At 48.3% G+C, this 71714-nt stretch overlaps 1 protein-coding gene across 1 annotated transcript; it reads right to left on the bottom strand.

The window, feature by feature from the left end:
- Positions 1-14212: 14212 nt before the first annotated feature.
- Positions 14213-52088, bottom strand: JDP2 (Jun dimerization protein 2). Its single transcript, XM_072963447.1, has 4 exons — positions 51821-52088; positions 42273-42496; positions 22223-22327; positions 14213-15356 (listed from the first exon to the last, which is right to left on the bottom strand). The coding sequence occupies exons 2-4, from the start codon at positions 42471-42473 to the stop codon at positions 15171-15173; spliced, it is 492 nt and encodes a 163-aa protein (XP_072819548.1). The 5' UTR covers positions 42474-42496; positions 51821-52088; the 3' UTR covers positions 14213-15170.
- Positions 52089-71714: the final 19626 nt, after the last annotated feature.

The raw sequence follows: 71714 nt of genomic DNA, 5'->3' as shown, positions 1-71714 counted from the left end.
AGACCGCTGCAATAAAGTGAATACCATATACACATTGGTGATCCACTTTTAAACTCAACAAGCAAAATATATATTTATATGTGCCTGTGTACTCAACAAGAAAAAAAAATGTGTGTGTCTTTTGTACAAGTGTCTCTCTACCTGCTCACCTGTGAGCCCCTTGAAGGCCAGTCCCCATTGCACCCAGCACAGGGGTGAGGGAACTAGCATGTTGAGGGATGGCTGGGGCCAGACCAGTGCCATGTGAGGTCCACTGGTCACTCTGCTGGGTCTCCTCACAGTCTAGGTGTAAGCTTCCTGAATCTTGGGGGGAGGGCAGTTGTGGAGCTTTCTAGCTAAAAAAGACTCTAGCTAAGAAGCAGGTGCTCAGAGTTCGTTGAATTTCATCAAAATGAGTCACACTGAAGGTGTGAAGGAGTGACAAAGTTTAAGGAGTTACCACTTCCTGGTTCCATGCTAGCACATTATCCTTTTACTCCAGACGGAGGCACCATAATGGTGAGAATCCAGGCAGCAGCCATGGGCTTGCCTGTTCTCTCCAGACACAGAGCCTCCACACCATTTCTTGGTCTTCAGGTGTGACCATCTCTTCCCAAAGAAAAGCATCAACATCCTTACTCTGCAACCTCCTTGATCATTAAGAAGTGAACGTCAAACCTAAAAAACAACAGCAACAAAAAAACCCCACTGAAAGTGTAGTGGTGTTTGAATTGAGTCTTAAATGAGACACAGGTGTTCCCCAGGTGAAGGGAGGGGGCATCACACTGCCTGGATTTATAACACTTGCTTCCTTCACCTGAATAGATGGGACACCACTGATCCCCTAAGGGAATTCTCTTTGGCCCGAGCTTTGGAGTGAAACCAATCTGGTTTTGAATCAATTCCATCACTTCCTGACTGAGTGTTCTCGGGCATGTCATCATATAGTCCTGGATGTTCTAGGGTAGGACCAAGGAAAAAATGTTGGAATAGCTTTTAGGAAGTATGCACATCAAATTATAAACAGTGCTGGCTTTATTGGGAATGTGTAGAGTGGGGAATGATGTAGGCTGGAATATCTACTTCTTAGTTTATGTGATTTTTTAAAAAGATGGAATTACAGATTTTTTTAAAAAAATTAATAGATCATTTTTAGAGCAGTTTTAGGTTTACAGAAAAATTGAGCAGAAAGTACAGAGAGTTCCATGTGCTCCCTTTCCTCCCTTTAGAGTCCCCTCCATTATTAATATCATGTATTAGTGTGGTACATTTATTATAACTGGTGAACCAATATTGATATATCATTATGAACTAAAGTGCATAGTTTATATTAGGGTTCACTGTGTGTGTTGTACAGTATGTTGGGTTTTGACAAATGTACAATGTCATATATATACCATTACAATGTCATACAGAATAGTTTCACCACCCTAGTAATCCCCCGGTTCCACCTATTCATCTTTCCTTCCTTCCCTTAACCCCTGGTAACCACTGACCTTCTCACTGTCTCTGTACTTTTGCCTTCTGCAGAATGTCACCTAACTGAAACTATATATATGTAGCCTTCTCACACTGGCTCCTTTCAGTCAGTAATATGCATTTGAGGCTCCTCCATGACTTTTCATGGATTGATAACTCATTTCTTTTTTTATTGCTAAATAATATTCCATATTTTGGATGTGCCAGAATTTGTTGACCCATTCATGCATTGAAGGACATCTTGATTGCTTTCATTTTTGGCAATTGTGAATAAAGCTGCTTTATAAGCTTTTGGGTGGACATAAGTTTTCAATTCATGTGCGTAAATGTCAAGAAGGGCAATTGTTGAATTGCAGGGTGAGAGTACATTTAGCTTTGTAAGAAACCACCAAACCATCTTCAAAGAGGCTGTACAATTTTGCATTCCTGCCAGCACTGAATGAGAGCTCCTGTTATTCCACATCCTCCCCAGGATTTGGTGTAGCCGTTGTTTTGCACTTGGGCCATTCTAATAGGTGTACGGCAATATCTCATTGTTGTTTTGTGATTTCCTAGTGACACAGGATGCGGAGCATCTTATCATATGGCTTATTTGCCATCTGTATATCTTCTTTGAGGAAGTGTCAGTTCAGATCTTTTGCCCATTTTTTAACTGAGTTGTTTGTTCACTTATTGTTGAGTTTTAAGAATTCTTTGTATATTTTGAATATAAAGTTTTTTTTATCAGATATGTGTTTTGCAAGTATTTTCTCCAAGTCTGTGGCTTATCTTTTCATTCTCTTAATAATAGGCCAGGTTTCATTTTTGTGTTTTTCAAGTAAATGTTTAAATAAAAAAGACAAAGGTAAAAGAATATGAAAATGAAATAAATATATATATATATATATATATATATATATATATATATACACATGTTGGGGAACACTGTGGGCCTATGGGTGGGCGGTAAAAGAATTTACCAGAAACAAAGCAAGGTGGAAGGAAAAGTTTATTAGTTTACACTGCCGCAGACAGCAGCGGGCCACAGACGAGAGGTGCCTGTGTGAGCACCGAGGGTCAGGGGTTGAGGTCTTCTATGGGTAACGGGTTGGTGAACACACTGGGTTGGGGGCTGCGTGCACATATAATTCTCTGCCTGGCTGTAGGTGAGGTAAGAAGTTTAGGGTTGGCTTGTGAAGGGGAGTGGGGTTATGACTCTGATAAAGTGGGCTGAAATAAGCCAGGCTGAGCTACTGTGAGATGAGGCATTTCCTAGGGCTATTAGTTTGTTAGGACAAACATGCCCAGTAAGGAATGTACTTTATCTTTTGAGGGATCGCAGGCAGCCATCTGAGAGCCCAGGAATGGGGTCATTAGACTTTGAAGGATGTCAGTTGGCCCCACAGTATATATATATATGTATGACTGAATCACTATGCTGTAAGCCAGAGACTAATACAACACTGTAAATCGAAAAAAAATTTAAAAATCAAAAAAAAAAAACCAACAAACAAACAACAACAAAAGAAGATGAAGGTGAGAAGAAATGATTTAGTTTAGCCTCCCTTACCTGGCTAGACAACTAGTACTGATTCCTAGTGAGGAGGAATCCACACGTGTGTGTTATAAACAGTTTTTGTACTTCTGTAACTATTTTAGTAAATCCCATTCATTGTTTATCTGTAGTTTATGATTAAAGAACCTCCCCCCCCCCATGTTTTTGGCAAGGCCTAATTAAAGAACTGCAGTCTGGTAGGTGGGTGGGGTAGAAACCAGACTCCAGGGGACCCCTGTGGGTTATCTGCTCCTTGATGGGGAGCCCAGCGAGGGGCTGCCTGTGCCTCCATCTGCCTGACACAGAGTCGGGGGTACCTGACCACGCCCCAGAAACCAGCTCCCTGAGAAACTGAATGTTTCCCTTGAGCTTACTTCACGACCCACAGAGGCGACCTTGGACGCCCCTTCCCTACCTTTCTAATGGGGGGACGGGCTCTCTAGAGCTGGGCTGGGAACTGCTTTAGCAATGCAGAGGTTCGGCGACTTGAGGGGAAAGCAGCTGAGGGAAGTCTCTCCTGGTCTCCCCTGTGCCTTCAAAGAGGAACAGAGCTTTTTCAGAAACTGTGAATAAAACAGAGTTCAGAGGCACTGGTCCCTGGGCCTGGACGAGGTTCCTCCCCAGGCGCTGTTATGCAAATCGAAGAGAAAGGTGGATTGAGTCTTTATTTCAAGCAAAGAAAGGCAGGGAATGAGACTAATAATAACCTTCACATTTGGACTATAAATACCACAGTAAATGGGGCTGGAAGGGAAGGAGTTGGGGCCTTTGGGGAGCTTGAGTTGGCAGTGAGGCCTACGGCGCGTGCGTCAGCGGTATACTCCTGCAGAAACGACAGGAGAAGCCGGCACTGAGGGCCTGGAGTGGGCACCAATTGGAACAGCATCCCTGAGGACACAGCCACCACTGCTGGGCAGCTCTTGGTCCCCTAAGAGAGGCAAGTCTCCTATGAGATGGCTGAGAAGAAAGGGCTCCTGCCTTGCTGGCTGACAATCACGGATCAGAGGGGCAGGACTGCTGTCAAAAATTAAAACATGGACATGAGTACTATTTGGTGGGGAACAAAGTGATAAGATGGTCACCAACCAAAGTGTATGCTCAGCAAAAATGGGGTCTTATTTCCCCTCAAAAGGAAGAGCACAGGCCCGAGAGTCACCTGACCCAGGGCAGAATCCTAGACTCTCCCCGCTCCACCTCCCCAAAGGCCTGCGACCTCCCTAAAGGCAGGGATTTCGACAGGTCCATGTTTGTCTTCCAGCCTGGCTCACTAAAATGTTGCTTGAATTGAATCCAGTGGTGCTAACGGCCTCAGTTTCCTCATCATTAAAATGGGATTTAAAATTATAACAAGAACCCAGCAAATGGTAGATGCTCAATAAAAAGTGGTATCTGCCCTTTAGTTCATTGTGAAGTCATAATATCTGTTGCAATTGTGCCGCAATTTCTTTTTTACGGCAACGTAATCAGGGGTCTGTGGAACTTTTTCATCATTATCTATCCTTTAGCTCAGAAAGCAATGTATCAGAATATTAAAATTAAAGTTTCAACTGAGACACCAAAGCACAAGAAATGTAAGGCCACCTCACCAAGGGCAGACTTTACACATTTTAAGGAACCAGTTTCAAGATGACTGGACCTTATCCGATTTGCAAATATAAAAGGGGGCTCCAGGCATGGAGAGATGGGAATAGAATTTGTAGAGCCATTTTTTTTTGGAGAAAACTCTTGTGTCTTCATTCTCCACCAGGCCAGAGGGAGGGGCTGCTGCCTCCTTTCCCTCAAGCCAAGTGAGGAGGGGGCTGCCATGGGGCCCTTGAAGACTCGGTTCTGCTGGTCGGGGGCTATGCGCCCCAGCGTCTCTGAGCAGGGGATGACTGAGAGTTTCCTAAGGTCGGTGTGGGCTGGCCTGGGCTGGCCTGGGTCTGTCTGATAAGCCCATTAAGAAGACCCTAGGATGTACCAGCAAGAAGCTGGATGCAGGAGACAGTCTCCTGGGCTTCTGGAAAGTGCTTCCTGAGGATATATGTGCCCAGGTGGAGGGACACGCAGGAGAGATCCCTGCAGACAGAAAATCAGAAGAACCCACAAAAGAACCGATGAAAGGATCAGCTTTAAACGTGTGCCAGGACCAGCACACCCAAAGCCAGCTTAGGAGCCTAACAGTTCTAGGCCAGTGGGCCTCTGCTCCCACCCCTGCTCCATTCCTGAGGGGCCAGAAACTAGCCAGTCTGCTTAGGGTGAAGGGAGGGAAAAGAGAGACAGGCCAGGGGAGAAACGGAGAAGAGCCACCAGCTCTCCCTCCCCGGCTGCAGGCTGTCAGCCTGAAGACGCCTGTGTTGGTGAGAAGAAATGGTTTGAGCATACGAAGTTTGGGGGTTTGATTTTTTTCTTAAACTAGATCTTCTAATTAACAAGTTGAGACTTGAAACAGCACAGGACTGTCTCTTACCTGAAAGGCAGCAAAAAAGTTCCAGGCCTGCTGGATGTTCACTCAGGTCAGGGGAAGATGGTCCTCTTGGATACATTTCCAAGAAGATATTTCCGTGGAAGATAATGTATTAAGTGGTATTTTAATTTAGCTAGAGTTGTGCATTCAAAATAGCCTGCATCTTGCAGACCCTGGTATCTCTTAGCCTCGCTGGATCTGCCGGGTGACGTGGTGGCCGTGTGTACGGTGGTGCAGGACGAGTGGCAGAGCAGTTGGTGCTGCAGTCTGGTCCTGCTGTGGAGTGCCTTCTTGCTCCCAGCCCCACTCAGAGCAGCTTTCCAAGGCACTGAGACATGGATTAGAGCAGTGGTCCTAAGTGAGGTACATATGTTGCCACCAAAATCCAAAGAGGTCCACTAAGCCCTGTGCATCTTTATCAGTGGTGGGTGCAAGGTGTAATTAAGTACCTGTCCGTCGTCCTGAAGGGTTGCTTGCAAATGCCCCAGACCACAGGACCACTGGAAACACCATCCATGTGGCAGGCCCTTGACTCCTCATGGGGTTTCTCTGCCATCTTCTCATGCTCATGCACCTTACTATGGCATCCAGAGCATCGGCCGCTTCTGCTCTCCAGATCCTACTAGCACCACACCAACAATATAATGGCAACAGTTGGATTCTTTGGAATGGTAAGGGGATCAAGGGCCTGTGGATTATACTCTAATGGGGTGGCAAGAGGGTTAATATAGCCCTTGGGCTGGATAGTAAATGAGCACTGTCTCCTGTAGATGTGAGCTGGTTTCTATTTTCCTTACTGATGGGAATAGAGTAGAATGCATTTACCATTAATAGCTGCTTACCAAATGCCAGAGGCTGCATGATCTATTCTAATAATGGTGACACATCACGCGTGGCATCTGTGTGAGGCAGTACCACTTGGTTAGGTTTATACTAGTCCACCATCATTCACTACCATCCACCTGAAGTTCACAGAGGTCAAATGAGTGAGTCCAACGGGGCTGTGATAGAGACCGCCGCCACCATCTTGCATCTTTTGTCTCTGCTGGAGGTGCTGTTCTCTGCAATCCCTCCTAGGATGTAGCATTATTTCTGATTTACTCTCTCAGCTGGGGGTGGTCTAGTTTCAAGCACTTCCACTCAGCTTTTCCTACCAAAACCCTCTTTTCAATCAGGGGCTGGGGAAAGAGCTACAGGGAGGGTCTGTGGGCCCATTAGACCCACTAGAGGCAGACTTGAGGCAGAACATTTTTTTATCTCCTGGCCTCCATAAACCCATCTCCAGCCAGAAGAGCCTGAGAGCAGGGGCCCTGGTATCCGTGTCATCTCATGCTCTTAGTTTTAATGAGGATGTAAGGATCCAATGGTCCTCAAAAGATGTGAGAATTCCCTTTTCCCACTATATAATTACTCTTTAGGGAAGGATCAGGGAAAAGTTTTTTGAATATGTGTGATGGTAATATGGGGTTTTTTCTCAAGGGGACCCAACCTATCCTTCAGTCAGTGGGCTCTGAGTCTGTGAACTGATTTAGATCTGGAAAGTGTGTGGTGGGGCCTTGCTGTTCATGATGCCAGTTAATTGCCTTCATCTGGCCTCTACCTTCTGGAATTCCATAATCCCCACTGACCCTAGGGACTCCCAGTTCTACGGCAGCATCTCCTGCTGTCCAACCAGGCCTGTGGAGGTGGCCAGTTCAGGGCTTATGCAAGATGCTAGCGGCACCTCTGTAGTACCTCGTCAGTGTCTTAGTGACACTCCTCTGTCCATCCTGAGGAGCAGGGTCGGGTGATGGAGCCTCCATTCTCACGGGACAAATCATCTGACCATGGCCTTCTCCCTGGACCTTCTGACCCTTCCTAATCTCTGCCAAGGCAGTGCCAACATCTCCGCCTCATTCACTACAGGTTCATATTATGTGAAGCCTCGAGAAGCAATAACGGCCATGTGTCAAGATATGATCCAAATGGCAATGCCATGGCATTGACCCTGAAGTCCCAGATGAGTGTTCCCGTGTGAAAAAATTATCCCCTTTCCAGACATTTTCTGGGCCCCTTTGGTCCAATACCCTCAAGACTCAATCATTCTTATGTCTTCCACTGGTACCTGCTAACAAGATCAGCCAGGTCCTGCAGTTCCTTTAATAAATAAGCAACTTCCTTCTGGAGCAGGGACTGTATTTCCCTACTTGGGCTGAACTGAGATGTGACCCTGATTATCTGCTTGGCAGTAATGAGTGTGCAGAGGTGGATGTTGAAGATAAACATCGCGCTGCAGGATTTCTGCTCTGAGTGCAGTCTTGGCATGGTCTCCAAGCAAAGGGAGGCTGCTTTTAAGGATCAGGGGCCTGCTTCTGCCAGTCCAGAGGGCTCACAGGATTCTAGGGGTTTGAGTCTCATTTACCCAGATGTCCCATTTGAGGTCTCAAAATCCTACATTTTTCCCTTTTAGCATCCTGACTTTGATACAGAAAATTTATCAAGAGAGGACAGTGATTCCCCACAATGGGTCTGTCATCATTACAGTTAGATTCTGGGTCTGATTCTCAGCACAGTGTGCCCTTGGGCCAGAAGAGACAAGTGTCTCCTTAAATTCTCCCAGAGGTACATTCTGGTTTCCACAGCACATCATGAGTTTATAGTGGCCTGAACTAAGGTTTGCATTTTCTTTTTCCAAGGCTGCCAAAATAGTTAACAAAGGGCGACCAACTCCAGCTTTATAACTTGTCCCCTCACCATTCAGGTGCCACAGATAGCACTTCACTTCCCACCTGTATCACCTCTCACTCCTCTCAGGAGGGAATGAGTCACTTTGACGATACAGTTAGTCAGGGATTATCTGCACCCCGCCCACCGTCACTGCCACCTTCCTGGCAAGTAGACTCAGCTCTAAATACCCTATCCTGAGGGGCTGGTTTCTAGCTCAACTTCTGATACTAACTGGTTTTCCCCTTGGTTCCCCTTGTGGCAGAGTCTGAGACAAACACTTGTGCTCAGGTGGTTTATTTCGGAGATGAGGCCAAGGAGCAGAAGAGTGAAACATGGAGAAAGAAAACCAATGCAGGATGCACTGCTGAGTTGGGCCACCTCCACAGGTCACTCCTACAGGTGTTGCTTATTCCTGCAAGAGCTTTTGAGGAAACTTAGGAAAGTCACCTCAGAACTCTCCACTTGGAGGATGAAAGGGGGAAGCATCTATCCTTCTTCCCTTCCCCCAGTTAATCAAAGGAGACCCTACAGGCATTGACTCCCTTGAAATTCCCAAGGTGCATATATGTGTGCACCAAGGGGGTGGCCATGGCTGTCTCCAGGGGGAAAGTGGGAGGAACCATCAAATTGCACCTGTGTGAAGATGCTCACACCTGCCCCAAACTGGTCCCCTGTTAGAGGTGTAGTCAGATGCTTTAAAATGGGGCACAATAGGTGCCCAGTCTGAGAACTGTCCTTCAGAGTGGCAGAGGCTGATGCTTAAGAATAACTTCACTGCAAATGGTCCAAACCATTAGGAGTCATTTCTTTAGGAATCACCCACAGAGCCAGTTTAGGAGCTAAACAAGAAATTCAGTTTCTTACAACATTTAGTTTTTAAGCCAAAACAGTATGCCCTGCTTAAGTAATCTCATCATTAACCATAATTTAGCTGTTACCAAAGGAACACAATTTGCCAGTATGGAGAACGAGTTCATTTCAAAATCGCAGAAATGTCATATAAAGGAAGAAGATTGGCACCAACCTCACTGCTTTATGTTTAGTCATGTTTTGTAAATGTGTGTCTATGTATCTGTGTGTTGTATATGTTAACTGTTGTTTGTCTCTGCTTATATAGTATCACATATCTGAGTATATCTGTGGGTTTGTGTGTGTGTCTGTTCACTGTGTGGGTTGTGTGGGTTGACCATCCGCTATGTGCCAAGCACTGGGGATGCCTGTGTAGAGACTCCATCCTCACGGCACTTACACGGAAAGCAGTCTATCTCGCCAGGGAGCGAGGACGGCTGCCATTAAGAGTCTCCAACCCTTAAATTTCTATTGTGGTAGGTGGAAAAAATGGCCTTCCAAAGATGGAACCCCTGTTTATGTTATGTCACATGGCAAGGGGGAGTTAAGTTTGCAGATCGAATTAAAGCTGCTAATTGGTTGAACTTAGATAAGAGGATCCTGCACTATCCAAGTGGGCTCAATAGAATCCCAAGGTCCTTAAAAGATGGAAGGGAGAAGGCAGAAGAGTCAATGCGAGAGAGATGTGACAGGAGAAAGACGCACCAGCCAGTGCTCACTTTGAAAATGGAAGGGGCCACGAGCAAGAAATGTGGGTAGCCTCCACAAACTGGAAAAGGCCAGAAAACAGATTCTCCCCTAGAGCCTGCAAAAAGAACGCTGGCCTGCTGGCAACTTGATTTTAACCCGAAAAGACCCATTTTGGACTTCTGCCTTCCAGGACTCTAAGATATTAAAATTTGTGTTGTTTTAAGCCGTTAAATCTATGGTACTTTGTTATAGAGGCAATAGAAAGCCTATATACCTGTGAGAACTGGGTTCCTGTCTTTTAAAAGTCTAACCCTTTGCTTTAAAGCTGCTCTTAAAGGTGCAGTGAAGTTCCATTTTACACAGGAGGTGGGTTGAAAAGTCAGGATGTAACAAGAAAATGTAAAGTCTGAATTAACCTTGAACGTGTCTTCAGTGGCCTAATATGCAGGGAGCAGGGACCAGGACTCACTGAAGTTGTACAGAGCAACACTCCCCAAGGTGCCCTCACCCCGGGGCATCCTCACCACCAAGCACACGTCTTACTAACTGAAAGGGCTAGCTAAACAAATCATATTGAATCGTCTTTCTCTCGCTCAAGGCATCCAATTAAATTTGCGTTAAGTCAAAGAGCATATGCTGCAATGCCATTGTAATTTCAGATTTTGTTTTAATTTCTTGAGTTTGCCAAGGAAATAATGGAAAAACAAAACCTTCTATTTGTGTTGTGGTTTGATCTTTTTTATTATGAAATATGCCAAGCATACAGAGAAATGTGGAGAGGACAACGCGAGTTTGTGTGCAAATCACCCACCTCTAATAAATTCGAACATTAGTCTACATTTGATTCAGCCTTTTAGAAATAGATGTTACATGTATAGTTGAAACCCAGTGTCTTCTTTACCCTTACAGATGCCATCCCCAACCCCCTTCCTCCCAGCCCCAGGAGGAATTCCCTATTACTGATTTTTAACACTTATAGCATTCCTGTGCATGCTTTTATACCTCTATTACTCAGATCTGTGTGTATCCATAAATAATAAACTATCAATGTATGTGTTTGGAAACATTACATAAATGGTATACTGCATATATCTGTCTGTAACTTGCTCCCCATTCTCTATTCTGAGGTTTATCCACATTGATACCCATAGCTCTGAGTCATTCTTTTTTAACTGCTAAATAATATTCGATTTTACGAAAACACAATTTATCTGCTCTTCTGTTCACAGGTATTTAGGCTGTCTCCAACTTTTCTTTATTACAGGCAAAGCTTCCGGGAACATGCCTGTACTTTTCCCTGTGCCCCATATTCTAGGTTCCTCCAAGGTGTACACCTAGTCAGGAAATGGCTAGGTCAAAGGATGTGTTTAGCTTTAGTGCCACCATTATTGCCAGACTGCTTTACACATTGGTCATATCAACTTCCCACGGGCAGCGTCTGTAAGTTCCCTTCAGTCTGTATCCTGATCAACACATACGAGTTGCTGCTCATCTGATTTCTGATGGGTCTGGTCTTCCTCAGCGTGCCCAGGTGATTCTCACAGCAACCCTCTGCAGAGGTGGCACAAGTCTTATTTATGACCACCCGGCAGGAGGGCATAGGGAGGCCTAGAGGGAGGATGATGAGCCCAACACAGCTGGCTGTGGCTTCTCAGGAGCTGAACAAACCCAGGAGTCTTGGATCCCAGGCATCTATCACCATGGGAACCGGATACATGGCCAGAACATAAACTCTGCAGCCACCTCTACAGAAGATATTCAAGTAATTTGTACTCTGTGGTAAATGATGACTATCCCCTCCAACGGAGGGCAAGAGAATTGCTGTTTTCTAGAGCTTTGTATTTCACAAAACACTTTCACATGCCTTCCTCATTTGACCCGGACAACAATCCCATAAGAAAGACTTGGATTATTACTGTGCCTACTTTACAGATAAGAAAAGTGAGGCTCGTGACTAGTCAGAAGAAGATGAGATCTTGAACCTACTTGCCTTTAAATATGTCTACTGTACGTACACTTGGAGATGGGTGTCCAAGAGTTGGGAATTTTCAACCTGTGCCGTATTTTCTGTCCTCTTGCACACAAGTTCTCCTAGCAACTGACGTCATGCCACAAACGCGGAGTGTGTCCCCCCAGTGAGGCCCGGGCCAGCTTTTGTACACTTAGAGTCAGACTGTAAAACATCCTGCCTCTGCCACCCAAAGGACTGTGACCTAGGGTGAGTTACTACTTCTCTGTGTCTCAGTTGTCTCATCTGCAACATGGGGATTGTTGCAGAAAAAATGTGTTACAGCTCTGTGTTATAGCTCAGTGTTACAGCTTGGTGTCACAGCTCAGTTGTGACAGCAACCTGGATCCGAGTGAGAGACCAAGCAGCACTCAGAGTTGGAGAACTCAGTTTATTACGCAACCGGGCCCACAGGAGTTAACACTCCAGGCTCTGGACCCCGTCTGTAAGGTTACACCGTCTTTTATAAGCTGCCAGTTTGCACTTCTGCAACATCATATGCAAATGAGGTATAACAAAAGTTGACTAATTAAGAACAAGCTTTGTAGAAATGGACCAATCAGGAGTGAAGGAAATAACCAATCAGGAGTGAGGGAAATAACCAATAAGGAGTGAGCTCAGGGAACCAATAGAATTTTACGGGTAAGTAAGCCATTTCAGAGGCAAAAAGTGAGATAGAGCCTCTGGGTCAGGGAACAGGACGGTGCTGGCAGGAGAGTAGTGGCCCTGACTGGGGGTCCTGCCAGTCTTTTTATGGGGCTTCCTGCCTCAGGATGATGGCACCCACCTCCCAGTGAGGTCACATGGACTGGCTGCAGTAGCACATCTAAAGTGTTGGGCACAAAGAAAACACTCGAATGTTAGCTCTGAAAAGGAAGACTGTGATTGTTAACTTCCGGCTTCCCACTGCAGGGAGTGGCGGTCCCGACGAGGAGGGGCAGGCCTCTGCACAGCACCTGTCCCTGATTCCAAGAGACAGCCCATTCGCAGAGGCGAAGGAGGGCTCGGTGCTGGAGGTACAGGCTCGCCTGACCCAGCACAGGACCAGAGGAACCACAGCCAGTGGCAGGTGGCAGTCCTGCAGTAACATCCAGTAGGTCACTTGAAGGGCCTGTAAGTCCATGTCTTTGTTTTTCTCAAGGCTTGTAAAAGGTCAAAGGATTGCAGCCTGAGGGTTTACCCTGCTTCCAAGACAGGGCTGAAGGGGCCACACTCCGCATGTTGGGTAGAGGGGACCTGAGATGAGTAAGGAAGGAACCAAAGGTGGATTAATGACCCAGGCTTTTCTCTTCCATCCCAGAAGGCCTCGTTCATGATTGGAGGAGCAGCCCAGGTCACTGCCATCCTTGCTGTGAAACCGCAGCAGCAGCAGCTAGTTATCCAGCCCAGTGACAGAGAAGAGTGGACACACAAGTAGAAGGCAGGAGGGTGGGGCTCAGTGCTTAATTCTGCCTGTTTTTAGCTGGTGAACTTTCATCTTTGTAAGCCTCAGTTTGCACAAAAATACAACGGAACCAAAACACCTATCCCACCCAACTCACAGAGCTTGAATATCAGATGAGATAACAAGGATGAGTGCCCTGTGAACCGTCACAAGCCAAGTAAATGGCAGCTCATTGCCTATGGCACCAGACAGAGCTTGCTCTTGGGGGTGGGTATTCAGCTGTGGAAGTGAGGGTGTGGCCGAGTCGTCCGCACCATTTGCTCACATCACAGGTTCACTCCATGATCACAGCACAACCTGTAACTCCCTCCAGCCCTCCCAGAAACTAGATCTGCAACCGTGGCCTCATTGGCTTCCTGTTCTAATCAGGTGAGACGTTCCACCACGGGGACAATCGTGTAGTCAGTTGGCCACAGGGGGAGAGTCATAGGTCTTTGGAAGCCAAGTTCACACATCAGCTTGGCCCCCTTGCTAGCTGGGTGACCTTGGATAAGTCACTTACCCGCTCTGAGCTTCAGTTAAGTTGTTTGTAAAATGGAGGTGATGATACCTATTTTGTGCTGTTGAAAGAAATGAATGAGACTATAGGTGCTGGTCACACAGTAAGTCTTCAACAAATAGTGGAGGCAAGTTTAATCTCCCTGACCTTGAATTCCTCATCTACCATCGGGGACAATTGCTCCCCAGCAAGGTTGTTGTGAAGATGAGCAGAGCCAGTATTTGGAGCAAGCGCAGGATTTAGCTCGTGACTGTTAACTCCATGAGCACAGGGCCTAGGTTGGTTTGATTCCCCAGCAACTACTCAGCGCCATGTAGAGTGCCTGACACACACACGGCTGGTACACAGGAAACATCTGTTGAGCAAATAAATGAAGTAAGTACTGCAGTTTTAACTTCTCTGAGCCTCAACTTCCACATCTGTAAAATGGGCATATACATACTTACCCAGGAGGGGAGTTATGCAAACCAAGAGCCCACAGCAGATGCTCCAGACATTCTCCCACACTGTACCCCAAGAGGCCCGCCAGGTGTGGGCCTAGCACCCCATTCCCTAGGCAGACACAAGAGGCGGCTGGGTAAGTAAGAGTAACGTTTACTGAGCGATACAGGACTGAGTACTATGAAGGGTTTACCAGGATGGAAATGCACCCCACCCCCGCCCCGGCCACCCACCAACGCCCAGAGACTACAGTACTTAGGAGTTACACACAACGGCCATAACTGCTGGATATCTGTTCGTAGCAAACAAACCATAGCATATTTATACTGTATCACATCGAGTGATTATAGAAATCCATATATATATTGCTTGTATAAAATCTTTTTTTTTGTAAAAAATATTAAAAAAAAAAAAAAGGAAAGAAAGTATAAAAAACATGTGCAGTTGAAAGTCCTGCCAGGACAGCCAGTCTGTAAACATTCAGTGAGTATGTGCTTTGGAAGGGCGCCCGCGCCTCGTGCCCACAGCAAACTCCGGCAGGGCCAGCGAGGGTGTGCCCGGCTGTGGCTCCCGGGCAGGGCCACATGGGGCCCTGCATCACAGCCCTCTCCAGCCCCGCATCAGGGTCAAGGATCAGGGCTGGGGCAGGCAGATGGCAGTGTCACTCGGTTCCATCCTCAGCCACATTTTGGTTGCAACTCATGGATTTTCCTGGCTGCTCGGAGGTCCCTGGGGTAGGTGCCCTGGCAGAGAGGCCGGAGGAGTGCCCGAGGCTGCCTGGTTGGGCGTCTCTCCGGCCGGCCGGGGTGCCTCTGTCCTGCCTCTTCTGAGCTGGGCCCCAGCAGGACAGCCCCACCCTCGAGTCTACTTTGGTCTCAGCGCTTGGTCCTTCTGGATTTCATCAGCCTGCTCTTCCCCTTGTGTGGCTGATCTGAATTTCACAAAAAAGCCCGGCCAATTACTGGCTGTGCTGAGCCTTGTTGTAAAGTTTTTCATGCACCAAGGAAGGGCCCTCTGGTGCCCTCTTCCTTCTCCCTCTGGCCATCTCCTCCTCCTCCTCCTCCTCCTCCTCTTCCTCCTCCTCCCAGCCCATGGTCACTTCTTCTCTAGCTGCTCGAGCAGCGGGTTGCCTTCTGACTCGGGCGTCTTGACGCTGTCGGTCCGAACAATACAGGTGGGGCGATGCCGGTTCAGCATTAGGATGAGCTGCTGTCGCTCCTGCTTGAGTTCCTCAATTTGGGTCTTTAGCTCTGCATTCATGAGTTCCAGCCGCTCAGATTCCTGTGTGCAAAAACAGAGACATGGCTTCAGTCCCTCACTGGGGACCAGCTTTGGGGAGAAGCTCTCCCTCTGGGTAGGCACAGGGCACTCCAGGCTGGCATTTGTCTGTTTTCTGTCTACCAGATTCCCACTGGAGGAAGCACAGAATCTGCTATTGATCCCCCCTGGGGTAACTGACTTTCTTCAGGCTGTGCCCATCACACCTGTGACACTGGCCCATGTCACTAGTGGGATGAACCCAGGTTATATCTTGGGGCCAGCCTGGCTTATGTCCCATCTCTGTCCCCCCACGCAATCCACTCCAGCCACAGTGGCTTCCTTGCTCTTGTGCAAATATGCCAAACACCCTCCTGCCTCAGGGCTTTTGCACAAGAAACAAAGAGTGGGAGAAGAATGGAGGCCAAGCAGATCCAGAGCAGGAGGGTCCACGGAGGGGTTCGAGTTGGCCCACAATGGCAGGGCAATGGCAAAGTGCTTTATGTATGATAAATATGTGTTGGGGATGTACTGGCCTGTAGGATCCGCAAGCCCAGTGGTCCTATAATTCTTCCCAAAACATGAGCTCCCCAGTTATTAGTCTATAATTATTCAAACCACCTCTTCCTTATTCCCTGTTATCTAGAAGCTTTGCGCGTTGGGAGGCAATCAACAGTCATCCTTCTGGATCCAAAGTTTGGTTTCATATAGACCTCAAATGAGATTCCCAGAAAACTTCCAGCTCAGTTGGAGAGACTCCAGGGAAAGGAGGGGATGTAGATTTGATTTGGGGCAAAGTGGGGGGTTTACATGTTCATGATGTGGACAGGTGAAAGGCATACCAATTTAAGGCTCAGGGGATCAAAACAGTAGAATATAGAAGTACCTGAATGATTTTTCTTGGACTCTGTCTGAGTTTGTCAGTTTGAGGGTTGGAATTTACTCAAGGGCCAGCAATGGTTTAGACCAGTGGTTCTCAAATGAGGAGCAATTTCCTCCCCCAGGAGACCTTTGGCAATGTCTGGATATGTTTTTGGTTGTCGTAACTGAGGAGGGTGGGTGTTCCTGGCATCTAGCGGGTGGGGGTCAGGGATGCTGCTAAACATCCTTCAGTGCACAGGACGCCCCACAATGAGAACTGTCTAGTCCAAGACATCCATGGAGCGAGGCTGGGCAGCCTGCATGCCAGGCTGGGCAGACAGAGAATGAGTCGTGGTTCCAATGGGCACCACCTGGGGCCTCAGAGCTCCGCCTGCGGGCATGGCTGAGCAGCCTCCCTCCAGGGTCTCCTGGGCCCTGAGTGGGGGGCCCACACATGCCTCGGGGCTGCTGTCTTCCCCACACCAGCCAGTCTGACTGATTTCTTCCTTGTGCTCACCTCTGAGGTGGCAGCGTGAGCGCCTGGGGAACTCAGAACTGCTGAGATGCGCGGTCCTCGTGACTAGACGCTGAGGGAGAACAGCCTCAGAAAAGGAAAAAATGCTCAGGGGGAGAATATTAAAAGCCAGTGATGGTGGTTTTAGGCTTAACAGGACGAGGCGCAACATGGAGGCCAGCCCGGTTCACTATTGTCAGAATTCCAAGGGAAGTGCATCTCTCAGGGACGGGGAGACCCTGCGTGGAATTGTGAGTGTGTGACCCGTCAGTCCCAGGCAGGCAGGTGCTAATCTCGGCCACCTGCTCACTGGGTCCACAAGCCAGTGACCTTGGGAACATCTCTGACCATCTGGTTTCCCCCCAGCCAAGGTTTTAGCTCCAACTTCAAAACCTCTGAGCCTCTGCCTTCAGGAGTTTCTGTTCAATCTATCCACCCACGAGTATCTGTTGAGGACCTGCTGTCTACAGTGAAGGCTGTGGGGGATCCAGAGCCCAGGAGCCCCTGTGGATTGTGTGCAATTCCTCTCTAAGGGGAGAGGCAGGGCAAAGCTGCTTATGTGCCCATCAGCCATCCAGGGCCTAGAAGACCTCCAGAGAGCGTGCTAAATATCTCGGTCTGACCTTGGGTTTGAAAAATGGGTTGACTCTAGTTGAGCAGAGAAAGTCCATGGAGGGAGGGATGTGGATTTCAAGAAGGGAGCCCTTAGCCAACAAGGACACAGCCATGGGAAAGCTTAAGATGTTTTGAGGAGAGAAAAATCCTCCATTGTGAATATAGGTCACTTTAGGACACAGTGGGGTACAAAGCTGGGGAGGTGGGTTTAAAGCCAGACCGGGAAAAGCTGGCAGGGCTTGGAATCAGAGTCAAGTGCAAGTTTCTTAGCTCCTGAGCCTCAGTTATCTCACCTGTGAAAAGATGATGATCAGGGGGATTAAATGACTTCACATGGGAAAAGCACTCTGTAAACTGAAGGGTTAGCGAGGCTTAAGGAATTTTTACTTAAAGCCATGAGCAAGAGAATATGAAGAGGAGAAGGAGGATGAGAAGCAGAGGAGGAGGCCGTTTCCAAGAAAACTTGGCAGGTCTTGGAGACTGCCTGCATTTGCAGACTGGGAGGCCAGGAAGAGAGTTGCCTGTGAGCCTGGGGAAGGGTCCAAGGAAGGGGAGGGGGCTGTTCTGGAGAGCGGTGGGGAGGGGAGGGAAGAAGTTGGGTTGTACAGGGAGTGGAAGTTAGATCAGGCCCCTCACAGGGCAGGGTCCGACATGCAGCATCCTGCAGCCCTGCACACAGATCCACGTCCTTGAAAAGTCTCACGTCAAACTCATCTTACATGTGAACGTCCGTATTACACAAAAGGACCGAGTAGGTATGTGGCAACTTGGTTCCCTTGTGCATTTATCATAGGAACGGCATGACACTCTGCTGGTTTGAAAACGTATGAGTACATCGTAGGCTATCCTGAACTCTTGACAGTCTGGCTGTCGGACGGTGACTAACTGCTTTTTTCATTTTAGTCCCTTCTGTTTTACAGGTGGGTGCTACATATTTATTTATTGTGTCAGTATAATTTGAGTTCAGAGGAATCTTTATTTAACCATGATTGTAGAAGTGGTTTGTGGTTTTAGAACAGCAATTACCTGATCTGTTTTCCTAATTAATTCAGGAACGTGGGCTAGGATCTTCGCACCTTAATTATGAAGAGAATGACTCTGATGGCATTTTTGTTTATCGTTTTGCCTCTGGTAGATATTTATTGCCCTAGAGAAAATGAAACTATCTGTTGTTTGAGAATAGAATTAATGCCAAGTGAAGGTTTTGTCTCCTCCACTCCAGTCAGCAAAAGGCAGTATAAAAAACATAGGGTGAAGGGCTGGCTGTCCTGGCTGTGTGCCCTTGGCCAAGTCACTCCCCTTCTCTGGCCCTTAGTTTCCCCCCAGCAAATATAACGGTTGGCCCAGGGGACTTTAAGCATTAAGATTTTCTGACTGTATTATTTTTAAAAGTCACCCTAATGCAGTTCAGATAGAGTTCCACTTCTCAACTCTTTCTGTAAGGAAACAAAAAAAAAAGCCTGGTGGGGTCTTCTGAGCCCAAAAGACCTGTCTGAATTAAAATCCTGACTCTGCCACTTGCCAGCTATGCTGCTGTGAACCAGATACCCAATCTCTGAGCCTGGGCAACCTGAACAGAGTGCTGGGCAGCAGAGGAAGCCCTGGGTACTGGCCCTGACTCAGCCACTGTGTGGCCTTGAGCAAACTTTAACCCCTCTGAGTCTCACAGTCCTCCCCAGTGGAATGGGGCGGCCTTGCCTCCTCCCAGAGTCACTGTGACCATCAAGGAGAGAGTGGCTACGAAGAGCAAGGAGCACCATGGGAGATGGTGGTACCGTATCCATTCCCAGGGAACCGTGTGAGGCAGAGTTACAGAGGCCGGCAGTACAGCAACGGGAAGCCCTGGGGCTGCTGCGCCTGGATGCAGACAAAAGAGGTACGGAGGCGGCTCTGGGGCTGCAGGTGTGGGTCTCACCCATTCAGAGGCCTGCCTCCTGCCTCCTTCAGGGCCTCGCTGGCCCAGGCAGGTGAACTCTGAGATGCTACAGAATCTCCCAGGCTGGATCTGAGTGTTCAGGGGTCAACGACAGGAGGGTAACTTTTTACATTATTCATATATGTGTATGTGTATATGTGTGCACATGCATGCAAACACGCGCACGCACACACACATATACACACACACACCCCTATCCCTTTGTATCTCCGCCTTGTAAATATTTGACCTGTTAAAAGATAAATTACAAGAGGTTCCCCCATGTCTTCAGGCACTGACAACACAGCCATCTGCATCCATGCTCTCAACCTCACACCCAACCTCTGCTTCCAAGGCCAGAGGGGAGGAGCTGCCCAAACCTCCCTCCGAGACCCTGAGGCCATACAGCTGCCTTCTCCTCTCACTAGGACAACACCACAGCCACGGAACGGGTCTTCTCCTCTTGGCGTCCCAATCCGTGCCCCACGCTGCTGCCACAGCAACCTGTTTAGAGTGTATCTCTCTCGTCCAGAAACCCTCCCATGGCTCCCCATAGCTACATGCTCCATCCTCCTAATGGGGAGAGTGAAGGGAGGTGCTGTGAGGAATTAGGCCAGGACAACGGGCAGAAGCGGGACTGCCCCAGACAACGCAGCCAGCACCACCCGACCCACAAAGGATCTGGGGACTGCCTGCGCCCCGATTTATCCTTAGACTCTAAGCTCCAGCCAAGACATTTCTTTTCAATTCCTTCACCATTTTTCAATTCCTTCAATCAACACCTCTTGCCTCCGGCCTCTGCTACTGCCGTTCATGGTAACCCTCCATTCCTGTCCTTCCCCACGTTGGCTCCTGCTCCGGTTTTATGTCTCAATCAGCAGTCTTTCCTCAGCCGAGACTAGGACAGGACCCCTCCGTCTGTTCAAACAGCCCGTTGGGCTTGCCCAACCCAACACTCAGCATACATCCCATTCCCGCCTGCTGTCCCACTGCAGACATGGCCCGTGGGCCCGCTGTGCGGCAAACACTTTTTCCACACTACTGGCTGGACGGATGGGCCAGCAAATCGATGGAGGAATCCCAGCTCCAGCGCACGCTAGTGATATGACCCTGGGTGGGGAACCTGACCTCTCTGCGCTACAGGTCCAAGTCTAAAATGGGGATGACTGGTGTCTAGCCCAGTGGAATGTGATAAGATTAAACCAGACACGTGAAATGCCTGCCACACAGTAGGTGCTCAGCCATTGTTACTGGAACGTGTGAAGCACCAGCCCCGTTCCCTGCACTAGTGTGTTACTGGTGTGCACTCACTAGCCCCATCTCGCTTGCTGACTGGCTGACAAGCCTTGAAGGCAGGGATGTGATGTGATGTGAGACTTCTCCGTTTCCTGCTGTGCCTAGCCCAGCTCAGCAGGCACTCGGGGCTGAAAATGAGGTATGTGCCACTCCATCCATTTTAAAGGCATAATTGAGACCCATGTCTTAGAAATTTCTTGAAAACTTCCCACCCAGCCTTGGTCCACCATCTCTTCCAACAGGGCACCTGGCTCCAGGACTCTTAACTCCTGCCTATGACAACTGGTTCCCGCCCTAGATGCTCAGAGCCTGTAGGTATACACACACCCCCATGGTGTCAACACCCATCACCTCAGATCTGCTCTCTGCTTGTTTTAAGCATGAGAAGAGACCCATAGATCCCCCGGCATCAGAGAAAACCCAGGCCAACCCAGCTTTGTCTCTCTGGCTCCCATAGGAGGGACCACAGCCGGCCCTGCCTGTGTGTGCACCTGGCACAGGGCTGTCACTCAGTACATGCTTAAAACTACTTGTCAGCAAATCAGTGAACGAGCAAAAGAGTGAACAAACGAATGAATGAACGAACGAACTCATGAATGAATGAATTAGAGCCAGCAGAGCACAGTGTGGAGGACGAACACTTTGCAGTTAGCTTCAGGCCCGAATCTCAGTTCTAGCACTTAGTTGCTGAAGGACCTGAGCAACTTACTTAACCTCACCACGCCTTCCTTAGTTTCCCCATCTGCAGAACGAGAAATCTGAAGGCACCTACCTCATACCATCATTACGCCAATAAAATGAGATCACATACTCCAGATACACACTGCACTTTGCACAGTGCCCAACTTTACAGATGTTAGCAACTTCTGTTAACTGTTGCACACGTTAGAACAGGAGCCTGCCCCATGATGTTGTTATTATATAGCGTTACTACTGTTATTTAGAAATGAATAAGGGATTGGGGGTGGGGAGGCTGGAGACACTGGCTGGTCATGTTCCTTCACTGCCATCTACTGTTTTTGAGGAGCAGGGAAGGCCTCAGAGACCAGAAAAAGAATGAACACCTGTTTGGCACATTCCAAATGGAAGGGCAGGGGCGTGCCCCGAGGGACCCAAGGCAAGGCAGCCCTCCACTGGCCTCTGCATGCAGAGCTGACCGCTGGTCTCGAGGGCAGCAGCCAAGAGCTGGAGGGTCATCTTTGGGGGAACCGAGGCCAGGCAGATGGGAAGCAGGGCTGGAAGAGCCTCCTGCACGTGAGGGAGGAGCTTATCTCTGTCCTGTCGCTGCATCCACTGCCCATGTGCATGGAATTGTCACCTACTTTTTTCGCACCCACCCCAGACAACTGTGGTAGCCCTCAGTGTACCAGCATGTGCAGTAACAGTCCTGGGCCATCTGGATCAATAAGCACCGAGGGTCTAACCTCAGTAAGAGGCTGGGAACTTGGCTCCTCCCACCTTCCAGGGATCTGGGTGGGCAGAAACGGCTGCAGGCTGCCCTGGTCATCTTGGTTCAGGGAGGGGCACTCGCTAGGCAACAGGGAGGAGCAGAGGGGTTGAGGTCGCCTGGGCAGATGCCAGTGGGTACGCATTGATTCTGCAGGCACTGGATGGTGTCTCTCAGTCCACAAGTACACAAGCCACTAGAGAACAAGGCTGGCGCCCCACCCTGGCTGCGGCTCCGCTCACCCGCTGTAGAAACTCCGTTCGCTCCTTCTTCTTGTTCCGGCATCGGGCCGCTGCAACTTTGTTCTTCTCTCGGCGCCTTTTCCTTCGCTCCTCTTCCTCATCTAGCTGTGAGGGCAAAGAGCCACTGATGAGACATGGAGGCCAGCCTGGAGGACAGCTTTTGTCCTGACACTCAGACAGACGGATGGACAGCCCCCTTCTTAACCCACTTCCTGCAGTGAGCAAGCCCCACTGCCAGCCTGCTGGCCTTTCCCAGCTGGTCCAAGGATGCTCTTGGGGCAGGTGGGCATCCCTGGGAGGAGTCAGTGCCCCAGGAGGGCAGAGCTACCTGGGTTCTGCCAGAGTTCAGGAGGCCTGGAGCCTGGCGACCTCCTCACACAGAGGTGATACCCAACGGGTGGTGGCGGTCTGTTCTCTCACCCAGCCCAAGCCCTCAGGGCACTATTTTCCAGGCCAGCAGCTCCCAGGCACTTCCTTTCAAAACACCTTGGGCATAAGTGTTGATTTCACCTCCTACCCCCACTCTCTTTCACCTCCCTGCGGTACCTCCCTCCTCCCTCTTACTCCTTCCAAACACTCTGATCTGTCTCCTGGTAATGGAACAGTCTCCCCAGCCCCCTCACCCGGGTTTAATCCTTCTCTCTGCCTCTGCATGTTCTTTCCCCAGAATACCCACTTGCATCCCAGGATCCCAGGGCTCCCTAAAGTGCCCCACTCAGGACACAGGTAGAGAGGCCTCGGGAGTCTCCAGGCTTGCTTTTCCCCCAGACTCACTAGGAAATTCACCATGCGTGAAACAGGGCCCATCGAATGGGAAGGAGGAAACTCAGTGACCATCAACAGGGACTTTCCAAGTTGCAGTTATTATTGTTTCATTAATAATAATAACAACCAGCGCTGTTGCTTATTGCCCACTTTGCTCAATGCTTTAAACACAGGTCATGTGATTCTCACAATCAATGTCGGATGGGGAAGGTATTATTACTGCCCCATTTTACAGATGGTGAGACTAAGGCTCAACAGCTCAGTTTGCCCAAGGCCCTACAGCTAAGAAACGGTAGAGGCAGGATTCCAACTCAGATTTCTCTGTCTTCAAACTTCCTGCTCTTGCCCACTGGCCCACACAGCCCCAGCCCATCAGGGTCACTTTGATGCAATGCCTCTCATTGTCCACTACCCACCAGAAGAATCTGGAGGACACACGGAGCCAGCCGGGCTGGGGACAGCCTATAGTCTGAGGCCACTGGAGAAGTCGTTGGACTGCCCTGGGCGTGCCAACTCTCTCACTTCTGGAGCTAGTGGGGGTGCTTCTGGCAGCCTGAGGCCTGGAACGAGGTCTCAGCCCAAAGGGCTTCATGCCAGGAAAATCAACAGCTTCTCTCCCTGCACTCCCAGCATGCTCTGGGAGCTCAGGACCGAGGGCCTGGGCCGGGGACCAGCACCCACGGCCCTCGGCACGGGCCCTGGCAGGGCAGCCCTCTCTCCTTCTCCACCACCTAGGAGCTTCTCCCACCCGGCCTGGGAGGCTGGCTGGAGAGGCGCCCTGTCAACACCGCCACACCCAAGCACCTCCCAGCCCCCTGGCCTCCTTTGAAACAGAACCAGAAGTGACAGCTCCTCTGGCTGACCCGCATCTAGGGAAACAGAAACCCGGACAAAGTTGATTCCACCCAACCTCTACCTCATCCCCAACAAGGCCGAGGTAACTGTGACAACAGGCAGAGGAAAAGAGCTAGAGGAAGTGGCTGGCAATGCAATCTCCCCTCGGCCAAGAGGGTTTGCCCACAAACTGCCAAGGTGATGTGTGCAACCTGGTCCCTGCTGGGCTCACAGGGCCTCGAGCCCCTCACCCCGGAGCAACCCCAGGCTCTGGCAGAGCCACCGTTTCCTAGGAGACACAACCTCTGTCTTCCAAGACCCAGCTCCCCACCCCAGCCCTGTGCAGAGCCTCAGCCTACATAAAGTTGGGGGCCAGCGGAGGCTGCTGTCACAGCAGATGCAAAGAGGCTCAGCGCTGGAAATTTAAGAGATCAACTGGGCCAGGGTGACATCCAGACAGGGGGCTGCCACCCTCCCTCTGCAGCCACATCAATCCCCTCCTGCCATCACCCTCGATTCCCACATCTCACCCTTCTCCCAGCCAGCCTGGCCCTCCTGAAATAAGCTTCCTTTCCCACTTGTAAACTCTTACCAGAAAGCCTCCTTTGACTCCCCGGAGAGAATGAATTGCTTTTTGCTTTTTGAACTTCACAGGCTTGGGTTCTATCATTATAAAAGTGACTTATTGCCTACGCTTACGTCCGCATAACCTCTTCTCCAGTGCTTATAAGGAGGCTTCTCTTCCAAGAATGGACTCTTCTCTGTCTTCAGGAGACCAGCAAAACTTAGGGGGTGGGGGCTGCTTTCTGCTTTCTGCAGAAGCACTTCGGCCAAAGACAGAGTCAAGACTCACGGCGCAGGCCACTGATGGCTGTGGCAAGTCTGCACGGATCCCAAGCAGGCCCTGAACAAACACAGGCTGTGCACCTAAGCCAAAAGCCCTCCCGTAATACAGCACTACCAGATTCCAAGTCCATCTCTGGGCTTTTCCTGCAACCACGTCCCACCTTGGCTAACATCTCCCAATAAGGCAAGAAATGGCCCCAGAGCCCCATCACACACTTTCCCCTCTGAAGCTGTGCTGCATCTCCCCTAAATCCTCCTGCTATTGAAGAGCCTCCCAGAGGACACACAGAAAACAGACGCTGAGGTCCTGCAGGAAATAAGGTGGGGGTTGGAAAGTGCCCTTGGCCTTCTCCATCCTAACGGCTAACCCTGGCTCCTTTCCCCGGGACCTGCGTGTCTGTGCCCCCAGACTGAAGCTGTCTGGAGATCGCCTTCAGCTCTCCCCTAGGCCTCCTTTCATCCCCGGAGTCGAGGCTGCTGCCTTCTCCTTGATGTTCCCCCCGCTCCTCTAAAGCATCTGGTCCTGAGTGGGTGAGAGACAGCATTTTTCACCACACACGGCTCAGACATCAAAAACCGGAACCCAGAATGGGAGACGATGATTTTTCTGCAGATACAGCTGGAAGATCCAGACTGTTTGAGGAGGAGGCAGCTTGAGCCTCAATGCCTTTAAAAACCGTGAGATGGGGGCAGGGGGTGCAGCAGGCAGATCATTCCTTGTTCTCAAACTGGGTTCTGGCTCTGTTTTTCCCCAGTTCCCCAGAAGTCCCCGGGACAAAGCTGTCTGGCAGTGAGGGGGGCCCCTGCACCACATGTCACATCACAGGACAGACTTGGGGATCCACAGCCCACAGAGCTCCCATGTTGAGCAGTACCTCCTCAGAGAGCCTGTTCCCAAGGCCCCACTGAAGCCAAAGCAATCCCATCCCCTGGCCACAGCTGACTGGACAATGTGTGAGTGGCAGGCCCAAGCTGGGCCATATTCACTGCCTGGAAATTTGAAACTGGACTGCTGCGCTGGGAGGCCATGTAGGCCGGGCAACCAGTTTCAGCCATGAGGCCAGAGAAGCAGAGAGAGCGGGCTGCTGACATGTAAGGATGAGCAGAGACCAGAGACCATGTGGCAAGAGGGAGGGGGTCTCAGCTCCAGGAGGGGGCCGGACAAAGAGAGGGAACAGGTGACAAACAGGAAGAAAAGCAGGGCCTGGACAGGGTGCAGCCAACGAGGTGCCCAGGGCACACATTTAGGGAGGTGCTCACTCTGGGCTTCATGCCAGGGTGGGGTCAGCACCTGAGGGTGGGTGCCTCCTTAAATGTCGTGCCCTAGGCTTCTTGCTTGCCTCACTCTGTCCAGGCCCCGAGAGAGCAGGGGGGCTCAGGACAGAGAAAGGTAAAGACAGAGATAGGGAAACACAGCGACAGAGGTGGCTGGAGAGAGACAGAGGAACAAGGCAGAGCCACAGAGACAGAAACACAGGGACATGGCCAGAGGCCGATGGTACAGACAGACTGAGGGACAGACAGAAAGCATACACCAAAAAAGAAAATATCTGGGTCCTCCTGGAGGGGCCTGACTCTGCTTTGTTTCCTTGGGGGCCACGATGGGCACCCCTGAATCTATCCTGAAAATTCCTCCTTTGGCCTGGAGGCAGTTTGAGAAGGTTTCTGCCTCTTGCCACTGAAAGATGCCTGGGACACCAGGGTCCCAGCCTTGTGAAGTCAGGTGATGCCAGGTGGTGCAGAAGGTGGTCCCAGGAATCCAGGGGAGAAAACCTACCCAAGGAACCATTGGGAAAGCGGCAGAGTGTGGAGGCGGAAGGGCCCTTGAGCAAACCGAGGTTGGTCACTTCAGTAGGTATTGAATTCCTGCGACTAGGAGTCCCAGGGAGTTAAATGGTCTCAGTAAACAATCTAGTCCTGTTATCCTCCCCACTTTCCCAGATGAGGAAACTAATGATATTGAGGCTGCCCAGAAGGTCAGTGACAGCTTCAAATCCAGGTCTTTTGGCTCCAGGGCCCGAGAGCCTCCTGCTCTTTGAAGGGTGGGTGGTCTGGGTAACAAGTTCCACCCCCCGACCCCCTTTCAGTCCCAACCTGGTGATGGGACTGTGAAGCGGCAGCAGAAGCAGCTGACTCTGAGGGCAATGACCGTTTCATTTTTTTCTCCTACCTGGGTGATTTTAAATAAAAAATATTTGTTGCACAATTTAACACCAAATATGTATCATGAAAGCAGCACGGTTTAAAGGAGAGGGCCTCACCCTCACCCTGGTCATGTTTCTCAGGCCCCGTTTGCCAGACACGTGGCTTTCCCTCGGTGGCAACCATAACCGAGATGTGATTTTGAATTCTGACATTTCATAAGCATTTCCAAACATGCATCTCGGGGGACCCACAAAGAGACAGGATGAGAAAGGGCAATGACACTTTTAACCCCAGGCACTGCAAATACAGAAACTCTCACATGGACAAAGCAACAGAGACAAGAGCAATAAAGCAGGTGACAAGCAGAAATATGGGGGAAAACAAAAAACAAAACAGATCCAACCCCCTCAGCACTAAGCAGAGTCGCAAAGGTCTGAAAGGTTCATCTCAGACTAAGCATGGTGGCACAGGCTTATCTGAGGCTCAAGGCATCAGGGTTGTCAGCATGAGCTTTGGGGTCTAAGAGGCCTGGGTCCCCCCAGCAGCTCTACTGTGTGCTCCTAGGCAAGTTACTCAGCCTCTCTGAGCCTCCACCCCTCGCTGCTAGCACAAGGCCCTATTGCAGAGGGTTGTAATGGGGATGGATGGAGTCTCCACCCAGAGCTGGGGACACAGGAAGGGTTCTGAAAATGCCAGCTTCCCAGGTGAGGCAGGGAGGTTAAGGCTCTGCTGCCGGGGGGCACACCCTGCCTCCCGCACAGGCAGAATCTGGCATAAGAGGAGGGGGAGGGGCGGGTGCAGGTGGGGGTGCTTCAGGGCTCCCAAGCTGTCAGTGGGCAGACCTGGAGTAACTGCCCTGTTGCCTCCAAATCAAGTCCTGGCCAGGCCCCCTGAGGGCCCTCCCCACTGCATGGCGGAGCCACATTTCAACACCAGGGACCCACGAGCACCCTGGGAAGTAAACACCCAGATACCAAACATACCAGACATTCTCCCACATAAACAGGGCAGCTCTGAGCCAGGGGCTGTGGTCCCTCCCCACTACCCTGCCCCCACCACCCTACCCCTCAAGCATCAGCAAAGTAGGCCAGGCAGGGGCAAGACCTCAGCCGGCTGGCGGCCTGGGCCCACGGTCCCCTCTGCCTCCTCCCACCCCTTCAGGGAGGAATGAGGCAACCCCAGGGGCCCTCATCCAACACCTTGGCTGACCCTCTGCTGCCCGCAGGGGCCAGGCACCCCCTCCCAGCACCTCCCCTCGGGGCTGAGCTGTTGGAGACTCCGCCTTCCTCTCCCTCCCACCTTCTCTACCCAGGCCCTCTCACTCCAAATGGCCAAGGTCTGGACCTCAGCTATGAAATATTGGACAGTTTCAGTGAACAGTGGGCAGGGCTCTAAGAGAAAATTCAAGACAAATGGTCAGTTGAAGGGCTGGAGTTGCAAACTCAAGTCACCCCCAGGGGCCAAGCAAATAACTCTTAGTGAGGGAGGAGGGAAGGATGGAGTTGCAGCCCCTAGAGGGGACATCTCAACTAGCTCCAGGGCAGGGTGGGCTCAGTGGGGCCAAATCTTCCAAGTTTTCAAGACTAGCTGAAAATAAGAGTTTGGAGGTGAAATCTCCCCATTTTTAATGTTGGCAACAAATGCCATTTTGAAAAGAACTCTGTGTAAGCCAAACAAAACACATCTGTGGGCTGCCGCGGCCGTGGGCTGCTAATTTATGGCCCTGGCAGGCAACAGACCCGGCGGGGTTGGTCACCAGACACCCAGTTCCAGTCACGGCGCTGCCCTGCTCCGTGACCTGGGGCCAATCGGCCCATCTCCCCGTCCTGCGGTTCTCCTTTAATAAATCCGATGGCTCCCACTTCCCCTAACCCTCAATCACCTCTGCAGGTGGGTGCTGGGGGCTCCTTTTACAGGTGAGGAAGCAAGATGAAGTGTCTGCCCGAGGCCACCAAGCTAGGAAAAGACGACAACTCGACTCCCGTACATCATGCTGCCTTCCAGCTGGGCTGGACCAAGATCGCCCCAAATCCCCATCCAGCTCTGACTTCCCTGGGTTTTTGTTCATCCAACCCTCAGGGTCAGTGTTGGCTGTACTGAGGGGAAAGGGCAGGCGATGTGGGAAGGACATCTCCCGCTTTTAACAAGTTTCAGAAATAGTCACTTCGCAGCCTCTAAGAGCCATAAAGGAGTCTCTTGGCAACACCGAGGCCCACCCCTAGATTTCCAGATGAGGAAACTGAAGCCCAGGGAAGGAAACGCTTGCTCCAAGGCTCACACTTGCGGGCAGGGCCTGGGTCCTCACAGACAAGTCCAAAGGAGACTGCTGGATTAGTCCCCAGGCCTCCTGGCACCACCTGACTGTGCATCGCCCTCTCTTTCTGGAATCCTCTCTACCCTGGATGCTCAACATGACCTTGTCTGGCCTACTTCTCTGACCTCTCCTCTTCTGGCTCTTGCCCAGGACCCTCTATACGCACCACCTACAGATTATCGTTTTCACCGACTCGTGTGGTTTCAACTACCGCCTACACTCTAATGCCAACCAAATCTTCATTTTCAGACCGAAACTTCCAGCTGCCCTCTGGACGTTCCTTCCAGATGTCCTGCAGCCCCTCAAAGTCTTTATCTTCAATTGGTGACTTCCTCTCTCGTCTCCACCCCAGTGGGCACCACCTCCCACCCATGCACTGCAGGGAGACACTCAGGCCCGCCCTCCACCTGACCTGCTCCTTTTCTCCAATTTTGACCAGACAAGTCATCCAATTCTACATTCTAAATCTTCCTCGGATTTGCTCCCTGCTCTCCATCCCCACTACCACTTTCCAGGCTGTCCTCTTCTCTCTGTCTCTGTCTTTTTCTGTCTCTGTCTGTCTCTCTCTCCTACACCACCTCCCTCCTGACCCTGTGTGACCATCTTCCATCCCAGACACTGGAGGGAATTTTCTAAGATGCAAATGTGATGCAGTCATTGGCCTTTAGGGGTTTCCTCACTATCCTTAGGATAAAGCCCAAGCTCCTTAATGTATCCAGCAAGGCTCCCTGTGACTTGTCCCCACCTGCTCTGGCCTCACCTCGCATCTGTCTCTACCCTTCACACCATGTTCCTGCAACACTGAGCCTCTATTAGCCCTCACACTTCCCTGGCCTCATGCCTTTGTCTCTGCTGTCCCCTTGGCTTGCTCTCATGCTGTACATTCATCTCAAGCATCACCTCATACAGAAGTCCTCCCTGTTCTCATCCCCTCCAAGCTGGGGAGGTGTCCCTCTGCTCTGGGCTCCCATAGAACTTTGAGTTGATTCTGGCCCCAGCCGTGCTCAGCTTCTGCCCTCCACTTAACCGAGAGTTCCATGAGGGCAAAGTCCGTGTCTTGTTGACTTTTTGTGTGCCCAGCACCTTGCAGAGTTTAGGGCTTGATAGCAGGACTCAATCAATGTTTGTTAAAGGGAGGCCTGACCCACAGAGCTGGTGACCTGGACAAGAACCCAGGACTCCTGACTCCCCGTCCAGTGCCCTTTCCAGCTCCCCCAGTGCCAGCTGTGATCCAACACATCCACCTATGAACAAACCCACACACTGGATGCCGTGTTCACTCAAAGCACCAGCCCAGCCAACTACCAGGTGAAGGCTCTGAACAAGAGCTGGCAGAGGCCATGGCTCCACCTGCCAAGACGATTCACTCCGCTCTCCTGGCTGGGCGCGCACGCAGCAGGAGAAGCGATGGCTCAGTGCACTTGGCATCTGCGGGGAACGGTGGGGAGCAGCAGGGCTATAAACCAAGCTCCATCCTGAGGTTCTGGACCTAAGAAGACCTAGAGATCCTTGATCCCTGATGCTTCCGCAGGCCTGGGAACTCAAGTTCAGGGAAGAGGAATGAGTCCACCCAGGTCTCTGAGTCAGACAGCGGTGAGACCAACCAGACCACCACTGCCTTCTGGAAGGAAGCAGGGAGCCCCTTCTTCATGAGCTAAAAGCCCACCTCCACTTTCACTGTTGAGCATCAGAGCTATGGGGGATCCATCCAAACTAACTTCCCTGACTCATCACATCTCAGCAAGAGGAAGAGTCTCCTTGACCTTGGCCCCCCTACTCCTTCCCACCAAACCATTCTCAGTAAAAATCTTCTCCTGTGTTAAGAGAGCCCATAAAATAATAGGCCTCTGAAGCCTGGGGCTGGTTTACATTTACAGAGTACGAAAGGGCCATTCTCTCAGAAAGTGGTGGAGAACAGCAGTTCCCACTGCTCAGAAAAGGCATCGCTGTGTTTGGAACTAAGCCTGAAAAAGCCGGCTGGGCAGGGTGGCACCCACCTGTGGACGGCCCTGCCGAGGGAAGAGCAAACACTGTTACTGCAGAAGTGAGGGCGAGGCCAGGAGGCAGAGCAAAAATCACCTTGGTTTGGGCAGAAACCTAACATTGAAGAGAAAAGGAACAATACTTGCCGGGAAATCCTTTTGCGGACAAGAGCTATTTGAAGAATGATGGCTCTTTTGTGTGTGGAAATATGTCTATTTCAGGCCCGTTTCATATTTATGGTTTAGGGAGATTTGGTTTCCCACTAGACAGTCAATCAATTTTCTTTGCCCAATTGACATTTGTTTCAAAAGATGAGAAAAGGAGAGAAAGAGTGGTCCCCACAAGATTCTCCCCACCCCCAAAAGACTGGTAGGAAACAGAATATATCTGGCAGGGAAAAATGCATTTTCTTCTCCAAAAGAGTAAATCACACACTTGAAACTGGATATTTAACAGCAGCAATAACAAGCATTGTGCTATGCCTGATGTCACCCAGGGGTCAGGGAGGGGTTGGACAGAGACAAGGGCTCCTGCAAAATGACTGTCTACAATTAAATGGAAATGCAGTTGTTGCAAAGAATATTCATGAACAAGGCTATTCTGCAAGTCCCAAGTTGGCCAAAGTAGAAGAACATTTCAAGTGCCATCCTCCTGTTAAAGCCTTGGAAGTCATTTGTCTTTCACCCTCAAGGTGAAAAACAAGGTCCTTGGCTTAATTATTCCCCACCAACGCAGTTCCGTTTAATCTGTATGCAGGATGTGCAGCTAAAATACAGATTTCAGCCAATTTCTTTCAGGCACAAGGCACAGATAACAGACAAATCACCAAGCAGAACAACGACCTCTACTTCGTTCTGCCAGCTAATAAAAATCCTGCCCAGATGACATGGTCAAAGGAACTCACAACCAGGGATGCCTGGCCTGGAGGATGGAAAGGTGATTTCACCATAATTTACGTAATGAAATAGATGCTGTCAAAGTTCAGAGAGGAGGGAAGGAGGGGCTTCGCAGCACCCAGACAGATGAGGGGGTGCGGAGAGCTCCCCCTGCCCCAGTTTTCAGACCAGAGCTGCTGAACTCCAGGCCCGATACAGCAAATGAGGGCTCCTTTGGCATCAGAACAGTTTATCTGATTTCTCGCTTCAAAAACAATAAAGGAGCCGGCCTATTGACAAGCTCAGCAGCTTAATTAATTGGGAAGTCCCTAAGGGTGTGAATGCTGGCAGCGGGAGCATCTCAAGACCTGGAAGTGAGTGGTTTGGAAATACTAAAGCGTTTGCTGACTCAGAGAGCAACCCTGCCTGACACAGATTCAGGTACCACACACATTAATGAATATCTGTTGGTGTGCAGGTCTCTCCAGGAAACTTGAGATAGGTTTGGAGAAAAATGTGGCTTTAGACACTTGTAGCCATTCTGAGACAGCATCACTGCCAGCCAGAGCTGGAAGGGACGTTCACGTCTTCTAAACATTCAGAGAGCATCAGAACCCACTGGGGGGGCTTATTACATCACAGATTTGGGAGCTCCACCCTCCAGAGAGTTCGCTTCAGTAGGTTTAGGGTGAGACCCCAGGGTCTGTGTTTCCCAGATACTGGCGCCCCTGGCCTGCACACCCGACTTTTGAGTAGCGCTGATGTAAACCAGTTGAGTTCAGATTGGTTTCAGCTGTAAAAGTCTCTAGTTCAAATAATTCCACAACACAATAAATAGATTCAAGAGGCTCAAATTGTATCATATACTTACTATAGTCATTCAATGAGAACATTAAGGTGTGTTGTGGTGGATGCAAAACCTTTAACTCAGAGGTCATGGGGGACAGTCACGGGTTTCTGACAGTTTCAGGATCCAAATGATTCCTCTTACGTTCTCCTTGCACACACAGATCAGCAGTTGTTACAAATGGTGTACATGTGCATGCATGCGTGTACATATATCCACATACACACATATATGTAAATAATGTTCTTTCAACTTGCCTTGCACTCTCAGAATGCTCATCAGTTAAAGAGAAATAGCTGAAAGGGCTTTGCTCTGAAGTCTATGCAAAACAGATTAACCTGGCACCAGAAGTCACCTTGGCAGTGCTCTCCAAGGTGTTCGATTTGATAACTAATAGGTATGAGCATGTGTGTGGTTTTTGCTTTTTTGAAAAAACAGATTAGATAAAATTATGCTTTAAAAACGGGACCTTGGCTAGTTACTTAATCTCTCTGAGCTGCGGCTCGCTAACAACTAATGGTACTAAAAACACGTACCTCACAAAGTTTTTTTGAACAGATCAAAGGAGACAATCTCCAGAAAAGCAATATGCAAACCATAAAGAGCTCTGCTCATGTGATCCTTCCACCTTAAACGCAAATGACCTCACTCCTTCAAAGACCTGGGCCGGTTTACCCTGCACCACAGAGTTCAACCAATGGCCACAGATTAGAACCACCTGCCGGCCCCACCCAGACCAACTGAACCAGAATCTCTGGGCGGCACGTCAGTCAGTATTTTTTAAACACTCTCCAGGGGACTCTAATAAGTAGCCAGGATTACTCCATATTTCTGCCTGAGTTCCATACAAAACTCAGCCAGACTGCTCCCACTGCTTCTGGATGGCCACTAGTAACAAAAGAGAAAGATGAGAAAGTAGCCCTAACCAGATTCTGGCATTTTGACTGCTGGTGGCTGAAAAGGGGGGTTTAATCCCCATAGCTACTAATTCTGAGCACTGATAAACGCTGGGTGATTTACATACATTATCCCTTTGAATCCTCCCTGTACCTGGGTGAGGTATATATCATTCTTCCCCATTTTTACAGCAGCTTTATTAAGATAAAATTTACAGATACCATATAATTCATCCACTTAAAGTGTACAATTCAACAGCCGTTCTTTATTCAAAAGTTGTTCATCTATCACCTACAATCACTATCACCACAATCAATTTTAGAGCATTTTCATCACCCCCAAAAGAAACCCCATACCCTTTAGCCATCACCCCCAAATTCTCCCATATCCCCCAGCCCTAGGCACCAGGGAATTGCTTCTCTTTTCTGTCTCGATGGCTTTGCCTGCTCTGGACATCTCATATCAATGGAATCATACAATATGTGGTCTTTTGTGACTGGCTTCTTTCACTTAACATAATGTTTTTAAGGTTGATCCATGCTGTAGCATATAGCAGTACTTTAGTCCTTTTTATGGCCCAATAATATTCCACTGTATGGATCTATCATATTTTATTTATCCATTTATCAAATAATGGACATTTGGGATGTTTCCACTTTTGAGATATTACAAACATGCCTGTACAAGTTTCTGTGTGGACATATGTTTTCATTTCTCTTGATCATATACCTAGGAGTGGAACTGCTGGGTCATATGGTAACACTATGTTTAGCCTTTTGGGGAAATATCAGACTGTTTTCTAAAGTGCCTGCACCATTTTACATTCCCACCAGCGGTGTATGAGGATTACAACTTCTCTGTACCCTTACTTGTTACTATCTGTTCTTTTTATGATAGTTATCCTAGTGGGAGTGAAGTGATATCTCATTGTGGTTTTGATTTACGTGTCTTTGATGGCAAATGGTGTTGAGCATCTTTTCGTGTGCTTATTAGCCATTCATATATCTCCTCTGGAGACAATTTGCATTGAGATATTTCACTCATTTTTAAATTGGGCTGTCTGTCTTTTTATTAGAGTTGTAATAGTTCTTTATATATTCTAGATACAAGTCCTTTATCAGATGTAGAATTTGCAAAAATTCTCATTCTGTGGATTATCTTTTCACACTTTGGCCTTTGAAACACAAAAGTTGTTCATTTAATGATGCCCAGTTTATCTATTTTTTTGTTGCTTGTGTTTTCGGTATCATTATCTAATCCAAGGTCACAAAGATTTGTGGCTGTTTTCTTCTAAGAGTTTTGTGATTTTAGCTCTTAAATTAGGTCTTCGATCCATTTTGAGATAATTTTTGTACATGTTGTAACACAGGGGTCTAGCTACCATCCTTCCATTTTTACAAGGGAGGAAGTTGACACTCAAATGTTTGAAACCTCTCCAGAGCCAAACTGTTCCAATGCAGTGGTCCTGCTTGGTGACCTAGCTTCCAAAGAGCCAAGGTTTCTTATTGGTGGGGGGTGGAAGGAGGGCAAGGAGAAGGGCCATGGAAGCAAACTGTGGAGGAGCTTGTCACCCAGAACATGCATATGCACTGTGCTTAGTTAAGGAGGACCCTGCAGCCAAAAAGCAGGGCACAGTCAATGAGCCCCAAGTGGGGCAGGATGGCAGCCTTGTGGGGTCAGTAAATCGAGAGGAAGCCCACTGAACTTATTCCAAGTATCTCTGCAGCCTGCTCGAATCTGCCCAAATGTCCTTCTAGGTCTCAGAGCTCCAACCTCAGGTGAGGTCGTCTGGTGTCTTTTGGGCACAAGAGGGGAAAGAGACTTGGCTGGCCCCAGAGTCCTTCAACCAGAGGAGGACTCATGAGAGGATTCAGTTTCCCAGCGCTGAGTCCACACTGCCAGCGGATCTGAGGACACCAAAGGAAGATGACCTTCATTGACAGACGGGCCATTTCACAGAGCTGCTCACAAAACTGAGGGTTCCTGGGAATCTAGCAGTGATCTTAACACCACAGGAAACAACATAAAGGGCCCCACAGGGCTGCTTAGGGAAACCCCGAGGGCTGAGGGTCTCTCATTTACAGTTTGTGAAGGTAACTAAAACTCTGGCTGCATCTAAACCATATAAACATCCAGAACCTTGACTGCAGTCAAGGTTACCTTTGTACACCGTGCCTTTCTTCATCTTCATAATGAAATTCCATGAATTTGATTTTCCTCCTTATACAGATGAGAAAATTGCACCCAAAAAAGACCAGCTGATTTGTCCCAGCTTGTAGAGGAAGTAGGTGATGGAGCCAGATTTTTTTCTCTCTCTCTATTTTTTTAATTCTTTAGAGCCAGGTTTTGAATCCAGAAGCTTGAACCCAAGCCCAGAAGCAGCCTGTCTGGTTAGGAAGCCAGGACAATGCCCTGCTCCCATGACACCTGGACACCTCAAAATACCTGAGTATTCACCACTCACCACCTCCAAAGGCAAAATCCCTCAAGCAAATGACAGCCCAAGGAACAGTTTTTGAATCAATTATTAAAACTAACTTGCCTGATCGACACATTTGAAAAATAATCACCATTATATCTTACATTTGTTGTGTATCTTACATTTGTTGTGTATCTTATTAAGTGCCAGGCATCATGTGAAGCCCTTCTTTGCCTGCATTCGTTCATTTTTATTTACAACAACACTAGGAGGTAGGTGCTATTACCCCCGTCTTAAGACAGAGATCTAAGAAGGCAGCACAGGACTCCTTGAACTTTTTAGAAGTGTCTGATTTCTACTAAGAATATACAGATCCAGCCATGCCCCAACACCATCTCTCCAAGGGATCCAGCGCTAGAACAACAACGGGTGTGACCAACCCATGATGTTAAATAAGAGGTTCAGAACCCTTGTGAATGCCTGGGGTATGGTATCAAATAAGACTCAATACTACAGGGGCCAAAGTTAAACACATGCAGCGCTGCCTTTGGCTATCACTCATTCTCCCTCAAATTAAACTATTAAAGGGGGAAAAAAAAAGCTAACAGCCTTCGAAAATGTGCTAACAAAGTGACGGAACTAAAGTGGAAATTCAGGATTTCAAAGATGAGTTGGGAGATTCTATTCCAAGAAGAGACAGATTGGATCTCTCTGCCAAACAAGTATGAGACAGAAAAAGCATCTGAGTCAGAGGGAAGAAGGCCAATGCTATTCCAAAGAGCCACAAATTAAAAAGCAATTATGCAAGGCTTGCTAAAAAATGTCAGTGGGCTGCCTTTTTGTTTTAAATCACTAAAAACACAAGCTTGCTTACGCCAACATTTACCCAGCACATCAGCTGGTTTGGGGCAACTTTTTGTGCTCAGGCTAAACATGGATGAACATTTTGGTCTTTCTGGTGAGCAAAGTCTGAGAGTGAGCACACCTTCAAAGGCTCACTTTGAAGATAACAGTCCATGGATTCAAAGGCCCACTTCTTCCACAGGTGAAAACCTTCTAAATGTTCTCTAGGGCCCCCTGGAGAAGTTGGGAAGTGACCAGTGTGAAATCCCCAATCAGCTGCTCCAAAGATGACACGAGGACAAGGATCCAGTCACCACATGCTGGAAAGGCGGTCCGCGATGGAACGCACACACTGGTTCCTCAAGGGGAAACCCTCAGGATGCGCCCCGACAGGAGGGAAGAGCCCGAGGACAGGTATAAACAGACAGTCAGGTTTCCAAATGGGCCTACAGATCAGATCCCATGGACTCCGCCCTCAGAGATTCTGAGTCCATCGGCCCAAGGTGGGGTCTGGAAACCTGTATTCATAAGAAGTTTTCAAGTGGCTTTGATGATCAACCAAGTTTGGGAATGGTTGGTCTGATTTTCACGGTGTCCTCTTGTCTTCTGTCTGAGGTTACTTACATTCAGAAATAGAAAAACAAATGGACAGATGCTTGGAGGTAAGAACTGGGAGACATCAAAATCAAGGGACAGAAAATTTAAGTGACTTACTGAGTTGACATAGCTAATTAATGTTCCAACCAACAAGCCTGTGTTAAACATACAGCCTATAGGCAAGGCTGTGTCCACTGTCTTGAAGAAGTAAAAAGGAATGGGAGTTGCAGGCCCCGTCCTTAGGATATAAACACAAGACACAAACTCAAAAGCAGGCTGGTGACACAGAGAGCATGAAATGGGCTGGGGAGAAGGCATCAGGGAGCAGTGGGGACTGTGGAGAACTGAGGATCGCACGCCAATTCAGTGAATGTCTGCTGCTCAGTTCCAGCTTTGCGGTGCATATAAGGGTGTGGGCCTAGAGTAGCCAGACAGTCTGGGTTTTTTAAAGAAGCCCCAAAGTCCACATTTTCCGACTTTTACATATAGTGATTCATTGAATTAAAAAAAGAGAGAGAGAAAGGAAGGAAGGAAGGGAGGAAAAGGAAAGAAAGAGAGAGAAACAAAGAAGAAAGGAAGGAAAAAAGGAAAGAAAGAAAAGAAACCCACACTGTACAAAAGAAAGAACGAAAGAAAACCACACTGTAAGGGCCAAATTTCATCTGTAGGCTGACTCCTGCCCATGGAATGATGGTTTGCAACCTCTTTCTTAAAAGGTCATCCAGGCCAACCTCCCTTGAACTTAAGTCCCCTCTAGAGCACTGCAGGGTGGCACAGAGGATGAGGGGTCCCATTTAGCAGGTTGTTAAGTAAGTACTTGGTGTGTGTTTGTGTGTGTGCATGTGTGTGCAAGGGCGGGGCTTCTGGCCTCCCTCCCCCACTTCTGGAAATGCATTCCAGGCCCAGAGGCAGGGCGTGGCCCCTGCAACCACAGCAGCCCACTCGGAGATGACCCACACAGGAAGGGCCGAGATCTCCAGGACAACAGAGTGTTTGGTGGAGAAGTCCAACTCTAAGGGGCTGCAGAACAAAAAGTGAAGGAAGGAAGGAAAGCTCTGGAGAAAGCCAGAGAGCAGAGCTGTCTTGAAAAGGAGTACTTGAAAAGGACAGAAGAACAAAGAGGCAAGAGAGAAGCACTGGCTCTAAAAATCCCATAAACTCAGAATATAACATGCTCAGGTTCCCTAGCCAGGCATCACGGTGAGCAGTTCGGCCACTCACCGCCCACGTGGTCTGTTTAGTTTTCCTTCACGATACTGACCACTAGCTGGCCTTTTATTGTGTATATGAATTTGCTTGTTTTGGGATGTCCCCACTACAATACATAGTCCCAGAGAAGGGTAGGAGGAGGGGAGGCTTTGTATGATTTCGTTCCCAGTGTCTGGCACAGTGCTAGGCACATGATAAGTGCTTATCAAGTATCTGTTGGACGAATTGACTGCAGGCAAGCAGATGGCAGTGAAATAGTTTAACGTGATGTGTCAACTATATAATAACAACATCAGCACAAAGCACTTTATCATTTACAAAATCTGTCCTTTAACATAATTCCTCCGATTTTCTTTCACCCAACTGCTTCATGTATGTGGACACGGCCCAAGTGACTGCTGGCCTCTGCAAGGCGGACAGCCCAAGACCGGCTCGGACAGAGCTGGCTGCAGAGCGGCTTGGCCCGTCCTCCCTCCGGGGGCCTGGGAGATGATCCGGCTGCAGAACTGCCGGGCTCAGCGCTCAGCGCTAATGGGGCCATGTCATCAAAATGATGGAGCATTCCGGGGCCAGCTTCATCCCGCCTCCCCAGCCCCAGAGAGCGCTGATTAGAAGCCTGGAAGGCAGGCAGAGAGCACAGGAGGCAGCACAGCATAAGGTTAAAAGCTTTGGCTGAAAAGTCAGACTGCCTGGGCTCGTTTCCTAGCTATGTGACCTTGGACGTCCCCGAGCCTTGTTGACCCTCATCCATAATGTGCGCCTAACAATAACAACAGTAATAATAATGAATAATAATGACCTCAGAAGGGTTCTTGGGTGAGTTCAATGACATACTTCACAGACAGCACCCAGAACTGTGCCTGGCGCACACACCACTGTTATAGCAACATCGTCACCCCCACGCAGGGCCCAGCTCTGCCACTCTCCAGCCATGTGACCCCGAGTGACTTGACTTCCTCTTCCCGGGACATCAAATTCCTCTTCCTTAAGATGGGGGAGAACCCAGTCACCAGGATCAGGTAAGGAATAAACGAGATCCCACGTGTTAAGCACTTCCCACCGGGACCTGCTACATATTAAATGCTTAATAAATGTGAGCTTTATCTTATTATTAATCAAGAGACTTTTACTAGTCCAAAATGCCAATGTGAAAATCCACCAAAGGCAGTTTGCCATATGCAAATAAGTCTTTGGGATGTAAAGTTCTCCATGTAAGTTTCTCTTTCCACCTGCTTTCTTTTTCAGTTAGGAACTTTAGGAACAAGCCCCCTGCCCGCCCTGGGTCTGACCCAGAGCAGTGCAGGTCAGACCCCAGTGCCAGGCTGTGACTCTGTGCCAGCACTTCTTACGTGGCTCCATCTGCCTCGACGCCCCCACAACGCTGCAGTCTGACAGCGAGGGAAAGGACATGCAAATACACCCTAAAAATGGCTTGTTATTTTCACAGCCTGGATGGTGCATGTTTGTGGGTGCCTGTGAGGATGGCACGTCACTGTCAGGTACAGGGCATATGCCACCACTTTGGGGGAGGCTGTGGATGTAAAAATACTCCATCCAAATAAAGGCCTTTTCCAAAAGCAAGCAAGCAATCTCCCCCAGCGCCTTCCGCACGGGGAAGAGGCGATAACCGAGCCGCCGCCACCAGGCAGAGCCCCGCTGGGCCAGCCCCTGACCAAGGCACCTGACTCCATCAATCCCACAGCCTCGGTACCCCAGTGAACCTGCTCAGCTGCTGGTTTTAAATGGTTTTAAGTACTGAGGAGTCACCCAGAGACAGGGGCTTTCAAGTTCTGGGCCTGGGAAGGTGAAAAGCAGAGAAACCAAAGACAAGGGCTCTCCATAATAAAAGAAGCAGAGCACTAACTAAGCCAGGGAGTGCTACTGACAGCACGCTGGTTTTACAAAACCAATTCAGAAGAATCTAATTACCGTCAACTCTCATCTTGTGATCACCAGTCTTTAGTGGGCATCTACAGTGCCCCTAATCCAGGTGTCCCCAGCGCAAATGCCTACGGCAGGGGCCATGCAGTCCGAGGTACATGAAGGCAGCTAGCTGGTGATGACAGAGAGCAAGCCCGACAGTGTAGGCAGAATCAAGGGTAGCGGGGCGCTGCGGGGGCCCGTGGCAGACTGGACACAGGAAAGAAGTGACCAGGGCACCGTGCGTGCGGCCAGATCTTCCTATTTTGTAATCAAAGATTAAAATCCCAATTTTCAAATGAAATGTTGGTTCAAGCTTCTTTTAAAACACTGCACAGTCCTAACAAAACACATCTGAGAGCCACAGCCAATCTGCCAACGGCCAGTGTACCATCCTGGTCTGTGCCCCCGGCGGCCCTTGTGTGCAGTCTTGATGGTATTCATGGGGAGAGGAGAGGAGAGCAGGAATGGCATAAAATACCCTGTGGGTACCCAGACACCTCTTTCCACTCAAGAGTCCCTCTCTCAGAAATGTCCAGCCATACGAGCTCCATCCTACAGGATGAGCCCCGCTCCAGGTGTGCCTTTACCTGTGAATGCTCCCTTCCTGTTGAGCGGTCCAGCACCTGACACTCAGATGCTTCCAACCAGCCCTCCCCACCCAGCCACCTCTCCAGCTCCCAGCACCAGCTCCTCCTCCCTTCCAGGTGGGCAGCTATCCTGTTTGGCCTCTGAAGAAATGGCCCTGCTGGGGTTCTCACTGGATCAGAACTTTGGACAAATCATCAGCCCTGGGGAAGTGACTGGGGGCAGGGCCCAGCACAGATGCTCACCCATGCTGGGGACCTCTGCTTCTCACCAGTCCCCAGGGAAAAGCTACTCTTCAGGAGAGCTGCAGCTGCAAGGGACCCAAGGAGGGCGTCTCCATGTGTGGGTCCCCTGCAAACACTAGCTGAGGTAGGCGATGCTGAGCGACTGAGGTCAAGTCCAGCTCTGGCAGCGGCTTGGGAAGGGATCCCACACCACCCCTCCTCCAAGTTCCTGCTTTCAGCTCCAACATGGGGCCAAGAGTGATACAGGCAATGATGTGACTAATGATAATAATTTTTAAAGATAACCCAAGACTGGCGTTGCTTTGTATACTTTTCAAAGCATGTGCACATCTCCATTATCTCCCTTGATTGCCCCAACACCCCAGAGAGAGGACCAAATATTATTATTCAGTATTTCTATTATTAATCACTCTTTCCTTGCCCCTTGAAGAACCAGAGACAAGGTCAGCATCCTGCCCTAACCTCGTGCTTCTCAAATGTTAACATGGCCATGAATTCCCTGGGTCAGCTTGTTAAAATGCAGATTCTGATTCAGAAGGTCTGGTGTGAGGCCTAAGATTCTGTACTTCTAATAAACTGCGAGGTGACATGGATGCTACTCGTCCTCAGACCCCACATTAAACAGCAACGCTTAGGTCACACAGTGAGTTTAGGGCTGGACCCGGGACACTAACTCAGGCGTCCTACCCTGGGATCCTGCCTGGGGGAACAAGGCTTGCTCACCTCACTTTTCACGGGTTGGGGCCTCTTGCCCAGTTTCACCTCCAGGAAGTGCAAAGGGGCGATCATGGCCCCAATGTTGCGGATGTCGGCGTATTTCAGCTCCTCCGCGGTCAGAGCCGAGCTGGGGAGTCCGGTCAGGGGGCCAAGCCCTGGCAGAGAGCCCGCAGTCACGGAAGGGTCTGGGATCTGCCCAGGCATCATAGCAGGAGGAGCGGCAGTCCAGCCTGGAGGGGGCAGAAGAGCAGGACCAGCACTGTTAGCCGGATGACAGGTTCCATGAGGGGCTTACATCCCCAGGTCTTGCCAGGACCTCATCCTTTCTTTCACCCATATTCCCCTAAACCCTTTCCCCACCTGAAGGTGCTCTTCCTGCCCTTAAGTTCATTCTGTTCTTGAGAGAAACTTGATCAATTAATTCACCCAAAGGTTATCCTTGGCACATCAGCAATGCCTACCCCAAGCATAAGTCACACTGAGTCAGCATTTGCTATGTGCTCGGCACTGCAGTAATCCTTCAATCAGCCCTATCAGACTGGGTCAGAGCCCATGACACAGAGGGAGAAGCCGAGGCTTAGAAAGAGAACTCTCTCAAGACTGTATAGTTAAAACTGGAGGAGCTGCATTTAGACTGCAGCACACTGCCGCTGAAGAAAATGGATCAGGATGGAGGCATCTCAAGCACCTTTGCACCTGTTTAAGAGGGAGCTATTTTGGGGCTGGCATGGTGCCTCCCCTCAAATCACACAACCCATTCTGCATACTTGTTAAGACACCCTGAATATGAGATGAACCAAATCTAAGTTAAAAGTGAGTGTGTGCATCTGGCATCTCTGAGGAAAAGACTGAAGCAAAGGAGATGGAATTAATTAGCACGTGCTTCCCCCATAGAGCCCAGTACCAGAAAAGTCCTCCATAGGCTCTTCACTCTCGGAGCGAACACATATTCTAGCTCTGCCAGACCCAGAAGGTTTGCAAAGGAAGACAGATTCAAGCATGAAAGATAAATTAGAGAGGTCAACACCAAGGGGATTCTTTTTTCTTCCTTCTTTTTACTGGGGGAAGTTCATAGGTAAGAAATGATCACTTCAAGGCACACATGGCAGGGAAGAGAGCTTGTCTGCCAATAAAGTCAGACTTTCTGGTCACTTACAGGGCTCCGACCCATCCATCCATCCATCCATCCATCCATCCATCCATCCATCCGATTGACCACCTACTCTGATCCAGAAGGCACTGCGAATGCTGTGGAGATCATCTGCACACAGCCTTTGCTTCTAAGCAGACTTGTAGCATTTTAGTACAAAGCTGCTCCTGGATTCTAGTTCTGTAAAGAAAATAATTTCTCCCCCTTCCCATCTCTCTGCACAGGGCCATAAACTCAAAACCTCATCTGTCTTGGAAATCCTGGGGGAGAAGTTTTGACCTATTCTTCTGTCTTCACTCTCTCTTCCCACGGAGAGGGGTGAACTCGGTGAGACGGGAGATGTGATGTCCATCAGACCACGTGCCATTGCTGGGCAGTTAATGCAATCATATGACCACGTCGTCTTGGGTTCTCTGCTTCCCACAAGAGCGGCCCTGGAGGGTGACCCAAACCCCCTGCCCCCATCCAGATTCTCACATCTAGATTTCAAGAGAGGGGCATGTTAGGGAGTTCATTGGGCCACAAGCACAAGCTGCATTCTCCACCACCATCTCACTTTTAAAGGTGAAACTTGTTCCCATTCAGCTCCATGTTTCTTTCACAATGGGTTCCGCACTCTGAAGGGAGAAGCTCATGTGAGTGATTTGCACCCTCAAACCACAAAGACTTCCACTAACATCACTTTCTTTAAAGGAAGGTGCTTACGAGACAGTGGACCTGCCCTTCATCCTCAGCACCAGCCACATCTGCCATGAAGCCATTTGCACACAGCTCCCCGCCCTGCGCCAAGTTTACATTCAGTGCCCCAGGCCCTTTCATCTGTGCTCTACCTGCTTCACCTCCCGCACCTGGTGCCTCAGCCCCTCCTTCCCACCCCACATCCTTTCTCCCCTTCCTTACCACCCAGAGTCCCCTGGGCCATCTCAGAAAAGGATCTGAGACTCATTCACATCAAGTTATAGTCTTAAACTGGAGGGGGCCCTGTGCTCATCTAAACCACATCCTCATTTTGCACATGAGGAAATTGAAGCTCAGAGAGGTTAAATGACTTGCCCAAGGTCACACAGCTAGAGAAGGACAGAGCCAGGGCTGGACTCCTGGTCCCTGGATTTTAGAAGCCAAACTTTCCTACCTTGCCCTTTTTGCTTCCCTTTGAGGGTCCAAGAGATGTCAATGCAGAAGGAATGACCTTCTAATGGTGGACTTTCAGACATTAGCCCCTAATGGCAGATCATTCTCTTGCACAAAGGACCCTCTACTATGTCTCCCATGGAGATCTTGATTTAGGAAGTTCCCTGAATAACCCCATGGAATCCTGGGTGGGGGTCCAGACATAGAAATGGTCCTTGGGACCTCTCGTATGTGATTGGTCAATGTGCTGTGACCCTCCTTAAGCCTGAGCTGGACTGGAAACCAAGGTCAGCAAGAAAGTCACCTCTTCCATCTTCCAAGCCAGGCCTGCAATGCAGAGAGGGCAGGAGGCTACTGTGGGGCATGGTAGATCAGCTGTAGGTCTCTCAGGGTCTCCTCCCGGAAGAATAAGAAAGGCGCCAGTGTAAGGACTCACTGCTGTGTGGCACAATGCTGCCCGGGCCCAGCCATGTGGACACTCAGCGGGCAGAGGAGGGTGATTTCAGTCTACCTGAGCCAAACTGACAAAGGAAACTCACATTTTCTCAGAAGAGGAAAAAATCCTACAAAACCCTCTCTTCTAGACCTGAAATGATGCTACAAGGAGTCAGTTACCCCAGGAAGGATGTTCAGGTGAGCTCATCAAAATGGTCAGGTGATGGGAGGCTGGAAAATGCTCTATGCCTGGTGCTTCAGCTGAACACAAACCGCTAACAGGGGAGGAGGGCACCACACCTCAGGTATGGAGCTAAGCAAAAATCTAGTGCAAAATCCCCTCTTTGGCCAGAAGCCCCTAGAACCTCCCTGTCCTGTAAGGACCCACTCATGTGTGGCAAAATGTACCACATGGCTGGGCGCAGGCAGCACTTAGCAAGTGAAGAGGTGATTTCAGGGAGTGAGTAGCAGTGAGGGATGAGTGTGGCCCTGCGTGACCCCAGTGCCTAGCTTCATTTCTGGCACAGAAAGGTTAATCAACAAATACTTGTCGGATGAAAGAATGAAGGAACGAGCAAATGATAAATTCACAGTGGAGCGAAATGCAGTGAGTGGGGTAAAGATCCATCTCTGGAAGTTTATATGCTCATTATCCACCTCCATATTATTTGTTCCCACAGTAGACCCCAAGAAAGATCCTCCAGAGGCTTCTCTCTGTTTCCCCGCCTAAGCCATCTCTGGGAGATGGAAGCCAGACCCCACTCTGTTCCAGGAATGATAGGCTCGGCTTGCAGCTTCTGTTTATTTTCATACAGATGGTATAAATGAGACACCAACAAATGATCCCCAAATATAATGAATTCCCTGCTACTGTGGGAACCCCTCCAACTCTGGCAGAGGGAGCAACCCCCTACCCTGGGAGCATCAACCTTATGAATTCTTGCCATTCCTGCTCCCCTGAGAACCCATCCCAATGACAAGCCTCACTCAGGGGATCAAGCACCAGGCTTTCCTCTGCAGAAGCAAAAAATCCCCTTCTCCTTCCTTCCCCGTCAAGGGCGCCCCGAACTGCTCCGATACAAACCACAAAGTCCTTAACACATGCCATTCCTAGGAGACAACCACAACAGCTGACATTTACCAGTGAGAAGTCATCCTAAACAGCTCTGGGGGCGGGGGGCAGAAGATGGAGGGGCTGGAGCAGCTGCCTTTCATAACTGGATCCCCATTAACTGGAAAGAGCTGGCTGACGATCCAAGGCTACAAGGCAACTTTTGGTGATTTGAAAAATAAAACAATTTGATGTGATTTAGGGATCTATAAAAAAAATGGAGGAGGGGGTGGTGGCAGGGAACAACAACAGCCAGGAAGAATTTACCCACTTCAAGGAAGACATAGGAAAGATGACAAGAGGTGAAATCGTTTCCCGAACTAGTTGTTCCATACGGAAACAATTTAAGAGGAAAAGGAGAACTATACACTAAAAGTTTCAACGGAAGGACCTGGAGTTTTCCCTTCAGGGCCCAGGGGTCCATGAGGAAGATAAACACCTGCCATGTCTCCATTAGTAACTGGGACACATAAATAAAGAGCAGGCGCTATACACCGGCAGGAGACCCATATGGCCTATTTGTGCCTCAAAAGACAGGCCTGGAATCCAAAAAGACTTTGGCAATTCAGGATGCTGACTTTGGAAACTAGCCAATGAAGAAAAACAGGGTAATGCACAGATCCAAGATGAGACTGATAGTCAAGGCATGAGTAAGACAGAAAGTGTTCAGAAGGTCACAGTGGACCCTAAGCTGCTGTTGAGCCTAAGATTTGGGGTGGTTTGATGCAGCTCCCTAAAAGCTAGCTAGAAAGAAATAGGAACCAGGTGGATCTAAAGAAAAGATCTAGTATCTGTATCTCTCTTTTCTGACTTCCTCAGGGACCTGTAGGCACATAGTTTGGGGTGCTGCCCTATACCAAGTAAAAGAAAAACCACAAAACACTTTTAAGTCCAGAAAATGGGCGAGATATTAATGTGAAGAGTCATTTCAAAAAATGTGACAATGAATATATGCATGTTTGTGTATAATTGAAAAATTGTGCTCTACCCTGGAATTTGACACAATATTGCAAACTGACTGTAACTCAACAAAAAATGTTTTAAAAAAAAAGTCATTTCAGCTGAAAGAATGAAGGGTAGAAGTAACTTAAGTTTTTCCCTCTTATTTTCTTCCCTTGTTTACAGTATGTAAATCTGTTACATATTATCATAGTTTAATGGGAGTAACTACAAATAAACAGCGGTCTTGCTTTGATGGGTCAAACTTATAAAAGGCTATTCTTCTTAGAAAGTGCCCAGTAATCAGCATCTCCGCCTAGAATGGCAAAGATTGATTTTTTATGAAAGAGAAAGAGAGGTTAAGAGAAAGTTAGGATTTGCATCATGAACTTCCTGTCCATAGTAACAAAAGTTGAAGGGAGGCTCTAAAATCCCTGGCACACAGCTGGCCTGGGATGGCATCAGAAGCCAGGGGTGGGTGTGCAGATGAGTGTAGACGGTCTAAGGCTGCAAGGCCTGGGGCTAAGAGAAAGCGGAGGTGAGTGAGGGCAGCTCAAGAAGCAAGAGAGGTCAAAGGGTCAGGTCCCAGGAGCACTACCTAGTAGGGATGGAAGTAAAGAGCAAGTAGCCCGCAGCTGAGAGCCAGCAAGAACAGCTGGGAGGTCATGGGAGCTGGAGCCTGGGGAGATTCCCGGGAGGAAAACATGGAGGGTGGAAGTCCATGCCAAGGGCTGGGGAAGAGGGGGCAGAAAGGTGCCAGACCCATCATCGCGGAGCATAGTACTATCACAAGTCTTGGAAAATTAAACACCAAACCCGTTCTTGGAGCTAAGGGATCGTCTGGGATGACCTCTCTCCTGGAATCTGAAATGATGCAGGTCAACCAGCTTCCCAAAGACAAAGGGCTCCAGAAGGCAAGGAGCAAAAGGACAGAGAGCTCCATGATGGAGAACAAGGGAGAGCAGCAAGAGACGGGCTCTGATGGCTGTCTCAGTTCTGCAGGCAAGAGAACGAGACGGGTTCAGAATGGAAACTCCAAAGCCAGATCAACTGACTGTGAATCCTAGCTCTGCCCCTTACTAGCTGTGTGACCTTGGGCAAGTTCCCTAACCTCTCTGTGCCTTACTTTCCTCAGCTGCAAAATGGGAATGATGACATTATTTGCCCTGTAAGGCTGTAAGGCTGAGAAAAGGATTAAATTAGTTAATATTTGGGAAGTACCTGGAACAATGCCTGTACCTGGTGAGCGTGAAGTCAGTGTAGCTTCAAGGGCCTTCCTTCTGTAGGGAGACTAGTGCTGGATGACCCTTCAAGGTCCCTTCTGTACAGTTCCCATTTCTCATCTAACACCGATCTCCCTTTCCTATGGCCACGAAGAGGATTCCCCCACAGAGGAGTCTCTGCTCTCCCAATTTCCAGCTCTAAACCTCAAGGGGGCAGGACCATCCTGTATCCAGGCAGTTACTGCAGAACAGAAACAATAAGTGCCAGACCGGGCCTGGGTACAAAGGTGCAGAAATAAGGCCGAACGCCTGCCTTTTGCTTAGGTTTCTCCTAAGTTCTTCTCCATCTTGCTCGCCAGAACACAGATGCACAGATCACTGGCAACAGGGCACTCCTAGCTGGCCGGGTTCCCACACCTGCCTCAAGGAACAGAGGGCCAGCTCCTCCTATGTCCTTCAATCCACCATATCCCTGCACTGCTTACAAGGGGTCACTCCTCAGATCTTCATAAGAAGAAAATGACAGTGACACGCCATGATCCCTGCATAGCCATCCCAGAAGAAACTGGAACCTCTCTCTACAGAGAAAAGCTTTTGACAAGCCCTGCCTGTAAGCACAGCTTTTCCCCTGCCTAACAACGTAGGTGCTCAATAAATACACACTCAGTCATTTCTGCCAGGATCTTATCCTGATCAGCGCTGGGAAGGAATTGCCAGGGGGCCAGCCTTCTAGCCTGTCTTCCCACCTCGTCCCATCTCTGTTCCTTGGTGCCAGGAGTTCACTGTATGATATGTAACATAGACATACATAGCATGTGGTCAGCCCTTTGGGCCTTTTTTAAAAAACGCCATTGGCCAGGGAAAGCTTTGGAAATGGAGCTCCACGAGAGGAATCCCATGGGCTGCTGCAAGAAAACAGAAAAAAAAAAAAGAGCCCTAGAATGGTGAGCTCTGGCCGGGCCTCCCACAGCCAGCAATGAGTGTAAAGAAACACAGGCTGAAAATTCCAACCCTGGGTCGCTAAGGCATTTGTCTCTGCTGAGCTTCGAGAGGCCAAACCACACACACACACACAAGGGTGCGCGCACGCACACATGTATGCGTGTGCACACACACACACAGGCACACGGAGCTTGGCAGCCCGTAAGTTCCAGAGCTGGTAACACAAGCCATGGAACCGACTGCCAAGACAAGCAACAGAACGAGCCAGGCCCAGTTTCATTGGCCACCATACGCTGCATATGGCCCGGGACGCAGCCAAAACAGTGTTCTCACCCTCCTCAAAGACATAGGAGACCCTCTGTTTTTAAACACACCTCCACAGAGCCTTAATTAAAGGAAAATGGAAAAATAATGTGCCTGCTGCTCTCCCCCTGCCTATATAGGTATGCACACACACACGCCTGTACACACTCACTCTATTTTTCTCTTCCTCCCATTTCGATTTCCAGCATAATTCATTCACATGGAAAAAAAGCAAACTGCATCCTGCAGCAAAAAGCAGAAAAGAATGTCTCTTGCCCTCAGTCCTGGCTCCGATTCCTCAAGTTGAGCTGGGGCTGAATGAATACAGAGTAGGCCAACCTAGAGTCTGCACTGGCCCTTCTCTTCCCAAGTGGAGCTGGAAACCGTTGTGCAAGGGACATCCCGTTACAACACCAGCAGCCCCACAACAAACAAAGCCTGGGGTGCCTTGCCCTTCTCCGGATGCAGCAAAGGGTCCTGCAGGTTGGAAAAGATGCCCATATACCTTGCAAACAGATGAGGGAGGCAACAACAGATGCTGGTGGCAGGAAGAGCTAAGCAGTGAGTTGGTGGAGAGATCCTTGTCCAAATCTTTCCTTAGGGGACACTGATGCCACTTATCAACACATCTCCTTGGGAAGGCTGCAACCAACGGGGAGAAAAATCAGAAGCCTCCACATCCATGCCTTCCAGCTGCCTTTCAAATCTCACAGCACCCGGCTCTTCAGGAAGATTCTGGAGCTGCCTGCAGCTCTGAACCAAAGCCAAAGGAGAAGGGGAACAGAAGAGTCTTTGAGAAATCCGTCCTCCCTGTTTTAAACAAGGCAAAACCTTAGCCAGCCAGAGGCACGAGAATAGAGCTTGCTTCTCTTCCCTGGTCGTCAGGTTTATATAAAATCAGAGCCATGCTCACACCTGATACCTGGTTAAACTCTCCCCTAGAAACCTGCAAAGGAAGATAAGGTGCCTATCTAAGCTGCAGCCAGATTTGCTGGAAAGATGAAAGTAATGGGAGGTGTTTTTAAAACCCTCAGGGAAGGGAGGTTGGGGGAAGGGAGATAAAATGTGAACACAGTTCGGTGCAAGGCCTTAAAGGACAAGCAGACACTCGATCATGGTTCAAAGATTCAGTTTCTGGTGCTTCTCAAACTAGGACCCCGAGGAGAGTCCACCAAGATTTAAGTCTGGGAACACACACCCACACACAGTCTGCAAGTCCTTTTTTAAGAGGCAGACCTGAGCACATCTGCCCTGAGCACATGTGGTCAGGCCACAGGCCGGTGTACTGCATGCCAGTAGGGAGGGCAACACACTGGGCAAGGGTCGGCCACCTTGAGACTAGAGATGACCCAAGGGGTCAACTGAGCTCCCTTTCCACCAGCCTGTTTATCTCCAGCCTCGTGGATGGCCCATTCATCCCCACAGAAGAGCAGAGGCCTCCCTGTCCTCCCCACTCTACCACCGACACAGGCAAAACCTGGGTCTGCAACCCCAGGGTCAGAGGTCCAGGCCATAAAGCCCCACCTCTCAGCCTCCTCGGAGGGGAGGGGCAGAAGAGAGCCCTCTAAACTGGGCTGGGTCGAGAGAAGGGGCTGGTTACCTAGAGGAGCTGACTTGCCTCCTTATGTAACCTGGCTTGGGAGCTAGGGGATCCCAAAGGGAACCAGGGCCGCCCCAGACCCCTTCCCAGCTCAGAAAGCCGGAGCAACGGTCCAGAGAGAAGCCCTCTTCATTGTATGGAGAGCCCCAGCCCTTCTCAGTGCCCTCCTCCAGGTCCTCAAGGAGCCGTGCTTCCTCCCTGCGAGGGAGGTGGGGCGGACACGACTTGCCAGCAGGTCCCTGTCATCCCTCCGCGACCAGCACCCTGCACCTCCCTAGACTCTCACCCTCCATCTCCACCCCACGGCTCGTCGCCCCGGGCAGTTTTCTCCTCACTCACCCGCCTGCCCCGCCGCGCGAGAAGAGCACCTCCCTGCAAACGGACGGGGGAGGAGAAGGCGGGAGGGAGACAGAGCGCCCCGGCAGCCCCGGGAGCGGACGGAGCCTCCCGTCCCAGGGCGGGAACCAAAGGAAAGCCACCGGCTCGCGGGCGCGCGGCGGGAGGGACACAGGCGGCAGCGCCCCCGCCAGGACAGCGCGGAGTCCCGGGGCTGCGGGAGCCTCCCTGCGGGGCGCGGGTTCCGGGGCCCGGCGCGCTCCACCCGCGCGGGGACGGCCGTCCCAGGTGTCCGCGGCCGGCCCGCCCCACCCCGCCCGGCCCGGCCCGGCCCGGCCCAGCCCGGCCCGTCCCGGCGCCCCCAGCGCGCGCCCTCGCACCCACCGTGCAGAAGCCGCGAGCGGAGGCGGCGCCCCCGGGGCCGGGGCCCGGCTGCCGGCGCCGTGCCTGCTCAGCGCCGCTGCCGCCCGGCCGCCGAGCTCCGCCCGGTGCCCAGGCCCGTCCCGGCCCGGGAGCCGCCGCGGCGCCAGCCCCGCCGCCGCTGCAGCGTCCGCCGCCGCCAGCGCCCCCCGTCGCGGCCGCCGAGCGTCCCTCCCGCAGGCTGTGGCGGGCGGCGGGACGGGTTGCATCAGCCCCGGCTATATAGCGGCCCCTGGGCGGCGGGGAGGGGTCGGGAATGCGGAACCGGCCAAGCTGCCAGCTCCAGACGTCAGAGGGGGACGGAGAGGAAGGGAAGGAGGGGACACGGGAGGAGGGGGGTGTGGATCCGGCGCTTCACACCCACTGACCTTCACCTCCCCCGCCGCCTTTCGCGCCCTCCTCCCGCGGCTCCTCGCGCTCCTCTCCTGGCGGGGGCGGCCCCGGCCCCGCAGCGCCGGCCCCGGCTCCATCGCGGCCCCCGGCTCCCCCAGCCCGCGGTGCAGGAGCGCGCGAGAAAGCAGGACGCGGCGGGCGGTTATGTAAGAGCATCCCCCGCGCACAGCCGCCGGCTCCTACCCTGAGACACAGCTCAGTCCGAGAGAATTGAGAAGGCAGAGGCGAGACAAGTCAAAAAACCCTTGAAGCAGACTTAGCCTATGTTGAACCATCTTCCTCGGTCCTTAGTTCTTTTTCCCAAACCGAGAGAGAGGATTTCAGCACATTTTCATCCTTGGACTGCTCAGCACTGAGTGAGTGAGGAAGTGCATTCGCAAGCCTGTTTCATTTTTCCCTGCAGACGGGTGGGCAGAACATTAAGGCTTTTGGGTGCCTCTACCCCTATCCACCACACCACCTGGCCACCAGGGGTGCCCTTAAGCCCTGGGGTGGTTCACTGCAAGAGGCCGGCCCTTTTGGGGCTACAGCCTTAGCCCGAGTGCTTTCCTGGTGGCTCGCACAATTTGACCACTGGGCTTTTTCTCCACTCCAGCAGGCTTCTCCTTTCTGCTCGGGGACACTCCTGTGAGTAGACCCAGCCCTCAGCCAACCCCAAACAGCCTTCTTCCCCATTACAACTTCCATTGCCAACTCAGCTCCTACCTTTTATCCTCCTGGAGTGGTAGATGGTTAAAGGTGACCCCAGAGGAAATGTGTCCTCCACCGTGCCTTCAGCAGGTAAAGGCACAGAGACACAGAGCCCTCGAGCACACGTGCGGCACCCAAGACCTTGGCACTGTGGTTGGCATCTCCTACCTCCACACTCCCTGGGTGCTCAGCCAGATAGGAGTGACAGTGTTTATATTCAGTGACCTTCAGCCTCCTCAGAGTGATGTCAGATTATCACCCATAGAAGAAAGGAAGTGAAAGAAAAAGTTCATGCCTTCTTGGAGTGCAGATGCACAGAGTGAAAGAAACAACAAGCCTTGAGGCAGATGAGAGCCAGTCAGCAGAGCCCAAAGAGTACATCTCTTGAACTCGAGGACAGTGAGGTTCTACTCTCCTTCTTGCCCCAGTGCAGGGAAATCTTTCTGGATAAGAAGACTGGTCTTATGGAGGGAAAGACAGATCAAGTCCCAATGGCATTGACTGACCATTTTCACCTTCACTGTCAGCTCTCTTCCTTGAAGCACTGAAGTAAGGAAGTAAAAAGAAAGCATGGTCCTGAAAGAATGTACAATGGAAAATGAGGAGTAATGTGATAGTCTTGTGGAAGAACATGACTCTCAACCCCAGAAAAGTCAACTACACCTTTACTACTGCATAAAGATCAAAACTGGGTGCTATGCAACTGCCTTATGATGTTTCCCCCATGAGACTGAGGTCTGGATGTTCATATGGAAGAAAACACTGAACAGGGCCATGTTACTTTATGTGTCTTCACCTGGGACTTTGGAAGAACTAACCTGATCTCTGTGTGGTGACCAATAATTAGTGTGTGTGGTTCGAGCAATCCTCTCCAGGGCCTGCTTTGGGTGTGGCTGGACCACCAGCAGTCCAATTGGGCCTTTGCTTCACCTACAAAGTAAATACACTACAGGGGCGGCACCAAGGGACAACTTGGAGCTCTTTAGCTCCCTCCATCTCCCTGTAATAGCCAAAGGGGTCCTCCATTATTTGACATGGATGCTTTTTAATTTTACATAGAATGCTTCATATACACAGCTTTAAGACCTCTACTACATTGCCCCCTAGCAGGCCCCTCCACGTAGTCACTGCCTCTGGAAGCAGCCGGATTAAGTGACCATAAACTGGCTCATCTATATAGACACTGGCCTGCTTTCCCCTGCCTTACTGGTTGGAGCTGATCTACCACTAGCTATCAGAGATGGACAAGTGACCCAGCCTAACACAGTTTAAATTTAGGTTTTCTGTTACTTGCAACTAAAGAAGTCCTGACTAATACATCCAGCCCCAGCCAGTGGGCTGGCTCAGAGATTGCATAGATTCCAAATGAGTCTGATGAGATTAGGACTTTTGTGGATCTGCTGGGAAGAGAAGCTGTCAGAAGCTGGACTTGAAACTGCCAGAAGCACCACGCGGAGAGGGTCTACTGAGAGTGAACCTAATACAAAGAAGAGTACAGTACAGCCAAGCAAAGGAGGGAAAGGCGGATCAAGTTCAGATGGCACTGTCTGAGTTCCTGAATCCAGCCTTGCCTGCCATAATCCTACCTCTGGAGTTTTTAGTTATAGGAATCTCTGAATTATCTCTCACCCGAGGAAATTTGAATTTAGGTTTCCTATTACTTGCCGCTAGAAAAGTCCTGATTAATATACTGGGTTTTGCATCTCTGACTTATTTAGATACTGTGTTTTAAAATTTAACGAACTTTGATGAATCCCAAGCTCTTTGCAAACAGGAAAAAGTGAACTGGCAAGGAAAAATGACTAATTCCCCAGAACTGTTCCTCCAATATCAAAAGAGGAGGTGCTAGTTCTGAGTAATCAATCAATGAACTAGTTTTTATACTAATATTTCCTGAAACTATATTGTGTGCCTGTGAGGTACACAAAGTTTGAGGCATGATTCCTTATCTGTCCCCACCTCCCATCTAGTTAGGAAGAATGACTTCAATACTAATAAACAGCTAGACCAAGAGTAACTAAGAGCTATCAAGTGACCCAGACTATAAGCACTATAGGAGTTCAGACAGGATCGGTGCACAATAGGAAAAAAAAAATCATTTATTAATTGCTTTATTTTCTACTCAAACTGTGTAGGCCAAAACATTGTAAACTAGTAGCGGGCAGGCTAAATTTGGCTTTGCTGACTCAGCTTTAAATTCCGTTTTTGTTTTTTTATATAAAGATGTGACACAAAAATCCAGGTTTCTAACTTCTCTTGAAAAAAATCAAAGTCAGGTCACATATAATAGTCAGGATAAAAAAAAAAAATAGTCAGGATAGGAGAGGTTAGGCTACAGTAATAAATACCAACCAAAACTCAGTGGCTTAACTTGAGAAGGGTTTATTTCTTACCAGCACAAGACAACTGTGGATTGAGATGACTGTTCAGGGCGGCCATCCTGTAGGTAACGGCTCAGTATTGCACCTCCGTATCAGCAAGTGTATCCCTGGGCAGGATGGCACGGAAAGAGATACAGGCAGAGAGGGCCACGTACCAGGAGTTACATATTTCCTCCTGGAGCAATAGAAGGCACTTTGGCTTACATCTCATTGGCCAAAACAAGTCACATGGCCATTATTAATTTCAAAGAGGCAGGGACATTCAGTCTTCCTAGGTACCAGGAGGAGAAGGGGACTACATATTAGTGAACAGTTAATATCTGACACAGCACGCCCTCCCTAATGGCAGCAGTGGCCTGCAGCCCACTAGAAGCTGCCGCCTTGAGATGGGACTTACACACCTCAGTTTGACATAGTTTACACCCAGCCTGTGAGAGCATTGACATAGACTGCTTGGCCTCTGGGGGCATTTGATTTTGTAGCTCCTGTTATAGACAAACCCAATCTCAGTATCAGTCTTTCACTGTCTCTGGTGGCCCATGCGTTATCACAAATTTTTCAAAAACAGGATTTAAAAAATTTGCTAATTAAAAAAAAAAGCCACAGAGAATTCTCAGGTGAAGGGCAGGATGGTATCATAAAATCAAATAAGAAGTTGAGACTAGCTGTTATATATTCTGCCAGTTACAGAGATCTGTTTGTGATGGTTTCTTCCTCCTGCTCGTCCCTTGCTCAGTCAAATATCTACCAGCAGAGACCAGGAGAAGTGAGCCTTCCACTCTCTTCCCTAGGGTGGGAGAAGTTACATGGGAGTGATTTTGGTGTGTGGTCTGGTTTAAAGCTTATAAAATTTCATATGAGTATGTATACATATATATTCATAGCTGAAGTGTTTGAGAAGAAAATCTGTAAGTCTGGAGTAGGTCTGCTTCTCTTCCAATAACCACCAATGAGAATTTTGTAAAACAGCAGGCAACATGTCTACAGTTGTAGTAATAAATCAGCACCCAGAGAAATATAGCCACCTCTGGGGAAAGCTCAGCATCTCTTCTTTTATCTTCTAACACAGTAAGTCTTTGGAGGATGAAGAGAATAAATTCTCTAGTTAAATGCTGGGCCAGGAGGGTTAGGAGAAGAGGAGTGTAGTGGAGGCATGTTGTGCTCCTAAGCATTCCTTTCTTTGGAAAACCACTACCCTCCCTCTCCCTGAGGCCCTGGAGGGTGTCGATCCTGGTGCCTCATCATCTGCACCCAAGTGTGGGTGTGTGACCTGAGTTGGCCACTTAGAACAGACCATTTCCAAAGCTACAGTGATTGGTTCAGGGATGGGCATGTGACCCAGATAGAGCCAATCAGAGTCTTTCCTGAGATTTGATATGTGGATGTTAAAGAAGAGAGGAATGCTTTTCCTTTAAAACATCAGTGTAAGGATGTAGTTTGTGACTGTCGGTGGCCGTTTTTCTTGTTATATAACAAAAGCCTGACTGAGAATGGAACCAATGCACAGAGGGAAAAGGGGCCAAGACGTATAAAGACAGAAACAACCATGAGATCATCATCTGAGTCCCTCAACCAAAATGCCATGAAAACATGCTGAATCAATTTTTGGACTTTATAGTGATGGAGTCAATACATCCCCTTTCTCCTTCTTGCTAAGGTAGTTTGAGGGGTTTTCTACCACCTGCCTCCAAAAGAAGGCTGAAAAATTCATGAATAAAATGTCCCAAAGTCAAGCTTGTAAAGGACTGCTGGACTGACAGTGTGGAATTTTATCTGCTTACTTTTCTGGCTTCATCCGTCAAATGCCACTCAACCATCTGAGACTAAATACAGAACTGCACTGAGCAGCCTTCTTACAGTTCAGGTTTCAGATAGTCATTTAAATAATTTAGTCAGACAACCTTGTTTGAATGTTTGCTATGAGCCATACATCATGTGCCACCCTATTTGAGGAGACAAAGCACAAAGAAGAGATCACGGCTGCCCATAAAGATGACAGAACAGAGGCCCAGGAAGATGGATGATATTCATCATAATCGGGAAATGAGGACTTGAGTAATCTAGGGAAAATCTGATGCATTCTTCTCCCAGAATATTATGTTTCAAAATATGTCTTGAAAACACCTGAGGGGAAATGAAAAGTCCATGTGGGGATGTCACTGTGTAAGCCATCCATATATGAGTGCTCCCTGAAGTTGACATCTGGATTGTAAGTAGAATCGCCAAACTCCTTTAGGTCAAAGATGATCTTTAGAAATATTGGATTTCAAATAATAGGTGATTAACAAATTTTGAGTTAATGAATGACTAAAGAGAAATTGGTCTAAGATTCAGTCTTGGGAGATGCTGATAATTAACAAACTGGGGATAGAAGAGGAGGCAAAGAAGTTAGCAGACAAAAAGTACTCCAGAAGATAGAAGAAAGGAAGGTACAGACAGAAACATGAAACCTCAAGGCTCCTCAAATCCCCTCTCCGTTAACACAGGAGTGGGCCTCCCCACTGCCATGGAAGCCAAAATGAGTTGTCAGTACAGTCAAAAGTAACAGAGAAATAAGATCTGAGATGAGTCCACTGTATTTGTTCAGATCTGCAAAGTACATTATCGCCTTAGGGATATATATTCAAGAAACCTCGAGTCATTTTTTAAAAAGGGCATTTAACCTGAAAATCTAGATATTATGCTACAAAGATAGTTCCACTTAGCACCCACAGAATGTTGCTTCTCCACTCTTTCCTTTCTTCTTAATCTCTGTCCCCCCACACCTAGAAGGTGTTAACTATGGATTGGTCAGATTCGTCTATAAAATGTTTGGACCTTGGTTTCCTCATCTGCTAAATGGGGACAATAATGGCACCTACATTAAAGGGTTGATGTGATACTTTCTTTTTTAACAACTTAGCAAATATTTACATGTTAAATTTTTAAAAATTGAAGTACAGTTTATAATGCATTAATTTCTGGTGTACATAGTGATTCACTTATACATATATGTATATTCCTTTTCATATTCTTTTTCATTATAGGCTATTATAAGATACTGAATATAGTTCCCTGTGCTATACAGTAGGACCTTGTTGTTTATCGATTTTATATATAGTAGTTAGTATCTGCAAATCCCGAATTCCTAATTTATTCCTTCACCTCCAATTCCCCACTAAATGGGATACTTAAAAAGCATCCAATCAATACCTACCACATGCTAAGAATTCAGTAAATGTGGCTGCATTCATCATCGTTGTCACCATCAACATTATGTTTTAGCCAACCCAAGCCCTACTGCTAGGTTGTCTTCTTAGATCTGTCAAACCCACAGTAATTTCTCCCTCTTTCACTTCTCTGCCCATCTAAAATTTATCAGATGCTATTTTAAGTTGTTCTCTTTATTTCATATATGCATGGTCATTCCAATGTGCTTGTAGTTACTTTAGAGGTAGAGGTACATTTTCAAAACTTGTCTAGCACATGCTATACACTGACTTTTATGGTTGGCATTTAACGGGCACTTAAATAAATGATGGCAGGGGCCAGAAAATAATTTCTTTTGTATTCTCAATACTGTCAAAAGCAGTCTGGGCTCTTGTAGCTTAAAGAAGATGTGTTGAACAGATGCTGAGCAGAAGGGAATGATCAGTCATTCCTTGTACCACACACACTTGTAGGATATTAATTAAAGTGAGGAAGGGGCCATAATTTATAGGTGAGGAAATTGAGGCCTACACGGATGACACAGATCTAGCTGAACAAAAGTTATGGTGGGAATAATTCTCAGAACCCTTTTTATGCTATACGTTTTTAAACAACCACCAATAAAAAGTTATTTCAGCAAATGTTTATTGAAGAGGAAAAAAAAGTCCCCTAGGTTTTCTGCGGGAGGTGGTGTTTCCTCTTACACTCAACAGTTTTGGTGGTGTGGTGGCGTGAGGTGTTGAAGGAGCCAAGGGCGCCCGATGACTGGGCTGTTGTGTGAGCCCTGGTACAGGGGGAGGGAGGGGATTTTCACTTCTAGGAAAACCCTTCCAGCTCCAGGTGATCCAGGCCGGGTTTTGACACCTGCTTTCCTAAGCACACTGCCCTAAGTTGGCCCAAGGGTGCCTCCCAGAGAGCCCTACTCTCCCAGCTCGGTTCTTGGGCTGGGGGAGTCCCTAGGCCAGCTCATAGAAGATCATCCCAGGAACCAGAAAAATTTCCCACACTCAGAACCTGGGGGGATCTGCTGTCCTTGGGCAATGAGGAGAAAACCTTCACAATCAGAACTCACTGAGGCACAGGGAGACTTCTGGGGGCTGGCCACAGGACCAGGCTCTGAGGGAGGCCACGCGTCCTGCAGAGGGAGGCCCCGGGACAACGGCTTCTTTGGTAGCCCTGGCCAGGCTCACAGGCTCCCTTTCAGATTTTATGCCCACATTCCCTACCCTCGCCTCCCGCCAGTGTTTCTCTATCTCTTAAATACACCTCCCTAATCCTCTCCTTCCTCTTTTTTAAAGCCTGCCTTTCCTTTCAAATACTTCCTCAAATGCCAGCTTGTTATTTCTGTGCCCTCCCCTTCAAGAGCCTTCCCCAAGAGCTCTGACTGAAAGTATGCATTAGACCACAGGGCCGGATGTGCATTCATTCATTCATTCATTTGTTTGTTCAACAAATATTTGATTATCTATATGTGCAGGGCTGTGGCAATACAATCACAAACAAGGCTGGTCCAGATCAATGGTGAATGAATAATTACCTAGTTAATTAAACAGTTACATCTGTGCAAAGGAGAATTAAGGGGTGCTAAGAGACAGGCAGAGAAACCATTGGAACCAACCTTTTCTCTACTTGTCAGAGACTCTTGCGCAAATCAGCTTGGGTATCCCAGGCCTATCCCACTCCCTGGCACAGGGGCAGGTGTCCTGAAAAAAGCTCTCCTGGGAACTTGTTCCCTCCTCCCATAGGTCAGGTGCTCCAGATGGTCTCCTCAGACTCCACTGCCAAGCCTTAACCCTCCCAGACCCGTTCACTGTCCAGGGGTCTCAAGTTGTCACCCACGTCCATACACAAGGTTTCCACCTAGTTACCTGGTCTTTTAAGGTTAATACATCATGCAAGGCAGTAGAGCATAATGATTCTTTACCATTATGTGGACTCTGGAACCAGACTGTACCTGTCTCTGATGCACACTGTGTGACCTTGGACAAGTTACTTAACCTCTCTGTGCTCAACTTCATCATCATTAAAATAGTGGGTGTGTGTGATAATACCCAACCCATAGGGGTATTATAAAGATTTAAATATATAAATATACAAAGAGTTACTGTCGTAAAGCACTTGGAACAGAGCTTAGCACAAGTAAGGGCTCAGGAAGGGATCTTGCATGCTATGGCTTGAATCTCCCCCGACAAGGTGTCCAGCCTTGGTCTGAACTCAGCCCAGGTCAGAGTCTTAGGCTGCTTTCCTGGGAGGAGAAGCTAGGCTTTTTTTAAAGAGACAAGATACTGGCAGCGATGAGAACTGCCTGGAAGCTAAATAAACAAGGGTCACCAGAGCCAGCTGGATGTGTGGCAAGTTTATCTCAACTCCCTAATACAGGAAAGCAACTCTGTCCATTGCTTGAACAATAAGAAGGGAGCCTGGAGACGTGGTTTTGAGCAGGGCTCACTTCTTCCTAGTTTCCCACATTGCCCTAGACAAAGATCATTTCTAAGCTACAATTCCATTTTTCAACAGCAGAGGATACTATTCATAGAATTATGGAGTTTGAACTAAAATTGACCTTAGAGAGTCCATTTGTTTTCCGTCTAAGGAAACTGACACCCAGAAATGTCTTGTGACATGGGCAGCAGGGGCTAGATTCAAATCCCAGCCCCAGGACTTGCTCTCTTCTCTGAGATTCATCAAACTCTGAGGTAAAGTGAAGGCAGGAATTCCTGCCACATAGGGTCACCACGAGGACAGAATGAGACACATGTGATGCACCTAACCCAAGGCCTGGGTATGGTTGGGTGGGTACTCATAAAGGCATGTTCCAGTGTCACGTGACTGGTTGGTAATCCCTGCCCTACCTTCCCCACTGGGTTGACAAAAGAATAAAGCAAAGCAATAGAAGACTCACTCTGAAAACAAATGCCATGTAATCATTCTCTGCTGTTACCGTTACCCACTCAGTTAAGATTTACTAAACCAATTGGGAAGCTGACCAAGGTACCTGGCACTAAAGGGTTAACATCCATGTGTAAAAACTTAGTTTCTGGTTCTTGGAGGTTTCCAATTTGGGACTGGGCCTTTCAAAGAAGAAAGGGCTCTTCCAAGCCACAGTGCTCAGTAATCAAGGGCTCATGGAGCAGTGTCACTTAAGGAGGGCGTCTTCACCCATCACTCCTCCTCCTGCTGTTCCTGAAGCATCAATGTAAAGCACTTGTGTGGTTGGGAGCTTGGCTGTCGGCCTCCTCTGAGAGCAACTGGGGGACCTGGGACCACAAATGCTACTATTAAGCCAGCCACTCAGGCTCATCCAGCAGGGACAGCTGCATCCTCTCCCTGGGGGAGGCTTCCTGCCTTGAACTAGTGTGGAGCTGCAGCTACGTGCCACCAAAGCGCAAGCCTAACCTGGGTGCCATCCAGAGATAAGCCAAGGCCCACAGGTCCAGAGTCAAAGGAAGTTATCCAGGTGCTCTTTAAAAGAGGATCATGAGCAGTAAAGTAAAAATCAAAATAAAATGAGTCTGGTGGAAAGCCAGAGCTCTGCCCATCCGCAGAAGAATGCAGTTTCTCCCTCACTCGATTTTTAAGGTCAAGGACACCCCTTCTTTGGACCTTCTCTTGCATCTCACTGGCCAGAGTGGATCACATGCCCACCTCTAGACCAATCCCTGGCCAGGGTGCTGGGGTAATCATTACTGGCTTAGTCACTGGGAGGAGACATGGGTACCAGATCTAAATAAATTGATCCTCTGCCCACAGGGAAGGCCGAGGTGGGCTATTAGGCAAGAAGTTCCAGCAACCAGTTCACAACCAGCAAAGGGAGAAAATTGTTAAAGCTTAGAAGATTGAACATGGCTTTGAAGCCAAAGAGCTGGGTCCGAATTATGCCTCTGACTTACTGAAAAACCTTGAGCAGGACTCAGCTTCTGAGAGCCTCAGATTCAACTAACAAGGGTCTTGTGAGAGCCAAATTGGTAGTTTACTGTTCATGCAAGTGCTTGACAGACTTAAACCTCCCACGCGAAAGGATGTCTTCCATTGCAGTTATCATTATCAATGGAAGTGGGTGACACGGATAGGTCTTCTGTGGAAGGGAGTGTTTGGAGTTGCCTGCTGGGGGCACTCACTTCTTGGTCATTACAGGCTGTGGCCGAGTGACCCTTTTGGGCCAAGTTCAACGATAGTACCTGTTCTTAATTATATTAACAGCTGGCTCATTCTTTATCTGAAAGCAATATGTGTCATTGAAGATTCTTAGTTCCTTTTTAAAGAAAAAACCTCAATCGCAATGCAAACTGTTTATATTGAAATGCATATGTATAAATTCCAAACACAATTATGCCATTAGAGCTATTTGGGAGAAGTTCCGATAAATATTAAGTGTATTTTAAGTATGCAACAAAATGTCAAAGTTCATCAGTGGTTTTCAACTAATCTCTCAAAGGTCATGGTGCTCAAGGGTGTTTGCTGTGGTCAGAGATGATAAGACCACCTCACGCTTGAACACCAATCTTTGTTAACCTAACACAGCTTTCTTCGCCAGAGTGATGTCAGAAACAGAACAATGTTTGGTTGGTGAAGGGAAGAATGGAGACAGGGGAGGTCTGCTGGGTCAATCAAGCAAATGAGATGTAGGTTTATTGCTATTTTTCCTGCCTGATCCATTGGCACAGTCCCACGAAGAGGCATCTTCCCTGGGCCTCAGAGCATGTGCAGGCTTGAAAGCTCTGGCTCTGAAAAAGACCTTCTAACCCAACGTACAGTAAAAAGAAGTTCCATTCTGTCAGACATCTGATTGTTTCTCCTGAGCGCAAGGGATTGCCATGGCCAAATGGCAGCAACAGCCAATCGATTAGAATCAGCTCTTAAAAAGTAGTAATAGTAGCTAACATTGATTGAGTACTTATTCTATGCCAAGCAGTGTACTAAATGCTTTAGATTTATTAATTCTTTTAATCTTCACCAAAAAAACATGAAGCAGCCACTATTATTATGCCCTATTATTATGCCCATTTTACAGATGAGGACACAGAGGCACAGTATGTTTAGCCAATTTGCTGTAGATCTCAGCTAATTAAGGATTAGAGCTAGTACTCAAACTTAGACAGTCAGTCTCCAAAGCAGTCAGGCTCCAAGGCCCATCATCTTAACCATGCATAATATGGCATTTTATTTGTTTTTGTCTTTTAATAGACTTTATTTTGTAGAGCATTTTTAGGTTCATAGCAAAATTAAGCAAAAGATATAGAGATCTCCCATACACTTCCTGCCCACCCGCTGCCAAGCACGGCTTCCTCCACTATCAACATCCCCACCAGACTGGTACATTACAGTTGATAAACCTACATTGACACATCACTATTACCCAAAGTCCATCATTTACCTTAGGGTTCACTTTTTTTTTTCCAATTTAATTAACTGCTTTTATTTTTACTTATTTTTTTAAATGGAGGTACTGGGGATTGAACCCAGAACCTCGTGCCTGCTAAGCATGTGTTCTACCACTGAGCTATACCCATCCCTCCAGGGTTCACCCTCAATGTTGTACATCCTATGGATTTGGACAAATGTATAATGACATACATCCACCATCACAGTACCATACAGAGTAGTTTCACTGACCTAAAAAGTGTCTGTGCTCCTATTCATTCCTCCCTCCCCAATAACCACCAGAAACCACTGATCCATTTACTGCATCCATAATTTTGACCTTTCCAGAATGTCATAGAGTTGGAATCACCCTGTATATAGCTTTTTCAGATTGGCTTCTTTCACTTAGTAAAATACATTTAAGTGTCTTTTATGTCATTTCATGATTTGATAGCCTGCTTCTTTTGAATGATGGATAATATTCTATTGTCTGCTTATACCACAATTTATCCATTCACCTACTGGAGGACATCTTGGTTGCTTCCTAATTTCAGCCAGTATGAATAAAGCTGCTATAAACATTCCCTTGTAGGCTTTTATGCAGACATGTTTTCAATGCCTTTGGGTAAATACCAAGGAGCACAGTTGCTGGATTGTATGATAAGATTATGTTTATCTTTGTAAGAAATCTCCAAACTGTCTTCCAAAGTGACTGTACCATTTTGATTCCCATTAGCAAATGAATGAGAGTTCGTATTGCTCCATGTCCTCACCAGCATTTGGTGTTGTCAGTGTTTTGGATTTTGGCCGTTCTAATCGGTGTGTAGTGGTACCTCATTATTGCTTTAATTGTTGCATCTCCTCTCTGGTGAAGTGTGTGTTCAGTCTTTTGCTTATTTTTTAAATTGAGTGTTTGTTTTCTTATTGTTGAGTTTTACAATACAACATTTTTTAAGAATAAAAGCATGGATTCACAGAACATCAGAGATGGAAGGACCTCAGAAGTCACCCAGTCCACCCCCCTCACTTTACAGATGTGAAAAATAAGGCCCAGAGACACTCAGATGGGGCAAAGCTGGAACCAGAGCCCAAGAGTTTAGGGTCCCTTCACTGCAGCGGGTGTCATCTGGCAATTTCCTTTGTGAGCAGTTAGCTCACCAGGGACCAGAGCCACATCTGGCCATCTGTCTGTCCTTCCCTCACACCTTACCTGGCACATGTTCAGTGAATGTCTATAGGAGAGAGGAAGAAATCACTTTCCTCTGACATCTGTGTACTCTTTCCAGAGGGCAGGTTCTTCTGCCCTCTGCTCTAATCTTTGAGAGAGGGAGCGAAGAGAATTAATGTTATAGAGCTTCCATGGTGCAACAGGGTGGGAACAAAGGCCAGATCAGAATGTAATTCTTAACCTTAGTTATGCATCGCATCACCTACAGAGCTTGTTTAAAAAACACTGGATGCCCCGTCTCTGACATTTTGATTCCATATATTGTTTTTGTGTTTACTGTGTACCAGGTCCTGGGCTAAGCCCTTCACAAGCAGTATCCGATTTAATCTTTCCTTGGGCAATTCTATGATGTGGGCAGTATAATCCCCTTCACTCTGCAAATGAAGAAACTAAGGTTCAGAAAGGTTAAGAAACTCATCCAGGGTCACACAGCTAGTAGGTGCTGGAGCTGCCATGCAAAGGAAAACAACCTAACTGCGCTCAGGGATGTTGGCCAAACTCTGTCCTGCACACAGGTACTGAGGTCTTTATACTCTGCCCTGTGCAAACCCTTGATTTTGAGCCCCTGGAACCTGAAAGACAGGGACACGGAAGCCTCAGAAGGCTGCTAAGAGAAAGCTCTTCACAGGCATGTGATGGCAGGACAGCCTATGTAGGGGCCTGAGAGCTCTATGTGAGGCTGCAAATTAGAGCCCCTCAGCTCCACTGGAAATCAGAGATCCTGGACGCCCGCACCCTTTTTCTAATTTGCACACCATGCAGATAGAGCTCGTGCTCTTTTATTTTTCTAATACTTTAGTGAATTTTTGATTGAAGCACAATATGCAAACCAAAAAACACACATATCTTAAGTGTACAGCTCAACGGATACTCACAAAGCGGACACATCTGGTGACCCGCCCCACTTGTTTTAGGCAACGTCTTTAGGCATCTCCAATTATCTAAAGGGGTTTCATTGAAGACTTCAAAGCAAACATTTTAAAACTGAATTTTGCATCACAGATAAATGCCCTTTTGCAAAAAGGGCTATTTATAGTAGTAGAAGAAATAAACAAGAAAACAGCCAAAAGCCACAGAGCCCTGCAAGTCTAAAATGCCTGGAAATCACTGTGTGGCTATTTTAAACAAATTGTGAAGTTTTTAGAAGGCAGGGTAATATTTCTTTCAGATCATTAAATCCTGGGAGGGCTCCTCTTACACTTAGACACTTTAGTTTTCTCAGCGGGGCATGCAGTGTGGAATGGCAGTGATGGGGAGGGCCCCTCTATCCCGGGCCACCTTTGTATTTCTTGCAGCTACATTTATACATCTCACTATGTGCTGTGCTTCCCAGCTGGGTGCTCTCAGGACTGAGACGGAGAGGCAGTATGCTATCAGCTCCGGCACAGGCTCGACAATCAGAAAACCTGGGCTCCAATCCAGACTCTACCACGGCCTGGCTTCAGACCCCAGAGCCAGCCCCTTACCCTCCCCAAACATCAGTGCCCTCTCCTATAAAATGAGTCCTCGGCTGCACCTTATGCGACCGTAGTGAGGGTAAATGAGGCATGTAAAGTGCTATCACCATGCCTGCCATGTTGCTGAACTGTTCTTCAGTCCTTATTAAGATAACCTGCACAACGTTTTCTGGAAAATGTGCGGGAAGAGAGAGAAGTCAGTGTGGGGAGCTGGGGACGGGGGCAGTGTAGGGACAGTGAAGGGGAGTCTAGAAGATGTTATGAGTTCAGGGGACCTTTGTTTGTCATCTATCTTCATGCCCTGACTCTGAATACCGTGGGGCAGGCTTATTCCTGCTGGTCAGCAATAAGACTTCCGTGCCCAGCCAGAAATAAAAATATTGATTCTTGAGGTTCAGTTCTGAAAGCCTGAGATGTCAAAGCCAGAAATGTGTTGGTGCCTTCACCTGGAGGGGCTCTCAGCCCAGCCTAAATCAGTGCTGTCCGCCAGGAAGGCTTGCCTTCAGAAACACCCAGACCAAGGAGTGGTCTAGAGTGGCAGCAGGCCAGGAAGAAAGAAAGAAATGAAGAAATGACAGTTGAGTAAGACAACTCACAGTGTCAGCCACAGCTGTACATCAGGCTAAATACAGTGTTTTATTTGTTCATTCAACAAGTGAATACTGAGCTCCTACTATGCCCTGAGCTGGGTGCAAGAGATGATTGATGAGTAATATCAGACTTGGTGCTGGGGCTGATGTGTCCTTGACACGTCTATGTGCAGGGGGTTGTGGGAGCAGAACCAGGTTTGGTGGGGAGGGGGCAAAAGACTTCCTGGATGGGTACTGACGATGACTAGGAGTAAGCCAGGTATTTGGAGAGGAGGGAGGCAGACAGGCTGCCCATGTGGTGTTCCAGGCAGAGGGAACAGCATGTGCAAAGTCCTAGCAGCAGGAGAGATCATCGCAGGCATTCAGGGAACCGAAAGAAGTTCCCCCAGACCACCAAAGGTTATTCAAACCAGAATGATCAAAAGCAGGCCACACAGATGTGAGTGAGTAAATTTGACTAGCAAGACCATTAAACCGTGATCAGCCAGTTTCTTCCCATGGGGGAGAGAAAGCACCAGAAGCTTCTTTAATTAAACACAGAAGCCACAGGAGAAGCAGAAAGCCTGAGGAGCCGCTGTGGACAGACTCGGCTATCTTGCTGGTCAGATCATTTAGAAGAGGAACAACTCCAGACCTGGTTGGCTGGGTCCTGCAGTCAGGGCAGCTCTCTGCCTTCCATTGAACCGTTTACAGAAGGCCCTCACACCTACTGTGCACTCTGCCTGGAATTCTCTTCCCCTGAGTCTGTATGCTCCCCCCTCTAACCCCGTTCCTCATCCTTCAGATTTGACTTCTGGCCACATTTCTTCAGGAGGCTCTTCTGATCGACCCCTCATCCCCAAATACATAAACTCATGTCAGTGCATGCACCAGGGACCTCCACTTTGTAGCTCTTACAAGGTGATTGTGATTTTACATCTGTCTCTCTGGATTTTTTAAAAATTAATGGCCATCCCTCCTGGTGGACCATTAGCTCTATGAGGGTAGCCACCAAGGCTAGCTTTGCCAGATGTTATTTTCCCAATACCTAGCATTGTGTCTGTCATGTAATAGGAGCACAATAAATATTAAGAGCTAGACCATATCAAACGGAAGTATTCAACCATTTTTGAAAGGCAATTTCATATGATTCGTCCTAATATTAATTGAATGAATGAATAAATTTGAGTTTTTCTGAGCACTATTTATTGCAACGTGAAATTCAATACAAGAAGGGTCCTCGTTAGGATTGTTCAAAGAGCAGGTTTTCCTGAAATTATCAAGAGCTGAGTGTCTGGTTGCTGGTCATGGTCTTAACTTGAGCAACGCTTCTCACACTTCAGTGTGCATTTGGAACCCCTGGGAATCTTGTTCATGGGCAGATTCTGGTTCAGTAGGTCTGGGGTGGGGCCTGAGATTCTGCATTTGTAACAGGCTCCCAGGTGATGCAGTGGGGAGGCAGCCAGGGGGAGGGAGGCCAAAATGCAGACTTGGAGCAGGTTGGTGAAGGTTCTCTGTGCCACAAAGGAGCTCCCACTAAGGCGGCTGTCCTCTCGCTTCTTTCTCAGCCAATACGAAATTCAGAAACTCATCTGAAAAGAGATGGGACTCCAGGTCATTACCAGAGTATCTCATTGTATGGAAAAGCTGATCAGCTGTCAGTCGTAAATGAACTTTTCAGATCACTGAAACTTTGCCCTCCAAGGGCCCAAAAACTGTTTTTCTTTTTAATAGTTATTGGTAGAAATGTTTCTAATGTTATTAAATGCTATCTTGCCTTCTTCCACAGAGTAAATTGGACAAAACCAGACTCTTGCTATTTTTCCTTTCTTCCTTCTTTTAAAAAAAAATGTCTGAAATATACCATATATATGAATAAAACCTACGAGTATAGTGTAAAGAATATAAATCAAGTGAATACTGGTAGACCCACCACGATAAGAAAAAGACTACACAGTAGAACCTCAGGAGCCCCCTTTTCCCCATCAGGGGTCACCACTACACCAATGTATGTGTTAGCTGTGTCCTTGCTTTTCTTTATTGTTTTACCACACATGAATGTAGCCTCCAACTATATAATCAGTTTTGCCTGTTCTTGAACTTTATATTAATTGAATTCTACTTACATATTTTGTTGTGACTAGTCCCTTTTTTTGAACATTGTGTTTTTTATTCACCCATGTTGCCATGCATGGCTGCAGTTTGTTTGTTTTCTCTGCTATATAATATTCCACTGCAGATGACACCATGATGCATTTATTCCTTCTGCTGTTTGATGGGCATCTGAAGGATTTTGAATACTGTTACAAACAGTACTGCCATGTATTTTCTGGCATGTATGTCCCACGACCGTGTGCCAGGGTTCTCTCTATACCTACCCAGAAGGGGAACTAGTGGGTTAAGAATTCTGCCCATGTTCAGCTTTACAAGGTGCGGCTAAACCAGTTTCCTAAGTAAGTGGTTACTCTCCCACCAGCAGCGGGGGAATCCCTGTTGCTCTGCATGTTCACCAACACTGGATGCTGGCCCACTTTATGATTTTCCCTAACTTTTCAGGATGCCCAGCATTTTCATGAATCACACTGTCTTAGTCCATTCAGGTTGCTGTAACAGAATAGCGCAGTCTGAGTGGTTTATAAACAAACAGAAAGTGACATCTCAGTTCTGGAGGCTGGAAGTCCAAGATCAGGGTGCCAGCACGGTCAAGGAAGACCCTCTTCTGGGTTGTAGACCCTGCCACAGCCTCCCATGGTGGAAGGGTTAGGGATTTCTCTGGAGCCTCCATCATAAGGGCATTAATCTCATTCTTGAAGGTTCTGCCCCCATGACCTAATCACCTCCCAAAGGCCCTGCCTCTTAACACCATCACCTTGGGCATTAAGATTTAGCATATAAATTTTCAGGGGATACAAATGTCAGATCACAGCACCTCCTGGTCCCCCATCCTATTCTTGGACTGGACTGTAACACAGGGTTGTTCCTATTACACTAAATGGGCTCAAAGGTCATACTGTGCTCTCTTGTCTACTTTAAAAAAAAATAAAAATTGAGGGGAGGTAGGTAATTAGGTTTATTTAATGAAGGTACGGGGATTGAACCCAGGACCTCATGCATGCTAAGCACACACTCTACCACTGAGCTATAGCCTCCCCGCTCCTGTCTACTTTTTATTTTAGGTTTGTATTTGCCTTTAACACAAACCCACAACCATCTTGTCATTTCTATCGGAGTGTCAAGTCTCCAATGGCCTTCCTCCCTCAGCTTCTAAGATGCTCTTCTAAATCTTTTGTGGAATGGGAAGTTGTTCATCCAAATTTTCCCTTGAATTGTGTCTACACAATGCATATATGGAATCTGGAGGAGGGTCTGAATGGCTTGCCTGTGAGTAAATACATAAACTGTGGGGGATGAATCCTATGACATTTATTTTGGCTGTGAACAGTCTTTTGTTTTGTTTTTGAAGGTGGTTGTCTGTTTCCTCACCAGTTTGGGGTTTTTGTTTATTTTTGCTTCTTTTCTGGTTCCTGACAGTGTTCCAAAAAACTGAGGTTGCTATATAAATTGCCTCTGGATAAATGAAATGCTGCTGCCCTTCGAAGATAGTTCTAATTTAATTTTGTATTAAATTTAATTAAATTCATATTTAATTTTGGTTGCTGGTGCACTCCCAAAATACCACAACTTCAACTAGCAGATGGCACGTAGACCTGTAACAAGAGACATTAGTATTCCAAACAGCCTAATTCTGCCCCCACCAGAATCATCTTTAGAAACAAGAGTGTTGGAAAATTTTAACTTTTAGATGGAATTCATACCTCATGTTGAGTCTGAGTCTGAGTTAATTCTTTGGTGGCAAAAACCAACCATCTTGGTAAAATCTTATTGTTGAAAACTATTTTAAATGTGGGTTACCGTCTAGGTGTAAGTAGAAAGGAGATTTATTGACAAGATACTGGATAACTTACAGAATCATCAAGTGGGCTGGAAGACCAGATTTGAGACCATGAAGCCAAGAATTGTACCCAAAATCATAAGGGAGAACTAGCCTGGTGAGGACATGCTGCCACCACCAAGAACTGGGCACTTCATCCTGCTTCACCTCCACCCCCAACACTGGACACTGGATGCAACCTGCAACACTATTGCAGGAATTCAAGCTCCTTGCTGAGGCTACCTTGACCAGAGAGCCTGCCTTGGTAGAACCTGGTCACACACTACACCTTAGCTGCAAGAGAAGCTGGGAAGACAAATGCATCATTCAGTCTTGGGTTCCACATCACATAAGAGAAAACTCAAAATAATTGTGATTTTACATAAACCACAAAATGGAATAGAAAATTATTTCTCCCTACGTAAAAAAGTTTTAAGGCAAAGAGTGCATGAAAGTTACTCTGCAGCTCCTTCAATTCTGCCTTTGTGTGCTGCCTTATGGACCAATATGGCTGCTTGAGCATCTGCCATCAAGTCCACATTCCAGTCATTAAGGAAGAGAAAGGGACAAAAAGGATGGCCTCTTCCTTTACTACCACTTCCTGAATGTCAGACACATTACTCATATCTCAATGCTTGAAACTTGATCATTTGGCTAAA

The sequence above is a fragment of the Vicugna pacos genome, chromosome 6 (genome assembly GCF_048564905.1).
Source record: "Vicugna pacos chromosome 6, VicPac4, whole genome shotgun sequence".
Lineage (NCBI taxonomy): Eukaryota > Metazoa > Chordata > Mammalia > Artiodactyla > Camelidae > Vicugna > Vicugna pacos.
This window is presented reverse-complemented; position numbering and strand designations above follow the sequence as displayed.

Coding starts and splice junctions, on each gene's coding strand:
- JDP2 (XM_072963447.1), bottom strand. CDS start 42,473: ATGATGCCTGGGCAGATCCCAGACCCTTCCGTGACTGCGGGCTCTCTG. Junction 22,328..42,272: donor CCCAACCCGTGAAAAGTGAG/GTGAGCAAGCCT, acceptor TTGCCCTCACAG/CTAGATGAGGAAGAGGAGCG. Junction 15,357..22,222: donor GAACGGAGTTTCTACAGCGG/GTGAGCGGAGCC, acceptor TTTTGCACACAG/GAATCTGAGCGGCTGGAACT.